At 42.1% G+C, this 64285-nt stretch overlaps 1 protein-coding gene across 1 annotated transcript; it reads right to left on the reverse strand.

The window, feature by feature from the left end:
• Positions 1-4897: 4897 nt before the first annotated feature.
• On the reverse strand, positions 4898-47631 carry FBP2 (fructose-bisphosphatase 2). Its single transcript, NM_001046164.2, is given in 7 exon segments — positions 4898-5298; positions 8544-8663; positions 16287-16424; positions 22930-23070; positions 40077-40169; positions 42144-42306; positions 47407-47631. Coding segments are annotated over 7 exon segments (1020 nt in total). The 5' UTR covers positions 47577-47631; the 3' UTR covers positions 4898-5103.
• Positions 47632-64285: the final 16654 nt, after the last annotated feature.

Consider the following 64285-nt stretch of genomic DNA (forward strand, 5'->3'; position numbering starts at 1 on the left):
CCTCCTGCTTCTGGTTTTCAGTCTTATTTTTACAGTAGCCTCAAGACTTCTCCATCTATACAGCACTGTTGATAAAACATCTAGGTTAAAGATGAAAAGTTTCTCCACAGTGAGGGACACCCAGAGAGGTTTCACAGTTACATGGAGAAGAGAAGAGGGAGGAGGGAGATAGAGGTGACCAGGATGAGATGAGGTGGAATCAAAAGAGGAGAGAGCAAGCTAGCCAGTAATCACTTCCTTATGTGCACTCCACGGTCTGGACTGCTCAGATATTTTCACGGAGTTATACAGAGAAGAGAAGAGGAAGGAAGGAGACAGAGGTAGCCAGGAGGATATAGGGGGGAATCAAAAGGAGTGAGACAGATCCAGCCAGTTATCAGTTCCCTAAGTGTTCTCCACCGTCTGGAACACACAAAGAGATTCAAAGAGTTGGATAGAGAAAAGAAGGTGGAGGTAAGAGATAGAGGTGACCTGGTGGAGAAAAAGGAGAGTCCAAAGAGGGAGAGAGCAGTCAAGCCAATAATCTCGCTCCCAAGGAAAAATGGGTACTGAAGATTGGGTTCTTAAAGGTACAAAATTGATAACAAATACCAAAAAGCAAAGATTAAAAATCTAGAGTAGAGGTTGGATTTTCAAAAATACAATATTAAAGAAAAAATTTCACAAAAATTATAAAATATATATATATGAAGTTTGCTTTAAAAAATAGGGTCTCTTTTTTTTGCAAAGTAATAGTAGGTTATAAAAAATGAAAATTAAAGGAGTAATAGAGGACTTAAAATTAAAAAAAATAAAAAAATATAAAGAATGATAGTAAAAATAGTAAAAATATATCTAGGACTTTCTCTGGTGGTGTTGTGGGCAGTGTGGGGTCAGTTCATTTTCAGATAGTTCCTTGATCTGGCTTATATGTCTCAAGACCTATAGGCCCCTTCCCAGAGAAGGCAATGGCAACCCACTCCAGTCCTCTTGCCTGGAAAATCCCATGGATGGAGGAGCCTGGTAGGCTGCAGTCCATGGGGTCGCTAGGAGTCGGACACGACTGAGCGACTTCACTTTCACTTTTCACTTTCATGCATTGGAGAACGAAATGGCAACCCACTCCAGTGTTCTTGCCTGGAGAATCCCAGGGACAGGGGAACCTGGTGGGCTGCCGTCTCTGGGGTCGCACAGAGTTGGACACAACTGAAGTGACTTAGCTGCAGCAGCAGCAGCATACTGGGTTTTAATCTATTGCACCTGTCACTTCCAAGGAGGTTCCCTCTGTTTTAGCGTCTTCTGTTTGCTGGTCTCTTCAGTGTCTAATTTCCACCCTGACACAAGGGGGCAGTGGTGGACACTTTTTTAAGCTCACTTGTTCAGTCTTGCTGTGGGGAGGGAGGGATGCTGCAAACATTTAAATAACACTGGCGTGTGCTCGCAATGTCTCAGCCACACTGGGTTTGCCCCTGCTCACAGCACGTGGGCTTTCCCTGTCATCACTGCTTAGGCTCTAGGTTGCTCTGCCAGGAACTGTCTGAGGCCGGCCCTGGGTTGTATGCACTTTTCAGGTCTAAGCCACTCAGATTCAGGTATTCGGGTAGTTCTCAGAGGTGCAGACTCAGTTGCGCCTGCGTTTTGTGCCCTTCGCAGGTCCAAGCAGCTCACGTGACCAGGTGTTTGGCGAGTGCAGTTACTCAGTTTTCTGGGTGAACAACCGGCACACCTTCTCAGGCGGATGTTGACTGTCCAGAACCCCAAGAGGTCTTGGTTAGCAACAAAGCCTGCTTGCAGTTTGGTAGGTAATGCCTCTCTGGGGCCACAATTGCCCCCTTCTGGCTCTGGCTGCCTGTCACCAGAGGGGGATGGTCTGCAGCCGGCTAGCTCTGCTCAGTTCTTTGTTCTGTGAGAGGGCCTGGCGGTGCTTAGGTTAGGGCTTTTCGTTGGTAGCTATCCCACAGTCTGGTTTGCTAGCCCAAGTTAGTTCCTTCAGATTGCCCTCAGGGCATTCAGGCCGTGTCCTTACTCTAAGCAATGCAGTCGGTGCCTCCTTGCCCAGCCCCCGCTTGCTAGTGGAGAATGCAGGCATCTGCACTGCTTCTCCGCTGGGGGAGTTACCATTGGGCATGTAATCTATGGGTTTTAATTATTTATTTTTTCTCCTGGTTATGTTGCCCTCTGTGGTTCCAAGGCTTGCCACAGACTCAGCAGTAAGAGTGTTTCCTGGTGTTTGGAAACTTCTCTTTAAGACTCCCTTCCCAGGACGGAGCTCTGTCCCTACCTCTTTTGTCTCTCTTTTTGTCTTTTATATTTTTTCCTACCTCCTTTCAAAGACAATGGGCTGCTTTTCTGGGTGCCTGATGTCCTCTGCCGGCATTCAGAAGTTGTTTTGTGGAATTTCCTCAGCGTTCAAATGTTCTTTCGATGATTTTGAAAAGACCCTCATGCTGGGAAAGATTGAAGGCAGGAGAAGGGGACAACAGAGGATGAGATGGTTAGATGGCATCACCAACTCAATGGACATGGGTTTGGGTGGACTCCAGGAGTCGGTGATGGACAGGGAGGCCTGGCGTGCTGTGGTTCATGGGGTTGCAAAGGGTAGGACACGACTGAGCGACTGAACTGAACTGAACTGAATCTGACGTTATTTTACTTATATTTCCCTGATTATCAGGGAGTCTAACCATCTTTTCACTATTTGCATTTTCTCTTCTGCAAATTGCAGTTTTTTATCATTAGTTTTTTCTCTAGGATGGCTTCTTTTTTCTCTCAATATGTATGATTCTTGGTGTTCATTTTTTGTTATATATTATAAATATTTTCTCCTAAGCTATCAATTGTCTTTTTTAATTTGTGGTGTATTGTTTTTATGTTGATGTAATCACATCGGTCTTTCCTTTATATCTTGGGCTTTGTGTTTTTGGTCCTGTTTAAGGTCATAAATATATGCTTTATCTTTTTGCAATGCCTTTACAGTTTTACTTTTTATGTTTTATTTTTGAATCCATCTGCAACATGTTTGGGGATCCAGGTTTTGGGATTTTTCCCCCCTCAAATGACTAGCTAATTATTCAAACATCAGTCATTTCTTGTCCCACTGATTTGAAACAGCATGTTTTCTTTTTATTTTTAAAGAACACCTACTAAAATGTCTTTTCTCCTTTTGATGTGTTAATGGGTCTGCTCTGAGAAGCTCATCTGTACAAATCACAAAGGAAGCCAGTGAATGGTCCTACTTTCCTCAAGTGGGGCCACACCTGGAGAGTGTACTGCTGGAAAGTGGAAAGAACTGGACTTCTCCTGAATTGGACACCAGCATCTAAACTGTGAAGATATTCAGGGGGGAATGAGAAACCAAGAGAAAAGCCACTCTCAGATCACTTAGGCCAGAAGGCACAACCTCTTTCTGATGGTCTTTCCAGACTCTGCTTATGAAAGCACTGGCCACTCAGGCACCATTGCACTGATACCCTCAAATCTTTGATATGTAGCCACTAAGAATTGAATGAGTGTCCCATGCTCTTCACTGGATTCCTGTTTTCAGATTTGATGTGCAGGGACCAAGGGTCTCAGCTTAAAGAAGGATAGTGAATGGATCTTTCCCTGAGCACCTACCATATTCATCAGAGCAATACAAATCATGACTGAAGGTGCTATCATTCAGCTTTGCTTCCTGAAAAACTTTCCTCCTGGTTGTGATGTCTTGAAACCATGTGTTATAAATGCACCATATCAATTTATTCCTAAGAAGCAAAGACTTCAGTTTGAATCTTTCAGATATAAGTTTCAGATGAACTGTCTAATAAAGCATTCATAGCCCATTGCTTAGCATCAGAATTTTTCCTAGAGAAAGAAAATCTTTGTGTTTTGTGGGGGGAGATGAAAACTTTTTGATTATGCTTAAATTTTACTGCTTCTCTTACTGCTGCCAAGCAGAGGTGGACTGAGGAACACTGTTGGGTCCTGAATTATATCCAAATTGAAATCCACCTCTGGGATGTATGAACCACCTTGTCCAAAGCTAAAGTGAGGAATGTTTCTTCCCATGGTTTCTCCAAGCCCCCACTTCCCCACCATTGCCTTTTGCCTTAATCTAATGCATTATGTAATGGATTTTCTAATATTGAATCATTCTTGAAATTTGGAGTTAAGCCTAATTTTGTCCTGATGTATCTTTGTTTTATATTTCTGGATTTGTTTGTGAATATTTCACTAGGCATTTTTTGCCTCCGGGTCTATATACAAATATAGCAACTCTTGGAAAAGCAAACAGATTTCTGATGCATATGCCACTCATCCCAATCATAACACAATTTGGACAAATGAAGTAATTAACCAGTGTACTCTGGTTAGGATCTAGAATAGATTAAAGTATTTCCCCAAAAAATTAAAAAGGAAAAGTCACAAGGCTGAGAAAACTAGGTATTAATTTTTAAATATTAACTCCACTTAGTATGTGACTTTGTCAATAGGTGACCACATTTTTCCATTCAAGTAGTTATTGGTCATCCAAATCATTGCTCCTAAAAATGGCTTGACTTTGTCCTGATGTATCTTTGTTCGCTTGATCCAAAATTTTACAATTGAATAGCCATGAGATTTATAACTCAAAGCCTATCCACAATAAGACAAAACTTTTAAGAAATTAAATATCTATAATGGATATACTTATATACATTAAATATATATGTATAAGTATATATGAAATGAGTATATATAGTAAACATATGTATCTATTTTATTAGAAAGAAAATTAATCACTATAGGATTAAGACATTAGGTTCAAATTCTCAGCCAAGACAAATTCTTAACTGACCTCTGTACTTTCTGCCCACAAGGGATAGCTGCTGATTACTTGGGCTGATAAATAACAATCCTATTTACCACTGTTCATGACAGAAGACAAATCACAGTTGTTCTTTTCACGTGTGGGTTTTATTTTCAGCCCTTTACATTGAGCACAAACTCGCCTCTGGTTTCTAGACCTGTCATGAGCAGTTCGCTGCTGCTCTTCTGCACACGATTCAGTGAATTTACTTTTTGTTTCTCATCACCAGCATTCACTCACTTATTCATCCCTAACAAAGCACATACAAAGAGAAGAGGGCTTGTGGGTCAGACTCACTACCTGCCTGCCTGATTTTTCTGTACACAGGTGAGATATTCCTGTACATCTTCTGGGGACCCTAGAATGAGGGGGACTCGTTGGTGAATGGCTTCAGGCTTCACGTCCAGCACGGGTTGGGTGCCTGTGGTCGCCAGCCCTCCCGCCTGCTCGATGATGTAGGCCACAGGATTGCACTCATACAGGAGCCGGAGCTGAGGAGAAACAGAGTCAGGTGGACAAGTATTCTAAGTTGCCAAGACCCCCAAACCATGTGCCTGAAGCTCCAGGAGGAATTCCAACTGCTGAGCCTCTGTCTCATTAGTGTGAGTACATTTGCCCATCTCAGGGGAGCTGCTGCCAGAGACCAACACTCTCCAGAAGGCTGGGTGCCCTAGCTGATGCTGATCACATATGCCTCTGGGGACACCTCCAGTCGATAGCTACCTGTCTGCTGACCTTTGTGATTATGAGAGACTTGGGAGTATGAGATCTTAGTGTTCACTTCTCATTAGTTCGTTAATGAGGTGAAGTGATTCTGGGTCCAGATTAGGAGCCTCTACATGCCAGACCTTAAGGCCAATAGAGTCAAGCTTGGATGGGATTGGAGGGTCACCTAGAGAGTGCTGGGTGGTCTCTCAGGATAACCACACTGTCCAGGATGGCGGGGAGGAACAGCTCAAGTGTCAACTTGGCTGAAGAGTTTTCTGGTGTTTAGATGACCTTTTCTTTTGACCCCTTAGACTGAATTGCCTGGTCTCTTGTTGCTTGCTCTCCCACAGCATCCTGTACTTCCCCTTTCGTGATAATTCTGACTCTGAGGTTTGTTTAACATCTGCCTTCCTCCTTGGACGCCCTCCCTTGAGGGCAGGGGAGGCATCTCTTAAGGTTGGTCTTTGTGGCATCTTCATTCCTAGTACTGCCTGACATTTAGGAAGTGTCCAAACAAGGCTGCAGTGTATGCTGCACAAGGGCTCCCAGTGGAGGGCAGAAATGGGCGGAAATCAGTTGTACTATTTTTTGCCAAGCCAGGTACATGGATCCAGTGCCTGTTCTGAGAAAGAAATGCCCTTCTAAAAGGCACTATGAGATGACTAGGTGTCAATCCTGTGTCCAGTTAGTATATGGTGAGTTGAATTGAAACGGGCTGATTGAATGTCCTTTCTGGGTCTTTTTCTGTCATTATGTTTTGACTTCTTCCTCTTCCCCTGACCCACAGCAGACACACGCACACACGTCACACAGATTCAGGTGACGTTCTTGCTGCATGCTCTGACTCTGTATCACACTATCCTCTCCTTCCTTCCCTCATAGGTATGAAATCTGTAACTTAAATTTCCTCTTCTGTAATCAGCTTTCAGAGTGATTGATCCAGCTCTGCACAACTTCTTTCCATTCTTTTCTTCATAGTTACATCTTGTGCTGATTTTTAAATTATTGTTATTTCAAAGAGAGGAACAAACTATTTCCAATCTGAATTGGAGAGCCAGGCACTGAGCAGAAAGTAAGTTAAAACTGTAGGGGGCATTTATTTCCATTTGGGGGAAACAGAATAAGATGCTTTTATTTGTACCATGTTAATTCAGATACTATAAAAAAATAGGTAGATAAGGACATGGATACTTACATAAAACTTACCTTGGGACCAAGTTTTGTTCTGACCTTAAGATATTTTTGTAGTAAACTCATTTTAAAACACAGTGTCCAGATCTTCATGGTGCCTTTACCTGCAGGCTATGTGATCTATTTTTTTTCCCCACAATTAAAATCTACATTGCTCTACAGAGACAATAGGAGGAGAAGCAGTCACATCCCACTACCCACCCACTCACACAAACATGGTCACAGAGACCATGAGAGCTAAAACATGGAGATCAGAAATCAGTGGTACCTAGATCTTGTTATATAGACTGAAGTAAATCAGAAAGAGAAAAACAAATATCATATATTAGCACATATATATGGAACCTAGAAAACTGTACTGATGAACCTATTTGCAGGGCAGGAATAGAGATGCAGACACAGAGGACAGACTTGTGGACACAGCAGGGGAAGGAGAGGGTGGGACGAATTGAGAGAGTAGCAGTGAAACATATATATTACCACATATAAAATAGATAATGGGAAGTCTCTGTGTAACACAGAGAGCTCAAACCGGTGCTATGTTGGGATGGGATGGGGTCGGGAGTGGGAGGGAGATTCAGGAGGGAGGGGATATATGTATACTTATGGCTGATTCATGTTGTCATATGGCAGAAACCAACACAACACTGTAAAGCAATTATCCTCCAAATAAAATTTAAAAAAAGAAATCAATGGTACTTTGAATATGGTACTATGAATGTAGGTCTATATATGCAGTTATATATCTTGCTGAAATATTTTTATAATTATATGTAGGTATTTTCTGACTAATTTTAAATCATCTTAATATTAATAGCTAGTAGTAATTAGTCTTAATGTTCTCCTTGTTAGAACTGAGTAGATGGCAAATGTTCTACCTAAGAATTTCCACATCTTCTACTTGATCTCATGTAATACTCCTTAGCACTGTTCTGCTCACTAGATTTATCTGTCCAACAAGCTAATATACAAGAGCTAAACCATCACAGGAAGAGAAATGCCTGATACACTAACCTGCATGTTAAAATCTTCTCTTTGGTTTCACATGGTGTGTTAGACTTCTTATCATGGCTTTGAATCTGACATTCCAATAATTCAGGTCGGATCGCCCGCACTGAGAGATGCATATATGTGTGGCTAGTTGTTAGTGTGTCAGAGAATATGCAGACATTTATTTGAATTTGTCTTCTTACCTATGATTCTGTGACTGGCTAAAAATCAGAAACCTTTCCATGGCAGGGTCTATTCAAGATAGACGCATTGGGATCATATGATTCCCACTTGATAACATGGGTATTTTAGGTTTTGTTTCATAAAGTTGCAATGAGATCTTTCCAGAGCTACCTTTACAGGTAGTTCAGAAGTTCTTAGCCTGAACTTCTGGAAACTCTCTAGGAAATTCTTGGGTCATCCTCAGGTTATTGTGAACCCCCTGACAATATATGTAACGTGTATGTTTACATGTAATAAGTTTCATGTAAGTTTTGTAAGTTTCATTAAGTTCTCAAAAGGATCTATGATCCAAAATCAACTGGTAATGAAGCAAAAAGACAGACACAGCATGTGGAAAGTGGAGGGTGAACACAGCTGATTCACAGTCATTTGAGGAGCATGAGAGCCGCAGAAGTAAAGGCCAGTGACAATCACCAACAACTTCAGCCTCCTCCTTCTCCAGACCTTCTACCACAACCTTAGAACACTATTAATGGCATATATACTTCATTTCTCTTCCACCTGCCCACTCACAGACAGATGGTAGCCAAAAACAGGCATGATGAGAAAGGGAATTGTGACCGGCTCCCTGAGCAGATTCAGCCAGCAGACAGAGGAGAGTTACCTTGCCCTTCGGACTTTTCTGGTTTGCTGGGTACAGGAAGATCCCTCCATAGACAAGGGTGCGGTGCACATCAGCCACCATGGAGCCCACGTACCTGGCCCCATAGGGAGCACTGCCGTCCTGGAGGATGGAGAGAGGAGAGGCAAGATGCAATGGGTTTAGCAATCAGTCAGCACCTGCTTCAGGTGACACATCCAGTGGGTGTGAGCTCTGCATTCCAGGTCCTCTTTCCTCTACCCACTAGCTTAGGAATTGAAATTATTATGTAGCTGACCATTCAGTTCAGTACAGTTCAGTTGCTCAGTTGTGTCCGACTCCTTGCGACCCCATGAATCGCAGTACGCCAGCCTCCCTGTCCATCACCAACTCCTGGAGCTGACCATTAGGAGTTCCCAAACCTCAACTAGTAATCAGACTCATTAAATGTTGCACTACTTAAAGTGAGAGACAATATGTGTCCTAAGACAGAAGCTAATGAGAAAAAAAAAACAACAACAAAACAAAACACTGGAAAAAGAAGTATAGACAAACACCAACTGTTGGGCTCCTCTTTGAATCTCCTCCTTGGCCCTCACAGTTCAGAACACTTTTTAGCTTCTTGAAAACCAGATCCCCTTGAACCATGACAACTTTTGCACTTAGTGTAAGCAGCATTTATCCACTGGTAAAATTATTTTAAATACCTTTAGAAATCATTCAAAGAAATAAAACAGCTTCCGTGTAAAGTCAATTTCATTAGTCTTGTAACGAAAAGATTTGCTCTGAAAGAAATAAGCCAAAGTTCATGATTTCCCTTATGTAGGGCATATCAGTAAGGCATGGCTATCTGATGAAAGGGCTCCTTCGGGCAGGTTTGCTTTTTCCTCACTCAGTGACCCATGTGATATTTCTGTGTCTAATCTAATAATTCTCTGACAGTACAAGGAAACACCAAGAATTTTCAGAGTAAATATCCAATGCTTTGTGTGGCATCAGCCACTATAAAGTGCATTGATTTTATAAGCATTTATATGCCAGATCTCTCCATCAGTGTGTGACACCCTTGGGGAAAAGACTGTCTGCTTTATCTTGGCATCATTCCCTGAGTTCAGCCTGGTGTGGGGCAAAAAGTAGCTGCTGGGGAAATACTTTCTGAAGTGTATACTTATGCGATATCTTGAAAGCACTATTCAGGTTGTATGTTAAAAATTACATGGGAGATTTTGCCTCCTCCATTTTATTTACATAATGATATTAAGTATACAAAACACCTTCAGATGCCAATTAAGAGACTTCTCAATAGGTAAAAGAATGCAGGTCTGAATTGGGGATGAAGAAAATGGACTAACTTGAGTAGCTCAGAGGGTAAAGAATCTGCCTCCAATTCAGGAGACCCAGGTTCAATACCTGGGTAGGAAAGATCCCTTGGAAAAGGAAATGGAAACTCACTCCAGTATTCTTGCCTGGAGAATCCCCATAGACAGCAGAACCTGGCTCGCAAGAGTCCATGGGGTCGCAAAGAGTCGGACACAACTGAGTGACTTCACTTTCACTTTTTGAGGAATATTTAGGAAATAGAGTTGGTAATGCCCAGTAAATGATTAGTCATGGGCATAAGAAAGAGGTAATCCTCTGGGTTCCCCAAACTTTGTTGGGAATGAACATGATGGTAGAGGCAGTATAGGTCCAGAGAAGAAAACCAGAAAGTAGTAAACTTGGGAGATGGTGTGTGTGTGTGTGGGTGTGTGTGTGTGTAGAGTGGTGGGGGGGTGGGGAATAGGAGGGTCAGAGTTGGATATGTGGAGTTCTAGGTGTCTGGAGGAGCAGGCAGATCTGAATCCTATGAGAAGAGACTAGATGAAATCACCCTGGGGGGACAAGAGTGAGCCGAAAGGTTTGTTGGGAATAGAGTACTATATGTACCAAGATGGAAGTGTAGGCAGAGATGTGGGAACTAAAAAAAGAAGAAGATGGTTAGGAAGAGAGATGGAAAACCAGACACAAGGCTAAAGAAGACAAGTTTCATGAAGGACAGGGTTGCTGTTGTTGTTTAGCAACCAAATTGCGTCCGACTCTTTTGCAATCCCATGGACTGTAGCCCGCCAGGCTCCTCTGTCCATGGGATTTCCCAGGCAAGAATACTGGAGTGGGTTGCCATTTCTTTCTCTTGGGGATCTTCCAGACTCAGGGACTGAACCAGTTTCTCCCACATTAACAGATGGATTCTTTACCACTGAGCCACCAGAGAAGCTGGAAAGGAAGAGTAAACAACTCTAAATGCCATGGAGAGGTCAAGTAACATAAGGTGGAAACATGATGCTGGATTATGTAAAAGGATTAGCAAGGGCTGATATTGGAGCAAAGAGGGTTAAAGAGGGAATGAAAGGAAAGAAAAACTTTCAAAAAATGAAAACTTTCTTTCCACTTCTGGGTATTTATCCAAAAGAATTGGAAACAGAATCTCAAAGAGATATCTGCATATCCATGTTCATCGAAGCATTATTCACAATAGCCAAGAAGTGGAAGCAACCTAAGTATCCAGTGACAGATGGATGGATAAGGGAAATGTGGTATACACACACAGTAGTATATTACTTGGACTTTGAAAAAAAAATCTTGTCACTTGCTCAACTGATATCAAGCAGGGCCCTTTGGGGCTCCTGGGCACAAAGACTTTCTGTGTCCCACATTTTTTTGATTATAGGAAGCAGCCTTCATTCAGCCTTCATGACTGTCCCTGAGTTACAAAGGGCAGATTCAAGCAGTTGTTAATCAGAAAAGGGAGGGGATGGAAGATCAAGGAGAAACAGTCAAGAGCAGCCTTGGGACAAGGTCCTGTTTTCCCCATCAAAGGATACACACAACAATATCTTTGAACTATTTTGCAGATATTGAAACCCCCACAGGTGAAAGAAGATAACAATTAATGTTATCCAATGTATGCCACCCACAAGCATGTAGACCCCAGACCAGTTGGACTGGTGTTGATGTTGACTCTAACTCAGCTCACCACCAACCCATCAGAAGAATGTCCACAAGCTGATCATGTCCTCTTTGGACAATTACTACGAAACTTCTCACTATCTTGCCCAAGAGGGGACACATGATTTTGAGGGTATGAGCCTGCTGTGTCCCCCTTTGCTGGAAAGGCAATAAAACTATTCTTTTCTACTTCACCCCAAATTCTGTCCTCAAGGTTCAATTCAGCACCAGTGTACAGAGAATATGAGCTTTCAGCATCACAACATGGATGAAACTTGAGGACATTGTGCCAAGTGAAATAAGCCAGTCAAAAAAAAAAAAGACAAATACAACATTATTTAACTTATATGAGGTATCTAAAGTAATCAAATATATAGAAACACAAAGTAGGGCATGGTTACTAGGGATGGGGTTGGGGGAAGGAGAAAATAGTGAGTTGTTGTTCAATGGCTATAGAATTTCAATTTTGCAAGAAGGAAATGGCAACCTACTCCAGTATTCTTGCCTGGAGAATTCCATGGACAGAGGAGCTTGGGGGGCTATAGCTCAAGGGGTTGCAAAGAGTCAGACATGACTGAGCAACTAAGGCACACAGAGAAATAAAAAGTTGCAGAACAGAGAATAACATTTGTCTTGTTGGAGTTTTAAAGGAACATCACACCCTGACCTAACTGGGCAACTGCAAGAACAAAGGATCCTGACACCAAAAAGTTTGCAACAAACAACCACATCCTCTCCCTTTTTAGTATAAAAGAGGCCTGAATTCTAACTCAGGAAAGATGGTTCTTTGGGACACTTGTCCACCATCTTCTTGGTCTGCTGACTTTCCTAATAAAGTCCTTATTCCTTTCTCCAACAACTAGTCTTTCAATTTATTGGCTTGTCATGTGGCAAGCAGTAAGAGCTTGCACTCCTTAACATTACTTGACTGTTCTGGGCCTCAGTTCCTTTATTTGTAAAATGAAGGTTGTGGTATTAATACTTACCTTGTAATCTGTTGGAGAATTGAATGAGTTAGTACATGATAAGCACTTGGAACAGACACAGGACACACTAGCTATGATTATCATGACTAATAGAAGAGTGCAGTTAGGGATAGGAGAAACTGCCATTGGCAAGAGACAGAAATAGCAAAGGAGGACTGCTCTTTCCACAATGGTGGATGGTATAGAAAAGTGCTGGTCCACTTCCCATCTCCTTGGGGTGCAGCATGTGGAAGCAGAGCAGCCAGAACACAAAGACCCTGCCAGAAAGCAATGGCCTCCAGAAGAATGAGGAGTGGGAGGTGCCGGGAGCCGGTATATTGCATATTGAGTGCATATTGCATATTGAGTGCATATTGCATATTGAGTGCAGCACTTTCCACAGCATCATCTTTCAGGATCTGGAATAGCTCAACTGGAATTCTATCACTGCCGGTAGCCAGCGTGAGGAACTCCGCCCATGACAAAGGTCATGAGGAAGGAGGCTCGGCATACGCAAAGGCGGGATCGAGCTTCAGGAGTCCCCTGGAAATTCTCGATCATATACCCCCAAAACCAGAGTCTGCCTACTTTCTGCTTTGTGCTTTCACCTACACCTCTGACTTTACGGGGGGCTGTCCCCCACTACCTCTCTGAAAAAAGAGTTAGCTTACAGCTCCAGTTAATAATTCCTGGGTGTGACAGTGTTTAACCTACAAACTCCTTTGGAAATCCTCTAGCCTACCTGAACAGGTTTTTCCGGCCACATGTGATTGTTCAGAGCCTCCCAACTGTGAGAGGCAGGAGATGTTCTAAACTGTCTAAACACAGATTCTTTTGAGTAGTTAAAAGATTGATTAGAAATTGTATTGGTGAAGGGATTTTCACTTGTTGGGCCAATGTTTGCTGCTAAGTTTCCATATCCCTTACCTGCTGTGTCCCTGGCAGTGTATTGATTAATATAATTGGTGTAAGTAGTAGCTTTAATGTTTGTAACCTGGGACCCTTGAGTTAATTCTTTTTCTTGTTATAGCCCACCACACCTTTGCTCTGTAGGAATGCAACTTTATCTAATGCTTTTGGAGGGTGGCTCCTGACCAATCACCTTTAGAGAAAAATAAGTTTTCTGAAGAGAAGGTCTTAAAATGTTAACAGGCCTCCGGGCCAGAAGATGATGCAAATCACCTAAGCTTTTGCATATGATAAGTTTGCAGGAAGAAAGCCTGGCTTGCTGCAAGACTCTACCCCTTCCCCCATTATCCTCTATGCATAACTTAAGGTATAAAAACTACTTTGGAAAATAAAGTGTGGGCCTTGTTCACCGAAACTTGGTCTCACCATGTCGTTCTTTCTCTTACCTTCTGGCTGAATTATTCAGCCTCTTTTCTCCACTGAATTTCCTCACTGAGCTATCCTTATTTCAGCTGCTTTTCTCCACTAAATTTCCTCACTGAACTATCCTCATTCTATTACTCTTTATATCCTTAATTAACATTTAATTAAGCAATTGTTTCCTGATCTTCGCCTACGCCGTCTCTCCTTCGAATACCCTGGATCAGCCGGGGCTGGTCCCCGGCAGGGAGGGACACTGCCTGCACACCCTGGAGATGGGCTTCCCAGGGCAAAACTACAGACAGCAAGGGGACTTCTTTTCCAAACAGAATAGTCTATCTTCTTTCCTTTTTTTTAAGTGTAAGAGTAAACACTTATTTAAAATAAGGGAGAAGGAATCACAACATATTACACATTTTTAAAAGCTGACTCTTACTATACTAAACACCATAAAATCCAGAAAAAGAATATAGTATTTTTATTAATTAAATACTTGATATGCTTTTTCCCTTTCAATTTTCTTGGTTGCATACTCTTTGATTGCCTCTGCAAATGACAATGGTTTTTGTAATAATTTCTAGAAAGAGTTACAATGATCTCTTTTCAATGACATATTGCACATATTCATACATCAGAGAAAGTCAAGAACTCTATAATATCAACTTCTAGAAACCACTATTAACAAGATGGCACATTTTGAAGACATTTTATGCATACACACATCCTACATATACATATGTGTGTGCAAAAATACATTCACATGTATTTAATGGTGTAATCCATTTCGTTGACTGCCTATCTTGTGGACATGTCTCACTACCAATATATAAAGCAGGACTTAAATTTCTAATGGATGAATAGCTGTGTGGCACAACACTTCACTAGAATATTGTGAATGCCCCAACCAACCCTTCCTGTTGGATACTTCAGTTGTTCCTTCGTTGTTGTTATAAAACAATGCTGCAGTGACATATCCTTGTTCATTTATCTCTGTTTTTATTTGATCAATTGGTTTTTTAGGGTCAGTTTCTGGGGGAAATTTAGGATTAACTGAGTCAAAAGATATGAATATTTAATATTGGAAATCATACTGTCAGATTGCCCCACCCAGAAAGGTTGAGGGGTGAGGGGGGACATTTAAGTTTCCTTTAACATTTTATAAGAGTATTTATTTTCCCACACCACTGAGCACTATTCATCTGTTGAATCTGTGCAAATCTCAAATGACGTTGTGTTTTAATTTGCATTTCTTTTTTATTAGCATCTTCCAATTTGCTGACTGGACATTCCTGTTTCTCTCATGACTTGCATGATCGTGCCCTTTGTCTGGTTTTCTGTTTGGGTGTTCATCCCTGTATTTGGGTCCTCGTGCAGTCAGACTCTTCACCTGTTGTTGGTCATACATGGGATGACTCCTTTGTTTCTCAGTTTGAAACTTCTCCTTCAAAGGGATTTATGGCTTTTTTTTTTTGCCTAAGAGTTTGGTTTTCCAGGGGTAAAATAAGTATCTTCCTTTATGGGTTCTAGAAGAGGTACCTTTTACCTTAGAATGGGAACCACTGTGAAATTATCACCAAGACTGGGAATTTGTAAATAAATAATTTTGACTTTATCAACCTCACAATCCATATCCTATTACCTCTGCCCTTAAGATACCTGATGTGTTTTTGTGTGATGACAAAGGAGAGATACCAGAAACTGCATTCTAAGATTTTTGCTTCAAGAACAAACAAGACAGAAAGAAGAAAACTCTCTAAAGCTTCAGTCTGAGGCAGCAGAGGTAGGTCCAGCACCCTGCTAACCGAGTGCTCTGGACTCCATGGAATCCTGAGCACTTTCTGCCTAGAGCTTGTGAAGGGCTTGCAGGGACAGCCAGGCTGGCGCCTCACACCACTGTCCTTCCTGTCACTTCCAGTGTGGGTCAGAATTCACACTCTTGACCTGGAAACACTGTGACTCCCTCCCACACTTGTCTTAATAGGGCTTTTTGTATGGCAGACATACTTATTGGATTGTTTGGGCTGTCTGAATAGCCACATGAAGTCCAGGACTCGGTGTTCACCCTTAGAGCCGAAGACTTTTCTAAAACTTGGAGTAAACACCAGGTCCTGATTTTAGACCATGTGAAAGGGACCTTCACTTAAACATAACCGAGTGACCAGAATCCACACACATGGTAGCTTGGCAAAAAATCAGATGCCCTGGCCTGAAACTCTGGATTTTGAAAAATTTGTCTCTGCCTTCTTCATAGACAATTTCTCCTGGATAAACTAACCTAGAGAGTAATACCTTTAGTAGGTAAATCTTAGCTATGAAAGAAAGATATTGATTGCTAATGAAGAAAGTCAGAGTCCGCCATGCTCACACTGGTCAAAGCCACAAACAGGGGCAACAACCCCTTTCAGCCAGCCTCCCACAGCCATTTCCCAAACAGGAACCTACTGAGACAGTATTCTCCCTGCTTCTGTTTCAGGCTTTCTTCACTCACCTCAGGAAACTTCTTTTTCTGCACATATTCTGTGGTGGCAGCATCAAAATACTTGGCATAGCCCTCGTTGAGGCTGTAAATCTTTCCTTTCTTTTTAATCTTGACATCTTTTTCCACCAAGACAAATTCACCAAGAGCCTAGAAAGGTGAAGGGAAATACCAGGAAGAAGAGAGATATCAGGAAACAGAAGTCAATAGCACACACTCCAATAACCAGAGAACAATAACTGAGGTGGACCTGCTGAAAGGACCCAGGGGGTAGCAAGGTCCTCCTATAGCTTGTCCAGTGATGTTGTTATGAGACTTACAAATAACAGGGACAATGCAGAGCCTGCATGGGTAGCACAAGCTGCAATATAACAAAAAATAAAATAATTCAAAGGAATAAGAAGGAAAGTTTCCCTTGTAACTCTCATTTGTAAAGAACCTAGCTGTATTTATCCCCTCAAGTTCTCATCCCCAGTTAATCCCTAATGTTTTCAGGAAGATTTGGGCCATCAACAATGAGAGGAAGAAGTTACACAGATGGGATTTGTCATGAAAGTGGGGATGTAATCAGACCACTAATTTGTGGTCCAGTTATTTTATCTTAATGATTCAATCTTGGAAGCCATTCAAATTTTCTTGCCTCCCTAGGGACTTCCCTGGTGGTCCAGTGGTTAAGACTCCATGTTTACAATTCAGGGGGCATAGGTTCGATCCCTGGTGGGGATCCTGAAAGTTGTGTGTCACAGCAAAAAAAAAAAAAAGAACAAAAAAGAGCAAAGTTCCTTATACCCCCAAGTATTCTTATACAAGGTAAAGAGGAAATCCCTTCAATCAGAAACTGTATTCACTTGGCATGAAGAATCGTTGATAAAATTTATTTTAATCCTCAGAATTACTTATAAAAGTGCCCAGTCTCCCTATAGCCACCTGGTCACTTTCTGCAGGGCATCCCTCAGGTATCTCTTTAGCTGAGTGCTGGTGGTCTCATCTCTAGGGCTGCAATTAGCTAGCTGCAAATTCACTTTGAAAGGCTCAACGTCTCACTAAGTCACTAGGAAGGAAATCAAGACCCGGAAATCTAATTGGTTCTGATTAAACTTTGAAGACTGAGAAAGGAAAAATCCCCCAAGATGACAGCTCACAGCTAGAAGATTCCTAATGAACATTGACAACACTCCGACAAAGAGACAAGGCTACGCTGACTGTGTCTGAAATAAGACAATGACAAGGATATTAAACTGCAAAAATAACCAAACATGCTTCTTTTCTGTGAAATGTGAGTACTGACTGCTTTTTTACCAATGAATCGTCACCCTCACTTTAACCTTCCCACCTCCCAGATAAAAATTGAGATACAAAATCATTAATTGTACCCACATCTAGACAATACCCAATCCAGAATTGACCCTCTCTTTCTCAAACCTTCCTTAGAATCATCAAGCAAAAGCCCATGTTCTATATATAATAAGATCATGCCAACCTCCTCTCTCATCTGAATGAGACGGTTGAATGGCATCACCAACTTGATGGACATGAGTTTGAGCAAGCTCTAGGAGTTGGTGATGGACAGGGGGCTTGGCATGCTGCAGTCCATGGGATCATAGAGTTGGACACGACTGAGCAACTGAACTGAACCCCCTCTCAGCACGAGGCCTCATGATTCTTCTAGAATGCCTTCTCCCAAGCTTAGTAAACCCAGCTTCTTAGGGAAGTTCTTGACAGTCTCTGGATCATGAACTTAATAACCTGCTCTAGACATTTGTTGCTTTGGAGTAGACCAGTGTGGAGTTCCACTTTTTAAAAGCACTTGAACTTCCTTTGAATAATTAACTCTTCCTATTGGATGCCAGTCTAGAAAGACTCTAAACTGGACTTCCCCTAGCCCAAGGTCAAGTACTTAACTTAGCTTGGCAAAATAATTATTCCTCCCTGGGTGGTGTCCAGACCAGGGGCAGTGCTGTGGGACTGGTCCTGTGAATCCTGTCTCCTAGACCTGCCCATCTCTAACCTGGGGCCTCAGTTTTTCCGTTAATACAATAACACCCTTTCCTTAGTTAAGCCAAGATCCTTGACTCTTTTAGTTCAGTCACTCAGCCGTGTCTGATGCTTTGCGACCCCATGGACTGCAGCATGCCATGTTTCCCTGTCCATCTCCTGGAGCCTGCTTAAACTCATGTCCATTGAGTCAGTGATGCCATCCAACCATCTCATCCTTTATCATCCCCTTCTCTTCCTGCCATCAGTCTTTCTCAGCATCAGGGTCTTTTCTAATGAGTTGGTTCTTCGCATCAGGTGGCCCAAGTATTGGAGCTTCAGCTTCAGCATCAGTCCTTCCAATGAATATCCAGGGTTGATTTCCTTTAGGATTGACTGGTTTGATCTCCTTGCTGTCCAAGGGACTCTCAAGGGTATTCTCCAGCACCACAAAGATCAAGACAGATACACAACTGTTGTCTAAATAATGTCTTCACTTGTTTATCCACCCCAGGGCTGGGAACGTGGACACTTAGGACCCTGGCGAGTTGTTCTGTATTGTGGGGTGAAGATGGTTGTGAAGCCTTACTCCAACCTGGAAAATACATACCTTTGTTCTGACTGTGATCACTAGCACCCACTGTGTATACAAATGGCCTTCCACAACTTGGGCAAGAGGGCACCTGATGATCAGGCACCATATCCCTGCCATTTTGAAATTATATGTAAACAAATACGTCTCATTGTGGCTTAGACCACAGTTAAGTGTTTGATTAAGTGAGGTAGTCCCTCTGTACCTGAACAAAATCTGTGTTCTGACAAAATCAAATTACCAGCCCTGCAAACTTGCAGATTAGGGAGGTTCTGGTTGCCCCACCAAGGAACTTTGTCTTGTGAGGCCCTGCATGAGTAACATGCAGGCCACCCTCCATGGTTTTCTACCTGTAACAAGTGCCATATGCTGCTTTAACCTCTCAGACAGGTCCTAAGCTTCATACATAGGGTCCTTGTTCAAGTGTCCTTTGTGGGTTTTCAGGCTAATAAAGAGAGCTCAGCAGAGAGCGTGTGACAATTGATACAGGAGGGAAGCGGACAGGGCACAGTCTTTAAAAGAATGACATGATACAAGGACACAAAATAAACTGACTAGAACCAAATAGATCCAAGATGGCAGACAGAGTTGACATTCACTAGACCTTGAGCCTCGGTGCACATTAGCAAACTAAATGATACACCCACAGGCACCATGACCAGAGCTGTGTGCTTTCGCATGCATCAGCATGTAAACTCCTGACAGATAATTTCTGTTTGACCAGTGCACTATCTCCCTCCACTGCCTAGAATGGTATCTGAGGACTCACTGGATGCTCAATCAGTTCAGTTGCTCACTCGTGTCTGATTCTTTGTGACTCCATGGACTGCAGCATACCAGGCCTCCCTGTCCATAAACAACTCCCAGAGTCCACTCAAACTCATGTCCATTGAGTCGGTGATGCCACCCAACCATCTCACCCTCTGTAGTCCCCCTCTCCTCTTGCCTTCAATCTTTCCCAGCATTAGGGTCTTATCAAATGACTTAGCTCTTCACATCAGGTGGCCAAAATATTGGAGTTTCAGCTTCAACATCAGTCCTTCCAACAAACACTCAGGACTGATCACCTTTAGGATGGACTGGTTGGAGCTCCTTGCAGTCCAAGGGACTCTCAAGAGTCTTCTGCAACTCCACAGTTCAAAAGCATCAATTCTTAGGTCCTCAGCTTTCTTTGGAGAAGGCAATGGCAGCCTACTCCAGTACTCTTGCCTGGAAAATCCCATGGACGGAGGAGCCTGGTGGGCTGCAGTCCATGGGGTCGCTAGGAGTTGGACACGACCGAGCAAATTCACTTTCACTTTTCACTTTCGTGCACTGGAGAAAGAAATGGCAGCCCACTCTAGTATTCTTGCCTGGAGAATCCCAGGGATGGGGGAGCCTGGTGGGCTGCCGTCTATGGGGTCGCACAGAGTCGGACACGACTGAAGCGACTTAGCAGCAGCAGCAGCAGCAGCAGCTTTCTTTATAGTCCAACTCTCACATCCATACGTGACTACTGGAAAAACCATAGCCTTGACTAGATGGACCTTTGTTGGCAAAGTACTGTCTCTGCTTTTTAATACACTGTCTAGGTTGATCATAACTTTTTTTCCAAGGAGTAAGCATCTTTTAATTTCATGGCTGCAGTCAGCATCTGCAATGATTTTGGAGCCCCCCAAAATAAAGTCAGCCACTGTTTCAACTGTTTCCCCATCTGTTTGCCATGAAGTGATGGGATCTGATGCCAAAATCTTAGTTTTCTGAATGTTGAGTTTTAAGCCAACTTTTTCACTCTTCTCTTTCACTTTCATCAAGAGGCTCCTTAGTTCTTCTTTGCTTTCTGCCATAAGGGTGCTATTCTCTTCATATCTGAGGTTATCGATATTTCTCCTGGCAATCTTGATTCCAGCTTGTGCTTCATCCAGCTGAGCATTTCTCATGCTGTACTCTGCATAAAAGTTAAATAAGCAGGGTGAACTAAAGAGCCTCTTAATGAAAGTGAAAGAGGAGAGTGAAAAAGTTGGCTTAAAACTCAACATTCAGAAAACTAAGATCATGGAATCTGGTCCCATCACTTCATGGCAAATAGATGGGGAAACAATGGAAACAGTGAGAGATTTTATTTTGGGGGGCTCCAAAATCACTGCAGATGCTGACTACAGCCATGAAATTAAAAGGTGCTTGATCACTGGAAGAAAAGCTATGACCAACCTAGACAGCATATTAAAAGCAGAGACATTACTTTGCCAACAAAGGTCCATCTAGTCAAAGTTATGGTTTTTCTAGTAGTCATGCATGGATGTGAGAGTTGGAATATAAAAAAACTGAGCACTGAAGAATTGATGCTTTTGAACTGTGGTGTTGGAGAAGACTCTTGAGAGTCCCTTGGACTGCAAAGAGATCCAGCCAGTCCATCCTAAAGGAGATCAGTCATGAATATTCATTCAAGGACTGATGCTGAAGCTGTACTCCAATACTTTGGCCACCTGATGTGAAGAACTGACTCATTGGAAAAGACCCTGATGCTGGGAAAGATTGAAGTCAAAAGGAGAAGGGGACGACAGAGGATGAGATGGTTGGATGGCATCACCAACTTGATGGACACGAGTTTGAGTAAGTTCCAGGAGTTGTTGATGGACAGGGAGGCCTGGCGTGCTGAAGTCCATGGGGGTCGCAAAGAGTCAGACACGACTGAGTGACTGAACTGAACTGAACTGAATCTTTCATTCTAGAGCCCCCCCCCAAATCATTAATTCTCAGAATAGATACCTTGCTTCTATGAAATGACGGATTAGCTTGATCATAGCATTATAGAAGAGTTTCATAGTTAGCAAGTAAAAGTATGTGTAGTAAATTTATTGTTTATTGTTTTTAGTATTTTCCAGAGAGGCAATGGCACTCCACTCCAGTACTCTTGCCTGGAAAATCCCGTGGACCGAGGAGCCTGGTAGGCTGCAGTCCATGGGGTCGCGAAGAGTCAGACACTACTAAGCGACTTCACTTTCACTTTTCACTTTCATGCACTGGAGAAGAAAATGGCAACCCACTCCAGTGTTCTTGCCTGGAGAATCCCAGGGACGGCGGAGCCTGGTGGGCTGCTGTCTATGGGGTCTCACAGAGTCGGACACGACTGAAGCAACTTAGCAGCAGCAGCACTGACATAAAAAATTTTAAGAACAGTTGATCTCCTGAACATTTTTAATGTACATTTGCTATGAAGGCTCAATCTTTGTTTTTGAACTCTGTGTCTTTATCCAATTACTTCTCCCAATCAGCACTGTGTTATATTTTTCATCTACCCAGAGGTTGTGCTTCTTCCTCTTCTGCTACTGCTATTTTATCATCGTGGAAAGTGTGGAGAATAACACAGGATCTGATAAAACAGCTTTCTACCAGTGACTCCTCCTTTTGGGAAGAACATGTATATTAGGGGACATCGTCCAAACTGGTGTCCAATAGGGTACCAGTAGTCCAATAGTCACGTGTAGTAATTTAAATTAATTAAAATGAAATAAAATGTAAAAACCCAGTTTCTCAGTCACACTAACTCACTGCAAATGTTCAATGGTCACAAAAGGCTAGTGGCCATACCAGACAGCATAGATTACAGAACATAACCATTATCACAGAAAATTCTACTGAATGGTGCTACTGTAAAGAATCCATGTTTGGTACTTCCTTGGTGGTTCAGAGGTTAAGATTCTACCCTTCTGATGCAGGGTCACCAATTGGATCCCTGGTCAGGGAACTAAGACCCTGCATGTTGCACAAAGTGGCCAAAAATCAAACAAACAAAAAGAATCTATGTTTCTGTCTGGAAATTGGCAGCATTGGGATTCTTAAGTCATTGTATTTCCACAAACCACAGAAGCTGAATATATTTTTTTGATAATAAATTCCTTACAAACAGGGCATGAGTGATATATTTAACCTTGTAGAGCCCCTCAAATACCCTCCCATGAACAGAGATCTTAATGTTTTTAGATTATGCTGTTGGTCCCCCAAACTAGACTCCCTGCCCCCCAAAACAAGTATTAGGAATAACCAGTAAATTATCCCAGGGGACAGAATTAAAGCACAAAGGCTCATACTTCATCACGAGGTACCTACTGGGTCAAGCATGAAGAGGTCCACTCCTTGCCCTGTGGAAAGAGCCACCAGGGTTGCACTTCCATAGAGTGCATAGCCAGCAGCCACAATGTTGCGACCTGGCTGCAGGGCATCCTTTTCAGAAGGCTCATCCTCTGAGGTCTGCAAAAGAGAAAGAGAAACATTACTGTCTCTGGAGAGAGCCCTTTGCCAGAGGCAGCATCACCGACTTGATGGACATGAGTTTGAGCAAGCTCTGGGAGTTGGTGATGGACAGGGGCACTTGATGTGCTGCAGTCCATGGGGCTGTGAAGTCAGACACAACTGAGCAACTGAACTGAACTGCACTTCAGATCTACTTGAACCATGGAAGGAAGTGCGGTTCTCAGATTTTCAAGCTGCAGTAAAGGTAGCTGGAGGAAACGAGTTGCCATGTTAATGACTGCATCTAGCTGAGCCATTGCAAAGGCCATTCTTGGATTTCTCCATTTCTTGAACATAGTTATCTCTATCCTGCCAAGAACAGCATGCCAAGGTGCTAAAATCACAGCCTTTCTTAAAAATCATAAGCCATGCTCCTTAATGATTATAATGACCAAGGTCATTGAGCTCTGATTTTGTGCAATATCTCATTATACATACACAACAGCACTCCGAGATAGATATCTTTATGGTCTCCATCATACAGATGAAAAACTTAGAGCCTGAGTGATTGGATAATTCACCCAACATCAGACGGAGCTGGAATCAACCCAGGTAGCTGCCCCTTCAAGGCTCTGCCCCTGCCTGTTCCCACCCTAGGGCCCAACTCTACAAATCTGGACATTTTCTTGAGGAAGCTTCTCTTGTTAGCTAAAAGTGTGCATAGAAGTGTGAATTCAGTGAGACAGGATGAGGCAGGCATCCAAGGGAGAAGCAGCAAAGGTTCCTGACGGAAGGGGGGAGCCACAGATGAGACTGGATTTCACAACCTGCTTTTCCAAGGATCTCCTGAAGGGCTTGTCCTTCCCTACCTTCTTATGCTCAAAAAAGCAAGGAAGCAAATCTTATGAATTTGGAAAAAAAGAGAGTGAACTTCCTGCCCCCACTGTGAGGAGCTGATTGGATGGGGGAAGGAGAGGCAGAAACGTGGCCACTGGGGTTGCTCAGTTCTTTTTCCACCATCGTCTAAGATTCTGACTACACTGCACACACTTTGGAAGCAGTACGGGAGAGGGGAATGTTTGCAGGAACACTCGGGCTCTGGTTCTACACCTTAACATCATTATGGATGGCAAATGTGAGAGGAGCTTTGAAGGAAAAGTGAATGGGCAGATCTGAATGAACTATTTTCAGAGCAACAGATGCAACTAGCTTCAGCTTCACACACAGAGCAAATAAGTATGACACGTGACAAGTTGAAGCTCCAAACTTGCTTCCCAAAGATCACCATACCCAAAGACTGTGGTGCTTCCTATGCAAGGATCAAATCAAAAATTGTTGGCCTTACTGCTTCTGTCATTCGATTTTCTCCCATCTGTTTACTAGAGTAGCTACCACTGATATTCAGCTAGAGGCTGTGCTTTCTCTAGACACCAGTGAGTTTTGGCTAAAATGTCAGGGGAAACACTGACTGAAAGCACCCACATTGGTCAGGCACAATAGTAACCACTTGCATGAGTTATTTAAGCCAGGAAGTCCTGGTAAGGAACACAGAACTAACAAGCCACCACCAACTGGAAGAGTTGGGAAAAGGTCAAAAGGAGATACCACATGTCCTAACAACCTCTCAGAATTTTCCTTGCTGGAATCCATCTTGGCTGAGCAATGTGTGCACCAGTAGGCCAAAGTCAGAATGATTGGCCAGAGATGACCAGGAAATTAATCCCATCCCCATAAAACCCAAGACTGAGACTGGGAGCCACGTGGCAGAGCAGTCCTGGGTTCCCTCACCCTCTTGCTCATAACCAGGGCATCCCAATAAAGTCTCTTGCTCTGTCAGCACATGTGTCTCCTCAGACAATTCACTTCTGAGTGTTAGACAAGAACCCACTCTTGGGCCTTGGAAGGATCTCCCTTCCTGCAACAAAAAGACAGGTCCAGAAATACTACATAGAGATTTCCTCCTGAGCAGAAAATTCCAGAGAACTGGAAACTGATGGAAGTGAAAAATAGCACATTTAAAGTTAGGAAGACAGATTATGTTCATAGGAAAGAGAATGATAGTGAGCTTGAATATTACACACACATTGGAAGCATGTCCATTATGATAATTAACTCCTGAAAAAAAAATTTGGTGGTGGGGGTGCAGCCATGCCATGTGGTTTATAGGATCTTAGTTCCCCAACCAGGAATTTTAACCTGGGCCCCCAGGAATGCAATCATGGAGCCCTAACTACTGGAACCATCAAGAAGTTCCTTAAAAAAAAAATTTCAAGGTAAAAAAATAAGTTGTAATTATATGAGATTTTATATCTTTTAAAGTACTATCAGGGAGAAAGAAATTTTCCTCTACCCTTTTAAGTTCTTCAGGCTCTTCTAAGAATTATATTGATATGAGACAAATTAACAGGATTAACAAAAAAAGGTTTAGTAATATGTATACATGGGAGAGACCCAGGAAAACTGTAACTTGCCAAAATGTCTAAAGCCCTCATCATCAGTTAAAGACAAAAGAGGATGTTGGAGGTAGTGGCTTGGGACTTCAAAGGTGAGGAAAGCAATTCACACGGAGATGGAAAAGCAAATGTTTGGTAAACAAATGTTCCTGGACCCTGCAGAGACAATCAGATACAGAGTGCAATTCTAACAAACAGATTCTGCTAAGTTTCTCCCAGTCTACAAGCCTAGTTTCATACTATAATACTGATGGCAATAGCTCCCTTCCGGAAACAAGATCTTACTATCCACATTGTTTTAGGCAACTGGGGTGTAGATTAAAGGTTCCTCCTGAGTCTTTCGGGCCTTAAAAATATTGGGAACATGTGTACACCCGTGGCGGATTCATGCTGATGTATGGCAAAACCAATACAATATTGTAAAGTAAAAAAAATAAAATAAAATAAAATAAAATAATCAGCCTAAATGAATTTTCATGCCATGGAGACACTTTTTGGGGTGGAAAATTTTGCTTCCCTACGGCACAGCACTTTCACATTATGTTTTATGAAACAACGAAGAGGCTCTATAAAATTTTTTTGAAAGAGAATTTTTGTTTTTCAAAGAGAACTTTTCTCTTTTTCTGAAAGAAAAGAGAAGGAGGTCAGAAAGGTACACAGCATCTTGAAACCAGACAGTAATAAAGCTGGGGCTTGACCCAAGTCTCTTGGTGGGAAGCCAGCATTCTTCTCAACAGCACTTGGAATATGGGGCCAAGTTTGCTGTCTGCTAGTAAAATCACAATGACTTTTCTGTTTTTGGCCACGCTGTGCAGCTTCTGAGATCTTAGCTCCCCTCCCAGGGATTGAACTCCCATGCTTGGCAGTGAAACACAGAGTCCTAACCACTGGACGATCAGGGATTCCCTTAAGGCCTTTATTTTTACACCAAATTTCATCCTTCTTTAAAGATGCCACATTCCTTTTAATATTTTTGTTATTTTCATATTTCCTCAGGACTACAAAAACCATTAATTAAAAAATTAAAACAGTGTATTCCCTTTAATACTTTTCCTTACTTTCACAATCTTGCATTCTTTCTAACCTTTTTTTTTTTTTCTTAAAGCTAGATACATTTTTATGCAACTTGCACATGTACTCGATAAATTCACTTTATTTCCAGATTCCCAGGCCACATACAAATTCTGAGAACCAGGCTCTAGAGAAATGATTCTCAATGTGGCTAAGCAGCAGCATTATCACCTGGGATCTTGGAAATGCAAATTCTTGAACCTCACCCCAGGCCTACAGAATCAGAAACCCTGGGCCCTCAGAATCAACCTTCCACACTAAAGTGTAGGAGCTACTGCTCTACAGCATGATCTCCTAAGGACTTTCAGCAAAGTAGAAGTCAAAGGCAGAATTGGATTTTTATTAAAATCTTTAGTTTTCCCCATTGAAGTTTCTGAAATATCTTCATTTTAGTCATCAGAAGGATTACATTTTCTGTGTATGAAACCAGAGTTCTGTTCTCTGATTTCTCCCAAACTAGAGCCTATTCTTTCTCAGAGCTGGGATCCTGCAGCCTCCACTTGGCATCACACCTTGTCCTTGGTCCTCTAGACTCTGCACTGGGGCTTGAAAAGAACCACTCCTCCCCCTTTGGCTCCTCTGGCTTTGAATTACAAATAGACCTCACTGGCCTTCAGTTCAGTTCAGCCTCTCAGTCGTGTCCAACTCTTTGTGACCCCATGGACTGCAGCACGCCAGGCCTCCCTGTCCATCACCAACTCCCAGAGCTTGCTTAAACTCATGTCCATGGGCCGGTGATGCCATCCAACCATCTCATCCTCTGTTGTCCCTTTCTCTTCCTGCCTTCAATCTTTCCCAACATCAGAGTCTTTTCAAATGAGTCAGTTCTTCACATCAGGTGGCCAAAGTATTAGTGTACAGCTTCAGCATCAGTCCTTCCAATGAATATTCAGGACTGATCTCCTTTAGGATGGACTGGTTGGATCTCCTTGCAGTCCAAGGGACTCTCAAGAGTCTTCTCCAACACCACAGTTCAAAAGCATCAATTCTTCGGTGCTCACCTTTCTTTATAGTCCAACTCTCACATCCATACATGACCACTGGAAAAACCATAGCTTTGACTAGATGGGCCTTTGTTGGCAAAGTAACGTCTCTGCTTTTTAATACTCTGTCTAGGTTGCTCATAGTTTTTCTTGCAATGAACAAGTGTCTTTTAATTTCATGGCTGTAGTCACCATCTGCAGTGATTTTGGAGCTCCCCAAAATAAAATCTCTCACTGTTTCCATTGTTTCCCCATCTATTTGCCATAAAGTGATGGGACCGGATGCCATGATCTTAGTTTTCTGAATGTTGAGTTTTAAGCCAACATTTTCACTCTCCTCTTTCATTTTCATCAAGAGGCTCTTTAGTTCACTGGCCTTAGAAAAATTTAAACAATACTTTGTAGACCCAGGGCTTCCCTCCAGCTATTGCCCCTTCTCCGGCTTCATCTAAGTTCTGGAATGGAGAACATCTGTCTACACTGGCTATCTCTCTTCTCCTGTCCTCACTGCAGGCTGCCACTAAATTGGGCATACACTTTCCAGTCTTCCTCTTACTCTGCCTCTTGGCAGCACTGGATCCAGTGGCTGCTACCTCATTCATGAAATGTGTCTCTCCTGAGCTTCTGTCCACTTCCCTCTCTTCTGATTTTCTTTCTAAGACTCTCCATACGCCTTCTCATTTGCTTTTGCCAACTCCCCTTCTTCTGACCTTTTAAACGTCAGTGCTCCTCCTGGTTCTCCCCAGCACTCAGAATATCCAGCTAGAACATCTAAAGAACTTTCTTCATTGCCACTTTGTGGAATGTGGTGACTCCAATTGGCCCACTCTATGCTCCAGAAATCTGTTTGGGGCTATAGCATTCTGGTGAATATCCACATAGAAGTTATTGGGTGACCATCTTTCCTCTGCCACTGGCTAGAGAACAAGAGAAAATTGGGAAGGTGAGATGAGAGACTTCAAGGGAAAAAGCTCTCCTGGCCTGACCTTCTCTGGTCCAGTCCCTCTCTGAAGCTTTGGGGTTTCCTGGACATGGAACAACAGACTGGTTCCAAATAGGAAACAGAGTATGTCAAGGCTGTATATTGTCACCCTGCTTATTTAACTTATATGCAGAGTACATCATGAGAAACACTGGACTGGAAGAAACATAAGCTGGAATCAAGATTGCCAGCAGAAATATCAATAACCTCAGATATGCAGATGACACCACCCTTATGGCAGAAAGTGAAGAAGAACTCAAAAGCCTCTTGATGAAAGTGAAAGTGGAGAGTGAAAAAGTTGGCTTAAAGCTCAACATTCAGAAAACCAAGATCATGGTATCTGGTCCCATCACTTCATGGGAAATAGATGGGGAAACAGTGGAAACAGTGTCAGACTTTATTTTTTGGGGCTCCAAAATCACTGCAGATGGTGATTGCAGTCATGAAATTAAAAGATGCTTACTCCTTGGAAGGAAAGTTATGACCAACCTAGATAGCATATTGAAAAGCAGAGACATTACTTTGCCAACAAAGGTCCGTCTAGTCTAGGCTATGGTTTTTCCTGTGGTCATGTATGGATGTGAGAGTTGGACTATAAAGAAAGCTGAGCGCCGAAGAATTGATGCTTTTGAACTGTGGTGTTGGAGAAGACTCTTGAGAGTCCCTTGAACTGCAAGGAGATCCAACCAGTCCATCCTAAAGGAGATCAGTTCAGTTCAGTTGAGTCGCTCATCATGTCCGACTCCCTGCAACCCAAAGAACCACAGCACGCCAGGCCTCCCTGTCCATCACCAACTCCCGGAGTTTACTCAAACTCATGTCCATTGAGTCGGTGATGCCACCCAACCATCTCATCCTCTGTTGTCCCCTTCTCCTCCTGCCCTCAATCTTTCCCAACATCAGGGTCTTTCCCACTGAATCAGCTCTTCACATCAGGTGGCCAAAATATTGGAGTTTCAGGTTCAACATCAGTCCTTCCAATGAACACCCAGGACTGATCTCCTTTAGAATGGACTGGTTGGATCTCCTTGCAGTCCAAGGGACTCTCAAGAGTCTTCTCCAACGCCACAGTTCAAAAGCATCAATTCTTCGGCATTCAGCTTTCTTTATAGTCCAACTCTCACATCCATACATGACTACTGGAAAAACCATAGCCTTTAATTAGGCCGACCTTTGTTGACAAAGTAATGTCTCTGCTTTCTAATATGCTATCTAAGTTGGTCAAAACTTTCCTTCCAATGAGCAAGCATCTTTTAATTTCATAGCTGCAGTCACCGTCTGCAATGATTTTGGAGCCCCCCCCAAAAAATGTCTGTCACTGTTTCCACTGTTTCCCCATCTATTTCCCATGAAGTGATGGGACCGGATGCCATGATCTTAGTTTTCTGAATGTTGAGCTTTAAGCCAACTTTTTCACTCTCCTCTTTCACTGTCATCAAGAGGCTCTTTAGTTCTTCTTCACTTTCTGCCATAAGGGTGGTGTCATCTGCATAGGTGAGGTTATTGATATTTCTGCCGGCAATCTTGATTCCAGCTTGTGCTTCATCTAGCCCAGCATTTCTCATGATGTACTGTGCATATAATTTAAATAAGCAGGGTGACAATATACAGCCTTGACATACTCCTTTTCCTATTTGGAACCAGTCTGCTGTCCCATGTCCAAATCTAACTGCTGCTTCCTGACTTTCATACAGGTTTCTCAAGACGTAGGTCAGGTGGTCTGGTGGTCCCATCTCTTTCAGAATTTTCCACAGGTTATTGTGACCGACACAATCAAAGGCTTTGGCATAGTCAATAAAGCAGAAATAGATGTTTTTCTGGAACTCTCTTGCTTTTTCGATGATCCAGCGAATTTTGGCAATTTGATCTCTGGTTCCTCTGCCTTTTCTGAAACTAGCTCGAACATCTGGAAGTTCATGGTTCACATATTGCTGAAGCCTGGCTTGGAGAATTTTGAGCATTACTTTGCTAGCATGTGAGATGAGTGCAATTGTGTGGTAGTTTGAGCATTCTTTGGCATTGCCTTTCTTTGGGATTGGAATGAAAACTGACCTTTTCCATTCCTGTGGCCACTGCTGAGTTTTCCAAATTTTCTGGCATATTGAGTGCAGCACTTTCACAGTATTGTCTTTTAGGATTTGAAATAGCTCAACTGGAATTCCATCACCTCCACTAGCTTTGTTCATAGTGATACTTCCTAAGGCCCATTTGACTTCATTTTTTTTAAAATCTCAGTTTTATTTATTTATTTTACTTTACAATATTGTATTGGTTTTGCCATACATTGACATGAATCTGCCATGGATGTACCTGTGTTCCCCACCCTGTACCCTCCTCCCACTTCCATCCCCATCCCATCCCTCTGGGTCATCCCCATGTACCAGCCCCGAGCATCCTGTATCACGCATCGAACCTGGACTGGTGATGTTTCACATATGATAATTTACATGTTTCAATGCCATTCTCCCAAATCATCCCACCCTCTCCCTCTGCCACAGAGCCCAAAAGACTGTTCTATACATATGTGTCTCTTTTCCTGTCTTACATACAGGGTTATCATTACCATCTTTCTATATTCCATATATATGTGTTAGTATACTGTATTGGTGTTTTTCTTTCTGGCTTACTTCACTCTGTATAATAGGCTCCAGTTTCATCCACCTCATTAGAACTGATTCAAATGTATTCTTTTTAATGGCTGAGTAATACTCCATTGTGTATATGTACCACAGCTTTCTTATCTATTCGTCTGCTGATGCACATCTAGGTTGCTTCCATGTCCTGGCTATTATAAACAGTGCTGCAATGAACATTGGGGTACATGTGTCTCTTTCAATTCTGGTTTCCTCAGTGTGTATGCCCAGCAATGGGATTGCTGGGTCATATGGCAGTTCTATTTCCAGTTTTTTAGGGAATCTCCACACTGTTCTTCATAGTGGCTGTACTAGTTTGCATTCCCACCAACAGTGTAAGAGGGTTCCCTTTTCTCCACACCCTCTCCAGCATTTATTGCTTGTAGACTTTTGGATAGCAGCCATTCTGACTTGCATGAAATGGCACTTCATTGTGGTTTTGATTTGCATTTCTCTGATAATGAGTGATGTTGAACATCTTTTCATATGTTTGTTAGCCATCTGTATGTCTTCTTTGGAGAAATGTCTGTTTAGTTCTTTGGCCCATTTTTTGATCAGGTTGTTTATTTTTCTGGAATTGAGCTGCAGGAGATGCTTGTAAATTTTTGAGATTAATTCTTTGTCTGTTGCTTCGTTTGCTATTATTTTCTCCCATTCTGAAGGCTGTCTTTTCACCTTGCTTAAAATTTCCTTTGTTGTGCAGAAGCTTTTAATTTTAATTAGGTCCCATTTTTTTATTTTTTATTTTATTTTCAATATTCTGGGAGGTGGGTCATAGAGGATCCTGCTGTGGTTTATGTCAGAGAGTGTTTTGCCCATGTTCTCCTCTAGGAGTTTTATAGTTTCTGGTCTTACATTTAGATCTTTAATTCATTTTGAGTTTATTTTTGTGTATGGTGTTGCAAAGTGTTCTAGTTTCATTCTTTTACAAGTGGTTGACCAGTTTTCCCACCATCACTTGTTAAAGAGATTGTCTTTTCTCCATTGTATATTCTTGCCTCCTTTGTCAAAGATAAGATATCCATAGGTGCGTGGATTTATCTTTGGGCTTTCTATTTTGTTCCATTGATCTATACTTCTGTCTTTATGCCAGTACCATACAATCTTGATGACTGTGGCTTTGTAGTAGAGCCTGAAGTCAGGCAGGTTGATTCCTCCAGTTCCACTCTTCTTTCTCAAGATTGCTTTGGCTATTTGAAGTTTTTTGTATTTCCATATATATTGTGAAATTATTTGTTCTAGATCTCTGAAAAATACCGTTGGTAGCTTGATACGGATTGCATCGGATCTATAGATTGCTTTGGGTAGTATACTCATTTTCACTATATTGATTCTTCTGATCCATGAACAGGGTATATTTCTCCATCTATTTGTGTCCTCTTTGATTTCTTTCACCAGTGTTTTATGGTTTTCTATATATAGGTCTTTTGTTTCTTTAGGTAGATATATTCCTAAGTATTTTATTCTTTTGGTTGCAATGGTGAATGGAATTGTTTCCTTAATTTCTCTTTCTGTTTTCTCATTGTTAGTATATAGGAATGCAAGGGATTTCTCTGTGTTGATTTTATATCCTGCTACTTTACTATATTTATTGATTAGCTCTAGTAATTTTCTGATGGAGGCTTTAGGGTTTTCTATGTAGAGGATCATGTCATCTGCAAACAGTGAGAGTTTTGCTTCCTCTTTTCCAGTCTGGATTCCTTTTATTTCTTTTTCTGCTCTGACTGCTGTGGCCAAAACTTCCAAAACTATGTTGAATAGTAGTGGTGAGAGTGGGCACCCTTGTCTTGTTCCTGACTTTAGGGGAAATGCTTTCAATTTTTCACCATTGAGGATAATGTTTGCTGTGGGTTTGTCATATATAGCTTTTTATTATGTTGAGGTATGTTCCTTCTTTTCCTGCTTTCTGGAGGGTTTTGATCATAAATGGATGTTGAATTTTGTCAAAGGCTTTCTCTGCATCTATTGAGATAATCATATGGTTTTTATTTTTCAATTTGTTAATGTGGTGTATTACATTGTTTATTTACAGATATTGAAGAATCCTTGCATCTCTGGGATAAAGCCCACTTGGTCACGATGTATGATTTTTTTAATATGTTGTTGAATTCTGTTTGCTAGAATTTTGTTAAGGGTTTTTGCATCTATGTTGATCAGTGATATTGGCCTGTAGTTTTCTTTTTTTGTGGCATCTTTGTCAGGTTTTGGTGTTAGGGTGATGGTGGCCTCGTAGAATGAGTTTGGAAGTTTACTTTCCTCTGCAATTTTCTGGAAGAGTTTGAGTAGGATAGGTGTTAGCTCTTCTCCACATTTTTGATAGAATTCAGCTGTGAAGCCATCTGGACCTGGGCTTTTGTTTGCTGGAAGATTTCTGATTACAGTTTCGATTTCTGTGCTTGTGATAGGTCTGTTAAGATTTTCCATTTCTTCCTGGTTCAGTTTTGGAAAGTTGTACTTTTCTAAGAATTTGTCTATTTCTTCCAAGTTGTCCATTTATTTGCATATAGTTGCTGATAACAGTCTCTTATGATTCTTTGTATTTCTGTGTTGTCTGTTGTGATTTCTCCATTTTCATGTCTAATTTTGTTGATTTGATCTTTCTCCCTTTGTTTCTTTATGAGTCTGGCTAATGGTTTGTCAATTTTATTTATCTTCTCAAAGAACCAGCTTTTGGCTTTGTTGATTTTTGCTATGGTCTCTGTTTCTTTTGCATTTATTTCTGCCCTAATTTTTAAGATTTCTTTCCTTCTACTAACCCTGGGGTTCTTCATTTCTTCCTTTTCTAGTTGCTTAAGTGTAGAGTTAGGTTATTTATTTGACTTTTTTCTTGTTTCTTGAGGTAAACCTGTATTGCTATGAACCTTCCCCTTAGCACTGCTTTTACAGTGTCCCATAGGTTTTGGGTTGTTGTGTTTTCATTTTCATTCATTTCTATGCATATTTTGATTTCTTTTTTTATTTCTTCTGTGATTTGTTGGTTATTCAGCAACATGTTGTTCAGCCTCCATATGTTGGAATTTTTAATAGTTTTTCTCCTGTAATTGACATGTAATCTTACTGCATTGTGGTTAGAAAAGATGCTTGGAATGATTTCAATTTTTTTGAATTTACCAAGGCTAGATTTATGGCCCAGGATGTGATCTATCCTGGAGAAGGTTCCATGTGCACTTGAGAAAAAGGTGAAATCATTGTTTTGGGGTGAAATATCCTATAGATATCAATTAGGTCTAACTGCTCTATTGTATCATTTAAAGTTTGTGTTTGCTTGTTAATTTTCTGTTTAGTTGATCTATCTATATGTGTGAGTGGGGTATTAAAGTCTCCCACTATTATTGTGTTATTGTTAACTTCCCCTTTCATACTTTCTTACATATTGTGGTGCTCCTATGTTGGATACATATATATTTATAATTGTTATATCTTCTTCTTGGATTGATCCTTTGATCATTATGTAGTGTCCTTCTTTGTCTCTTTACACAGCCTTTGTTTTAAAGTCTATTTTATCTGATATGAGTATTTCTACTCCTGCTTTCTTTTGGTTTCCATTTGTGTGAAATATCTTTTTCCAGCCCTTCACTTTCAGTCTGTATATGTCCCTTGTTTCAAGGTGGGTCTCTTGTAGACAACACATATAGGGGTCTTGTTTTTGTATCCATTCAGCCAGTCTTTGTCTTTTGGTTGGGGCATTCAACCCATTTACACTTAAGGTAATTATTGATAAGTATGATCCCATTGCCATTTATTTATTGTTTAGGGTTTGAGTTTATACACCTTTTTGTGTTTCCTGTCTAGAGAATATCATTTAGCATTTGTTGGAGAGCTGGTTTGGTGGTGCTGAATTCTCTCAGCTTTTGCTTGTCTGTAAAGCTTTTGATTTATCCTTCATATTTGAATGAGATCCTTGATGGGTACAGTAATCTGGGCTGTAGGTTATTTTCTGTCATCACTTTAAGTATATCCTGCCATTCCCTCCTGGCCTGAAGTTTCTATTGAAAGATCAGCTGTTATCCTTATGGGAATCCACTTGTGTGTTATTTGTTGTTTTTTCCTTGGTGCTTTTAATATTTGTTCTTTGTGTTTGATCTTTGTTAATTTGTGTCTTGTGGTGTTTCGCCTTGGGTTTATCCTGTTTGGGACTCTCTTGGTTTCTTGGACTTGGTTTCCTTCCCCATTTTAGGGAAGTTTTCAACTATTATTGCCTCAAGTATTTTCTCATGGTCTTTCTTTTTGTCTTCTTCTTCTGAGATGCCTATGATTCAAATGTTGGGGCATTTAACATTGTCCCAGAGGTCTCTGAGGTTGTCCTCATTTCTTTTAATTCTTTTTTCTTTTTTCCTCTCTGTTTCATTTATTTCATCATTCTATCTTCTATCTCACTTATCCTATCTTCTGCCTCTGTTATTCTACTGTTGGTTCCCTCCAGAGTGTTTTTTAATCTCATTTATTGCATTATTCATTATATATTGACTCTTTTTTGTTTCTTCTAGGTCCTTGTTAAACCTTTCTTGCATCTTCTCAATCCTTGTCTCCAGGCTATTTATCTGTAACTCCAATTTGTTTTCAAAGTTTTGGATCATTTTCAGAATCATTATTTGGAATTCTTTATCAGGTAGATTCCCTATCTCTTCCCCTTTTGTTTGGTTTGGTGGGCATTTATCCTGTTCCTTTACCCCACTTGACTTCACATTCCAGGATGTCTGGTTCTAGGTGAGTGATCACTCCATTGTGATTATCTGGGTTGTGAAGATCTTTTTGAATAGTTCTTCTGTATATTCTTACCACTTCTTCTTAATATCTTCTGCTTCTGTTAGGTCCATACCATTTCTGTCCTTCATTGAGCCCATCTTCGCATGAAATGTTCGCTTGATATCTCTAATTTTCTTGAAGAGATCTCTAGTCTTTCCTATTCTATTGTTTTCCTCTATTTCTTTGCATTGATCACTGAGGAAGGCTTTTTTATCTCTCCTTGTCATTCTTTGGGAATCAGTTAGTCCTGAATATTCATTGGAAGGACTGATGCTGATGCTGAAGCTGAAATTCCAATACTTTGGCCACCTGATGCAAAGAACTGACTCATTTGAAAAGACTCTGATGCTGGGAAAGATGGAGGCAGGAGGAGAAGGAGATGACAGAGGATGAGATGGACATGAGTTTGAGTAAGCTCCAGGAGTTGGTGATGGACAAGGAGGCATGGTGTGCTGCAGTCCCTGTGGTTGCAAAGAGTTGGACAAAACTGAGCAACTGAAGGGAACTGAACTGAATTGCCTAGTGGTTTCTGCTACTTTTTTCAATTTAAGCCTGAATTTTGCAATAAGGAGCTCATGGCCTGAGCTACAGTCAGCTCCCAGTCTTGTCTTCACTGACTGTATAGAGCTTCTGCATCTTTGGCTGCAAAGAACATAATCTGATTTCAATATTGACCATCTGGTGATGTCCATGCGTAGAGTCCTCTCTTGTGCTGTTGTAAGACGGTGTTTGCTCTGACCATTGCTTTCTCTTGGCAACACTCTGTTAGCCTTTGCTTTGTCTCATCTTGTACTCCAAGACCAAACCTGACTGTTATTCCAGGCATCTCTTGACTTCCTACTTTTGCATTCCTTATTTTTACAATCCCCTATGATGAAAAGGACATTTTTTTTTGGTTCTAGTTCTCAAATGTGTTGTAGATCTTCATAGAACTGGTCAACTTCAGCTTCTTCACCATCAGTGGTTGGGGCATAGACTGAGATTACTGTCATGCTGAATGGTTTGCCTTGAAAATGAACTAAGATCATTCTGCCATTTTTGAGGTTGCTCCAAAGTATTGCATTTCAGACACTTTTGTTGTTATGAGGGCTACTCCATTTCTTCTAATGGATTCTTACTCACAGTAGTAGATACAATGATTACCTGAATTAAATTCACCCATTCCCATCCATTTTAGTTCACTAATTCCTAACATGTAATGTTCACTAACATCTACTAAGAAACAGATGTTCAGTCTTGCCATCTCCTCCTTGATCAGTGGCTTCATTCTTTCTGAACCTGTTAGTAATTGCCCTTCATTCTTCCCCAGTATCATATTAGATGCCTTCCAACCTGGGGGGTTCATCTTTTAGTATCATATGTTTTTATCTTTTCATACTGTTCATGGAGTTCTCCTGGAAAAAATACTGGAGTGTGTTGCCATTGCCTCCTCCAGTGGACCACATTTTGTCACAACTCTTCACTATGACTCATCTGTCCTGAGTGGCCCTGCACAGTATGGCTCATAACTTCACAGAATTATGCAAGCCCATTCACCATGACAAGGCTGGTACCAGTGACAAGAGCATTCATTTTAATTTAATTTGATAAACATAAGATAGCGCTGTTTTTTTTTTTTTTTTTTCAACTTGGTCAACTTGATGGGTGAAAAAAAAAGATACTTGCTTTAGTTTCCATTTTGTATAACTAATAAAGTAAAATTTTATATATTAATTGACCATTTTATTTCTTATTGTGTAAGTTGCCTGTTTCACTTCATTGGTTACTTTTCTATCTAGATAGTCATCTTCTTATTGTTGATTTTGGGCTTCCCAGGTGGCGCTAGTGGTAAAGAACCTGCCTGCCAATGCAGGAGACATGAGAGACTTGGGTTCAATCCCTGGGTCAAGAAGATCCCCTGAAGGAGGGCTCAGCAACCTCCAATATTCTTGCCTGGAGAATCCCATGAACAGAGGAGCCTGGTGGGCTACAGTCCATAGGGTAGCACAGTCGGACATGACTGAAGCAACTTGGCATGCAAGCATTGTTGATTTGCTTTTTACATATGAAAAATATAAATGCCTTATATGTTGCAAACATTTTCCTCAATTGTCATCTGCCTGTTAATTTTATTTACAGTGTCATTTCTTTTGCAGTTTTTTTTTTTTTTTTTTTTGTAATTAGAGCTCTGAAGCGACCTGCTCTCTCACTAGAGCATTAAGCAATATTGTCCCCCTTCTTTAGCAATACAATCAGAGAGAATCTGTGGTTATTTGGACTAGCCTTCAGAGCCTGTGTTTTGCTTAAATTTTAAGACAAAATCTCTGTGTTCAAAAATCACCAAAATCCATATGTGAATAGCCCATATTATATATAATAATATTCCTCTCTTTTTTGTTTCAGACTTCATTTTTTTAGAACAGTTTTAGAATCACATAAAAATTGTGGGAAAGAAATAGAGATTTCCAACATATCCACTGTCTGCACACATGCACAGCCTCATTCATTATTCCTTTTCATTTTTAAATCAGTTGGTCTTAAGATGCTATTAAGACCATCATAAAAAAGGAAAAGGCAAAAACCGTTTGCAGATTATACATAGAATAAGGGATGAATATCCAGAATATATAAAGAACTCACACAACTTAATGGCAAAAAACACAATCTGACCAAATAGACATTTTTCCAAAGAAGACATACAAAGGGCCAACAGGTACATGAAAAGGTGTCTAACATCATTAACCATCAGGGAAAGGCAGATCAAAACCACAATGAGATATCACCTCACACCTGCCAGAAGGACTAAATAAAAAAGATGAGTGAGGACACATGTTGGTGAGGATGTGGAGAAAACAGAACCCTTGTGAACTGCCCGTGGGAATGTAAACTGGTACAACCACTATGGAAAACAGTGTGGTGGTTCTTCAGAAAATTAAAAATAGAGCTATATATAATTTCCAGGAATTATACTTTTTAGTATAAACATGAAGGAAATGTTTATTTCAAATGTGTGTGTGTGTATATATATAATTCAGCCATGAAAAAGAAGGAAATCCTGCAATTTGTGATGATATGAATGAACTTTGACAGTGTTATGCTAGATGAAATAAGCCAGAGAAAGATAAGTACTGTATGATCTCATTTATATGTGCACTCAAAAAAAAAAAAAAAACAACCCAACTCATAGAACAGATTGGTGGTTGCCAGAATCAGGGGATGGAGGTAGGTGAAGGGAGTGAAGGTAGTCAAAGATATAAACGTCCAGTTATAAAATAAATAAGTCCTTGGGATGTAATAGATGGCATGGTGACTACAGTTAACAATACCACACTGTATATTTGAAAGCTCCTATGGGGTTTCCCTGGTGACTCGGATGATAAAGAATCTGCCTGCAATGCGGGAGACCCAGGTTCGATTCCTGGGTTGGGAAGGTCTCCTGGAGAAGGGGATGGCAACTCTCTCCAGTATTCTTGCCTGGGGAACTCCATGGACAGAAGAGCCTGGTGGGCTACAGTCTGTGGGGTGGCAAAGAGTCAGACATGACTGAGCAACTAATGTGAGAGTTGCTCATCACAAGAACAAAAAACTGCACCTATTGAGAGGGTGGATATTGACTATTTCATTGAATTTTGCCAACAACCTCAATAAGCCTGGAAGCGAGCTCTTCTCAATAGGAGACCAAGCCAGCTAACACCCAGATTTTGGCCTTATCAGATACAGCTCAGCCATGCTGTCAGACTTCTGACCCAAGAACTGGGACACAATAAATGGGTGTTGTTTTAAACCTCTAAATGCGTGTGAATTGTTACAGCAGCAACAGAAAATGAATGCAATAAGATGTGAGATACACAAGGAAGGAACACAGAGGCCTTCAGATGTCGCTTGGAACTTAACTCCATGTCTGGCATTTGTACCACACCCAGATTTTCAAAATAAGGTCCCATGTATCCTCTCACCCTGCCTTCCCATGAACACTGAGACAAGGGCTGAGGGAAAATACCGACTTGGGTCTTCAATGAGGATTCTGAGGCAGAGGGAGGTTCGTAGCTTGCTTGCTGTGGTGTGTCTGGTTAGTGGGAGGACAAAGGTTAGAACTCCAGACTCGTGGCTCTGAGCCCAGGAACCTTCCTGAAACCATCAGAGGAAGGAGGTGTTAAAGAGCAGACTGTTTGCTCACCTTTCTGTAGATGGCAAATATGGTTCCAATGGAAGCCAGGCAGTCAATGTTGGAAGATCCGTCCAGAGGGTCAAAGCAGACCACGTATTTCCCCTACGTGCACAGAAGGCAGAACACCTGATCAACACAGGTCAATACACTGCGTAATTCCACACTCTGTTCCAGTGAACACACTCTGTGTAAGTGGCTGAGTCTGGCAGGTAAAACCCCATCAGAAGCGACTTAGACCAAAGGGATATCCTTATCAAAAATTACAATTACAATTACTTAAGGAAGGCAGAGCATATCCACATATATTAATTGTGCAGTTCACAGCTCACTTGCCCATAAACAGATTAGCTGATTCCCACAGGGGGTGAAGATTAGCTGATTAATCAGATTAGCTGATTCCCACCTACCCCCAAATATCTTTACTCCCACCTACTCTGGCTTCATCCTCCCCTCCTACCTGGGACCACTGGGAATTGCTGAAGGTGTGAGAGGAACTGGTCTGAACTGGGCACCATGCTGGAAGGAGTTGGAGAAGCTTCAGATAAACTTGGGTAAGTTCTACCTAAGTCCATAGTAAGGTCGTTATTGAATTATTGATACATCAAGCTTCTCCCCAGACAGGCTTTCTTCATTTTGGCACATTTTTATCAAAACAAAACTTCGGAACAAGGTCCCAGGGCCTCTGGGCCTCTCTTATTAAGATAGCAGCTGTATGAAAGTACATCCAGAGAATAAAAGTATTCCTTTGGGTTTTGCTGCATCTGCCTTTCCTTTCTGACGTGAAGACCAGAAGACAGACCAGGTGGGGTCCTGGGATACCAGGTCCCTCATGTCCGCCCATGCTGCTGTCACAGACAACTCAGTGGAAAGAAATCACCAGATAATTTTTACTGACCGCCTAGGTACGAGGTTCTGTGAGAGCCTTAATGATGGGGACTGGGGTCTCCTGGCTCATTAAATACTGCCAGTACAACATCAAGTAAAATGGGAGTCATTTCTCCCACTGCCTAGCTACTTTTCCCCTGACTTTCCAATGAGTAGTGCCCTAGATTAATTTGGCTTTCCTTCCTTCTTTCTCAATAGGAGGTGGGGGTAGGGGAGTGGAATCCATAAACTTGGAAATCTCTCATTCTCCCTGTAGATAATCCAAATCAGCTCATTCATTCACGCCTGCATGCATTCAGCAGTTATTTGCTCAACATCAAGCACACACTGGAGAATGTTCAGGAGCCGGTGTGACAGTTGAGAATAACAGGTGTGACTTAGCCTGAATTACGTGAGACAAGTACAAAGGGCTTTTGCACAATCCCCAGTATATAGTAAGTGTTTAATAAATTTGGCTTTACTTTTTCCATCCTTTCAGCTAATCATAAAGCAATGGCACCTTGTCCTCAAGATCCAGTGTATAAAACAAGAGCCAACAGTACTGGCATTTATGTGGTATTACTGTATCGCAACTGAACATGGGTTAAATTTTTGGCCACGAATTTTTTAAAAAATAAACTGTGGAACCATACTGAATATAGACCCTCCCCAGGCATGCCATGAACTAAACAATTTTACCATTGTATTAAGGCAAGAGCAACAATCTTTACAATTTCTTTTCTGTTGTAGTCTAACAGGTTGCCAGGCATGAGGAAATCTCTGCTAAAACCAAACCCCCTTGGGGAAGGGGCGAAGATTGTGGGGATGAGAAAAGTAAAAGACCAAAAATATCGCTCTTCCCAGGAACTCTACTTTTTACTGGACCTGATTTTCAAGCTCCAAAACGTTGGGACTTGTTACTAATACATTAGGTGAAAACCCAAGATGAACCCTGTCCACTGATAAGTTTCGGTAAAGCACTCTGATTTATTTCCTGAATGAATCACTTCCTTATTATGGAGTCTCTTTGACTAAACAGCATAAAACTTCAAAGTAAAGAAATATGCAAACCGTGGTTTCTGGAAAACAAAAATTAAGCAATAGAGGAAAAATCCCAGAAACTGAAATAAAGCAAGGCAATCAGATTCTTCCCAGCTCAGTTGCGCCCTCCACTGGTGAACAGAAGAACCTCAGCCCGGCTGCCACACGTACCCTCTTCTCTTTGGAGGTGATAATGGCTTCTTTATTCTCTTCCGACACCAGGACGCAGGTGCTGTAGGAGGACTGGAGCATGTTGATCACCAGGGCATTGGATAACACGTCCAGTTTCTTCACCTCATCCCCCGTCACGTTCACGCTTCCCGCGATTCCGTACCTAAGACGGCAAAAAGCTGGAGGAAATCAGGAAGGGAGCCCAGGACTCCAGCGAAGATGTCAGGACGCCAGGACACCTCCCCTGTATCCCTCTTTTCCCTTCATGGCTCCAGGGTCTCCAGATGATAAATACGACCGAATGCGTCCTGTCTCACAGCGCTGGTTCTTACCCTGGCTCGGAGCCACTGTTGCAAGTTCCTAGTCATCTCAGTAACACTACAGGATTCAATCTTACTAATGTACAACTCTGCCTCACCCCCGCCTCCCTCGGGGCCCTGAAGGACGGAGGGGGAGTTCATAAAGTCAGACACATCGCCATAATTAAAAACTTTAAAAAGTAAAGGACTGTGGATTTCCAGTCTTGGAATTTCTAGTATTTGTTGATTATCCTCAAATAGTGGCCTGTTGGGCTGAAATAAAAACTGTTCTGCTGTAGCCTGGCATTACTTGAATAAAGAAGGAAATTAGGGATAAAATTTAATTTGGTTCTTTATTACCATTACCAAGCAATATAAGAAAGAGTGGCAGTGTAAAAATTCTATTTGGGTGCTTTGGGTTATAGAGGATTGCTATCTAAAGTCTCCGGCTCCTGTCCTCGTGGTTAGGAACCTTCTAAAAAGCCAGTCAGATCACCCCCATCTCTCCCAGAGTCCCCAAGTCCCCCATACTTGGCTTCAGACCCTATCAAGGGAAGCCCTGGCCCCACACTTGGCCTTGCCGCTTAGCCTTTCACCCTCAGCCTCTGGAACCCTGCGTGTGCACACACCTGCCTTCCATGGACTCCTGGTTCACTGTCCCCTGGCTTCATGCTCGTCTCTCCATGAGCCACATGGCTATCACTCCCCTCCAGCCTTCCACATTCCAACAGCCGCAAAGGTCCTGAGGCCACCAGCACCCCACAAGCTGCTTTTCTCTTTCCCACCTTCAGTCATGGGGTGTCCCCCCACCCCATGGAAGTGCTTTCTGCCCGCTGACAGCTTAGCCCTCCTAACATCTTCCAGAAGCTTCCCTGGTCCCACCACATACCAGACACAGCCCTGTCAGCCCTTCCACAGCAGCTCACAGTCTGTTCATGGAAATGTCCTCCCTGATGGATTGTCTGCTCACTGAAGGCAAGAGCTATGCCTCACTGTGCCTGTTTGCACAGTGCTCAGAGGCTCAGTATACCTTCACTGAATTACAAAGAATGGATGGCAGGAAAGTAATACCTTCCTCTCCTTTTTGTTAACACCATTTATTTACTGAAGGATTCTTCAAGTGTTTCTAGCAAGTAGCCAGGGTTGAGAGCCACTGATTTACCCTAAACTGGGAGACAACTCATTTCCCATCCCTTTCCCTGACTGACAACATCCCCCCTCTCCCCAAGAGGTGTCTCCCATCACTTGATGTCTGATGTGATGAGATCTGCCTTGGAAAATGATACTGGTAGACTGACCTCAAAGACTGTACCTTCTACTTCAAAATAAAAGCAAACAAGCACACAATGACAAAACTAGATTGTTCTGCATCAGCGTTTACAGTGTTCACAAACCCTGTGAACTCGGTTTTCTTGTTTAATGCAGCTTCTACTGGAGAATGAAAAGCTGGGGTGCCTGGGGCCTGTGGGTGGCGGGGAAGAGAAACAGGCTCTCTGTTCGGATGTTTTGCAAACACCGCTCCCCAACACCACACTAACCCTGTCCTTACCCTACCTCTCAGCCCACCCTGTGCACCTTCCTTGCAGGAACTGGGCATGTTGCTCTGTCTCCCTCCCTTCCTACAATCCCTCCATCAACACCTCTCCTTCCAGAAAGAATGGAAGCTCATTCACAAGAGATCTAATTGCCTGACAACTGCTCCAAGTTAGATCATGGACAGGAAAATGCTTTATAAGCCATAGACAGTATCTTCTTACTGCTTTTACTAATGTTAAAACTTTACTGACATATTATAAATGAATTGTTCTGCATTTTGACATTAGGAAGCTGTGGAGAGGATTCTGGGGACAGCATTCCCAGAATGCTAACATTCCCTTCTTCCTATAGCAGGAAGCAGGAAAAAAAGAAGAAAAATATGAGACTTTCAGATCAGTTTTGCATTTATGGAGCATGTGCCTAGAAATATCTCCCCAAAAAGAGGAAGCAGAGGAATGAGGTGCTTGAAGCCCCCTAAATGGGAAAGAGACAGAAATATCTGAATCGGCAGAACACATGGTCTCTGTCAAACTTAATCCTGCCTCTGTCCTCCGGTGAAGTGTGAAATTCTGACATCTTGTTTCCACAGGCTGCGCCCGCCACCTAGTGGTCAGTTGGCAACATCAACCTGTTAGCCCGCAAATTTCCCCAGGTTTGGACCTGAGTTTGAGCAATCCCTGGGAGTTGGTGACAGACAGGGAAGTCTGGTGTGCTGCAGTCCATGGGGTCGCAAAGAGCCAGATACAACTGAGCAACTGAACTGAACTGGGCTTGGAACCCAACAACCTCAGATATGCAGGTGATAGCACTCTAATGGCAGAAGGGAAACAGAACTAAAGAGCCTCTTGGTGAGGATGAAAGAGGAGAGTGAAAAAGCTGGCTTGAAACTCAACATTCAAAAAACTAGTATCATGGCATCCTGTCCCATCACTTTGTGGCAAATAGTTGAGGAAAAAAGTGGAAACAGTGGCAGATATTATTTTCCTGGGCTCCAGAATCACTGCAGACAGTGACTGCAGCCACAAAATCAAAAGACACTTGCTCCTTGGAAGAAAAGCTATGACAAATATAGACAGCATATTCAAAAGCAGAGACATCACTTTGCCAACCAAGGTCTGTATATTCAAAGCTATGGTTTTTCCAGTAGTCATGTATGGATGTGAGAGTTGGACTATAAAGAAAGCTGAGTGCTGAAGAATTCATGCTTTTGAACTGTGGTGTTGAAGAAGACTCTTGAGAGTCCCTTGGACAGAAAGGAGATCAAACCAGTCAATTCTTAATTAAATCAACACTGAATATTCATTGGAAGGGCCAATGCTGAAGTTGAAGCCTCAATACTTTGGCCATCTGATGTGAAAAGCCAACTTATTGGAAAAGACCCTGATGTTGGGAAAGATTGCAGGCAGGGCAGGGGGAGAAGGGGATGACAGAGGATAAGATGGTCAGATGGCATCATCAGCTCAAGGGACAAGACTTTGAGCAAATTCCAGGAGATGGTGAAGGACAGGGAAGCCTCGCATGCTGCAGTCCATGGAGTCTAAGAGTCGGACACGACTGAGTGACTGAACAACAAATAATGAGCACTTACTGAGCACTTATTATGGGGCTGGCAATGTCAAAATCATCATCACATGGGCTTACTAAGCCTTACAACAGCCCCACAAGTTAGTTAGAGGCTATTAGTATCCAAGTCATTTTACAGTTTTACAGTCCCTAGCGAGAGTGGGTCATTGACTCTAATCAGATGGCATGAAAAACCAAGTCAAAGGAACACCTGAATTATCCAATCCCTAAGTCCACTTCCTCTGGACACTACATGACCACGAAGTCAGAGTTCTGCAGCAATTAGCCACAACCCCTGCCCTGCCCAGCCCCCTGCACAGGGGAGCCCATTCAGGTGAGTAACACTCAGCAGACAGCCTGGGGAACTGCTCTACACGCAGCCCCGCTCACCATCAGGCAGGAGCAGAACAGAGACAAGTGGCTGTGGCTCACATTCACAAAGGTCCTTGAAGATGGAGTTGGCCATTACTGCCAAGTGAGGTACTAAGACAGTTAAAGCAACACACAGAGAGAAGGGAAGCCAGTCACAATCTCCTCTAACTTGGAGCTCATTACTGGGTTACTGGGTCACGAAACCTTACATTAATATAAATAAATTCTGTAATTATCACATTGTTTTTGGTGTTAAAAGTGCTAAGTTGTTAAGAATAAATATTTTTTACTTTTTTTTTTTGGTCCCTTGGCTGTCAGGATCTTCGTTCCCTCACCAGGGATCAAACCCATGCACCCTGCGATGGAACCACAGAGTCTTAATCACTGAGCCATCAGGGAATGCCCAGGAATAAATATTTTAAATTATTGGATTTGGCTATTTCTTCATTTTGGAATAATAATAATAATGAATGATGGGGTCTCTTCATCTTCTGAGAGGACCTCCATTGGAATTGCTACCAGGAAAGTGGAAACCCAAAGACTAATCCTTTTCACCACAGACTGGAACCGGACCCTTGGCTGTGAGGATCAGCAGCTCAGCCTGAACTTGGCCTCCTGGGCTTGGGTGAAGCACCAAGAGAGCAAAGTGGAAGAAGGCCCTTCATTCCCTGCTCCCAGGCCAGCACCTCCCAGCATCCTGCATACCAAGTGGACAGAAGGTTGAGTCACAGAGAAGAAATAACAACTGGTTTTAAAAGCAAAACACTTCTTTCAACAATCAACAGGAGATGGATGACGGGCCTTAAGATTTGGTAAATGAGAGAAAAAAAGATTCGGTAAATGATTTCTAGCTCCTGACAACTTTGGGCAAAGGTCGTGACAGTAAAACCACTCCTATCTGCCCAGGGCGTCAGGAGTGGTCTCAAGTCTCCTGGTGGTCGCTTTGTGCCAGTGAGAATGCTAATAAGAGTCTCCTTGTCAGAGGTGGGCTTCTCTGTTGGCTCAGAGGGTGAAGAATCTGCCTGCAGTGCAGTACACCTGGGTTCAATCCCTGGGTCGGGAAGATCCTCTGGTGAAGGAAATGGAAACCGACTCCAGTATTCTTGCCTAGAAAATTCTGTTGACAGAGGAGACTGGTGGGCTACAGTCCATGGGGTTGCAAAGAGTTGGACATGACCAAGCAACTAACAGATTTCAGATTTAACTGAGGATATGTTTTCATGGAACAAGCCCCTGAGCTTGTCATTAGAATACACAGCGACTGGAAAAATGATGCTTTTTTTCTCCATAGCATGTCTCCAAGAATTTTGTGCCTTTCCTGAGACAAGTCAAAGGACTCCTTATCAAACCACACCTGGCAGAAACTTGGAAGGCCATTTCCCTGCAGGGTGTGCGGGTTAATACTTTTGACCCAGTTTCCGGCCCAGACTCCCGCAGCTCTGCCCACCCCCACCGGACCGGGGTCGCAACGTGTCGTCGGGGATCTCACTCACAGGTTGGCCAGGCCCGCCTTACGCACGGCTGAGGAGATGGCTTTGATGGCCGTCAGCATGGAGTTGAGCAGCTGCGTGAGCTCCCCGGTGCCTTTGGCCTGACGCCCCTTTTCCATAACATAGCGGGTCAGGGTGAGCATGTCCGTTTCGAAGGGGCTTCTGTCCCCCATGGCGGCGGGTAATTTTTCGGATTCTTTTCTCACTGCAGAAGAAAGCCTTATCTTTAAGGGCTGATCAGTGGCTCCGCAGTATCAGAGCTGATTAGAAATCTGTACCTTGGTGCCAGGACCTTTAAGGGAAAGTGCCTCAGATCACGTGGTTGAGATAACTGGGCGAGCCCTCAAGGAAACCTCTCTGGCTGGCTGACCTGAAGGCTGCCAAGGAGCCATAAGTCAGCTGTAAATAGAACCTGGAACACAGACCTGCTTTTTCTTGATGAACTTTTTTTCTTTAAAGACCTTAAGAAGCAATCATTTAGTAACAGGTAGGAGATGAGAAATCCAGCCACTAGAAAAATGAGTCATAACACTCTTATTCAAAGACTCAAAAGTATTCTTCACATGTATTTCCTGCAGGGTTTCATTCCTTCCTGGGGCAGGAGTCAGTCTGGCAGATAACTTATCTGGGGTATAGGTCACATAACAAAATATTGGCAATCCGCTTAGCCAGGCTTCTTTCATATGTTTGAAAAGGATGCTTTTTAATTCCAAAAGGCCTATATGACTGAGTGGATATTTATAGTTGATATTCAAATCTGGAAGAAAAAAAATTTTCCAGCACAGTGCCTAACACCAGAGTTACTTGATTAATTCTTTAGTTTTCCAATTTCTCTACATTTGTATTTTCAAAACAAAAATAATACTTGCTTATTGAAAAGGAAACACTGTGGAAATGGCCCATCCCCTAAACCACCCTGTAGAAATAGCTGTATTAGAGCTGGTGGGGTCTGTATTGGTAATGGGCTTCCTTGTGGCTCAGACAGTAAAAAAAAATCCGCCTGCAATGCGGGAGACCTGGGTTCAACCCTGGACTGGGAAGATCCCCTGGAGGAGGGCATGGTAACCCACTCCAGTATTCTGGCCTGGAGAATCCCTATGGACAGAGGAGCCTGGGAGGCTACAGCCCATGGGATCGCAGAGAGTCAGGCATGACTGAGGGACTAAGCACACACAGTACTAGTAATAGGCACCTCAGGCAGGTGTGTGGGTGGGGTCTGCATAGGGTGCTCCAAGCACTTTCTCTAGGAGCAGAGAGAACCTGGTTCCAGGTTCCAGGCTAACCATCTGCTAGTTGTATGGTACAACTTTGGAAAAGCTCCTGAAGCCTCATATTCCTCACTTATAAGTGGTGAAAACAATAAAACATCTACCTTTACAGAGTGATTGTGAGGGTTAAAGTGATAAGGTATGCTTGTCACACAGCAGGTGCTCAATACTGGTTAATTACTATTACCTTTCCAATTTTATGATGTCTGTATAACTATTAGGTATACATATACAATTTCATTTTACGAAATAGGACAATATGTGCATTGCTGGGCAATTTGATTTTTTCCTTTGATAGTTACTTCAATTGGAATGTGTTTAGCTGCAAGTAATAGAAAATATAGAGTGATTTAAATATGCGGGAAGTCTCACATATTTTTCTCATATTTTCTCTGAGGCAGCAGCTGGCATTCATGTAGCTGGTCAAAAGTTCCATTAGGAACCTCTCTGTCTCCTCTCTGTAATCCCTGGCCAGTGGGCTTTTGCCTCCATGCTTATCATCTCATCGTCACAAAATGGCCATTGCAGCTCCAAACATCTAGCTCACACTGAAGATTCAGAGAGGAGAAGGCAGCTTCAACCACATTAGTTCTCTTTTATTAGGAAATAAATAAGTCATTCCCCGGAAACATCCATTACCACCCCTCAGCGCTGTCCCAAGAAACCTTCCACTTATGTAGCATTGGCCAGATGGGTGATGCTTTCTGCAAGAGTTGGACACTGGTGTTGAATCAACCAGTCTTAAGTGTCTACCACAGCAAACATCTTTGTGTCAATACACAGAGACATACTGCATTCCCACATGTGGACAGTTAGATTTTCTTCTAAATGTTTGTTCTTCCAACAGTGCTGTACCAAGCTTCCTCACCTTTGTGCCAGTGCTTGTGTGAGGGCTTCAGTAAGATACAGCTGTAGAAGATGAACTGCTGTGTCGGAGCATTTTAATTTTGACATCACCAGGATCTAAATTTCTTTAAGAACATAAGAAAACGTTCTTTTTCTTCCCCAAGAGTTTCTGGGAATTGTGAGGACTGTAGAATGGAACTTTCTTTGGTCCTCATGTATCACGTTGCCATCCATAAGTAATTCAGTTTTGTCCTTCGCACGGGACATCAACCATAATTCTTCAGACATAATTATAGAAAGGGCAGTGGCTGGATATTAGGCTACCTGGGTCAGTAATTGGCTGTAACTGAAGAGACTGGCCTGTTTCCTTGGTTTCCAGGTTTCCTTTGAAGTTGAATGTTGTCATCTGATTAAGAGGGTTTCCCCCCGATGGTACAAAACAATGCCACTCAGTGGACTGTCACATCTCTTCTGGAGAAATGAATGTGCATGTTCACGCCAAAAGCCACTCATAAATATTTATGACAGCTCTATTTATAATTGTCAGAAACTGCTAACACCCAAATGCTCCTCAATGGGGGTAAAGAAACTGTGGTATTAATAGATGCACAAAATAAAACAATATTCAGCAATGAAAAGGAACAAACTATTGGTACAAACTGCCTGTGGCACTTGGATGAATCTCAGAGACATTATGCAGGTGAAGGAAGCCAAGCCTAAATGGCTATATGCTATATGATTCCATTTATATGATATTTTCAAAAAAAACAAAACTATAGTCAGAGACCAACTTCATTGTTGCCAGGGTGGTTGGTGTGGGCAGGGAGGATGGAACAGGGAATTCTTTGCTGGTGGAACTGTTTTGTATCCTGATTATGGTGATGGCAACTTGAACCTATACATGTGTCAAAATTCATAAAACTATTCATTTAAAAAACATTATTTTATTGTAAAGTGAAACTCTATGCCCATTAAACAATAACTCTCTCTTCCCCCTCAATCCCTAGTCCCTGGCAGCCAGCATTCTTTCAGTCTCTATAGATTTGATTATTCTAGGTAGTTCGTATAAGTGGAGTCATATAATATTTCTCATTTTGTGGCTGGGTTATTTCACTCAGCATCATATTTTCAAGGTTCATCCATGTCGTAGCATGTGTCTGAAACTTCCTTTTTAGGCTGAATGATATTCCACTGGTGGATACATCACATTTTGTTTACCCATTAATCCGTTGAGGGACAGTTTGATTGTTTCCACCTTTTCCTATGAACAATGCCATCATGACCATAGTAGGACAAATACATGTTCAAGTCCCTGCTTTCAGTTTTTTGAGGGTACATGCTCAGAAGTAGAATTGCTGGGTCATATGGTAACTCTGTGTTTAACTTCTTGAAGAATCCCTGTACCATTTTCCACAGAAGCTGCACCATTTCACTTTCCCGCCAGCAGTGCACAAGAGTTCCAGTGTGTAGACATCTTTGCCAAGAATTTTTTTCAAAATTTTATCTATTTGTTTTTATTTTTGGCTGTGCTGGGTCTTTGTTGCCGCAAGCAGGCTTTCTCCGGCTGTGGTGAGTGGGGAGTACTCTCTAGTTGCGATGTGCAGGCTTCTTATTGCAGTGGCTTCTCTTGTTGCAGAGCAGGAGCTCTACAGCACGTGGGCTTGGTGCACAGGCTTTGTTGCCCTATGGCATGTGAAATCTTCCCAGACCAGGGGTTGAACCTGTGTCTCCTGCACCAGCAGATGGATTCTTACACTGGACCACCAGGGATGTCCATTGTGTGTGTTTGTTTATTTTTAAATAACAGCCATCCTCATGGGTATGAAATGGTATCTGATTGTGTCTTTGACTGGCATTTCCCTAATGATTCGTGATGCTCAGCATCTTTTCATGTACTTCTTAGCCTTTCTAGTTTCCTTTTATTATGTTTTCTGAAAGTATTTGTTCACAAGAGATTGGAAATGAAAGTAACAGACTAGTGCTTTATCACAGGCACCCAGGGTTGATAATTTGAGGATAGGAGGGAGAGTATTGGCTGGTGTCACCTCTAAGCAGTCAACCACTGGTTTACAAAGGGATCCAAGGCAGGGGCTGCCAACCTCCTGCCTGGGCTAGGCTGGAGCAGCAGTCCCACCCCTTTGCAGCTGCATTTAAATGTCAGAAGTTTGAGTTACCCAGTGGTCTAAGATTGCAGCTGATGACCTTTCAGCAAATGCCAAAGTTCTTTCAGGGCACATGACAGGGTGAAAACATATTAGGAGCTATGGTGAAAGCCCCGAGGAAGGGAGAAGAGCATCCAGATCACATTTATTTCAGTGCTAAGGATACACTGGTGACCACAAAGCTATCTCTGGCCTTGCTCTGCTTAGTGAAAAATGCTCACAGACCTAAGTCTAACAAAGACAAGCAGACCCTTCTAATAGCCAGGACCATCTCATGTCTGCCTCAGGGCCCTCCACCCAAAGGCAGGGATCCAGAATGTGACTCTAGACTGTCAACTGAGGGAGTACTCTTTGTTAGCAAAACTCTGCTAAGATGCTTTATGTATACTCTCTCATGTAATCCCAACATAGCTTCTTACCTTACTTTGTTTTTGAAGTTTTCAATCAGAGAAGATTTTATTATGTGTTTAATTGCTCAGTCGCATCTGACTCTTTGCAACCCCATGGACTATACCAGGCTCGTTTGTCCATGGAATTTTTCAGGCAATAATATGAGAGTAGATTGCCATTTCCTGCTGGAGGGAATCTTCCTGACCCAGGGGTTGAACCCACATCCACTGTGCTGCCTGGGAAGCCCTATCACAATGCCTTCAGGTAAAAATGGGAAAAAAAATGTAATGCAAAATATTATGCAATTATGGCAAAATGTGTCAGAATATCTACACACTTGTCCCCATAGGACTGTAGTACTTACTATATACTTGAGCACTGACCATTGAACACTGTGCTAAACTGCTTCACATAGGGACTTTGTGAGACCACAGCTTCCTTTTCTCATGCCTCAACCGGCTTGATGCTTAAGCATCAGCTTTGTAGGTCAACAGAAAACAAAGATAAAAAGTAAAGAATACAATTTCTACTTTACTATAACATAGCAATACCAAGTCTAGCTTTCAATGTATAAAAATATGAAGAAAGTGCTGTATACAGTCTTCAAATGCAAAAATGAAGTTAAAGTGGGACTGGCATATGTTGGACCTCTATTTTCTTTTTTCTTTTTAAAAATATTTACTTATATATCTGCATCAGGTCTTAGTTGCAGTTTTCAGATTTTTCTAGTTGCAGCACACTGGCTTTACAGCGTGTGTGAACTCCCTGGCCAGGGATCTAACCAGAGTCCCCTGCATTGGAAGACAGATTCTTAACCACTGACATGCATGTGTGCTAAGTTGCTTCAGTCATTTCCAACTCTTTGTGACCCTGTGGACTGTAGCCCTCCAGGCTCCTCTGTCCATGAGATTCTTCAGGCCAGAATACGGAGTGGGTTGCCATGCCCTCCTCCAGGGAATCCTCCCAACACAGGGATGGAATCCGCATCTCTTGCATCTCCTGCATTGGCAAGCAGATTCTTTCTCTCTGGCACCACTTGGGAAGCCTCCTTAACCACTGGAACACCAGAGAAATCCCTGGACTTATATTTTAATTCTTTGGTACCCACTGCACCATTTACCTATATTCTCATGATACTATGCTTTTTAAAAAAAAAATTTTTTTAAAGCTTTACTTTTTAGGGTAGTTTAGGTTGACAGCAAAATTGAGAGGGGGTACTGAGATTCCTCATTTCCCACTGTAACCACACATGCATAGTCTACCCTGTTATTAACATCACTCACCAGAATGGTATGGTATTTTGTTCACTTTTTTTTTTTTTTAACAAAGAATGAACCTACATTAGCACAGCATTATCACTCAAAGACCATAATCAACCTTAAGGTTCACTCTTGGTGTTGTATATTCTGTGAGTCTGAACAAATGTATAATGACATATGCCTATCATTATAATATATGTTATATATTATAATATGATATATATCACACAGAATAGTTTCACTGACCTAAAAGTCCTATGTGCTGTGCCTTTCACCTCTCCTCGCCACCTTACCCCTGGCAACCACTGATATTCTTATTGTCTCCATAGTTTTGCTTTCTCCAGAATGTCAAATAATTAGAAGCATACAGAAGGTAGCCTTTTCAGATTGGCTGCATTCATTTGGAAATAGGTGTTTAAGATTCCTCCATGTCTTATCACTGCTTGATAGCTCATTTCTTTTAAAAATGAATAATATCCAATTGTCTAGATGTACCACAGTTTAGTTATTCATTCATCTACCAAAGAACATCCTGGTTGCTATTGCCTGCTCATCTTTATCAAAGATCAGTTCAGTTCAGTTCAGTCGCTCAGTCGTGTCCGACTCTTTGCGACCCCTGTGAATCGCAGCACACCAGGCCTCCCTGTCCATCACCAACACCCAGAGTTCACTCAAACTTACATCCATCGAGTTGGTGATGCCATCCAGCCATCTCATCCTCTGTCGTCCCCTTTTCCTCCTGCCCCCAATCCCTCCCAGCATCAGAGTCTTTCCCAATGAGTCAACTCTTCGCATGAGGCGGCCAAAGTACTGGAGTTTCAGCTTTAGCATCATTCCTTCTAAAGAACACCCAGGACTGATCTCCTTTAGAATGGACTGGTTGGATCTCCTTGCAGTCCAAGGGACTCTCAAGAGTCTTCTCCAACACCACAGTTCAAAAGCATCAATCCTTCACAGCTCAGCTTTCTTTATAGTCCAACTCTCACATCCATACATGATCACTGGAAAAACCATAGCCTTGGCTAGACAGACCTTTGTTGACAAAGTAATGTCTCTGCTTTTGAATATGCTATCTAGGTTGGTCATAACTTTCCTTCCAAGAAGTAAGCGTCTTTTAATTTCATGGCTGCAGTCACCATCTGCAGTGATTTTGGAGCCCCATAAAATAAAGTGTGACACTGTTTCCACTGTTTCCCCATCTATTTCCCATGAAGTGGTGGGACTAGATGCCATGATCTTCGTTTTCTGAATGTTGAGCTTTAAGCCAACTTTTTCACTCTCCTCTTTCACTTTCATCAAGAGGCTCAAAGATCAGTTGACTGTATTTATGGGGGTCTATTTCTGGTCTATCTGTTCTGTTCCATTGTCTATTCTTTTGCCAATACCACGTTGTCTTAATTACTATAGTTTTACCTTAAGTCTTCAAGTCAGGTAGCTTAAGCCCTCCAGCTTTTTCTTCTCATTCAATATAAATTTTAGAATCAATTTAAATCAATATAAATGTATTTCTCTCCATATAAATTTTAGAATCAATTTGACAATATTTGTAAAATATCTTGACTGGAATTGCATTGAATATATAGAACAAGTTGGAAAGATGTGACATCTTGATAATATTGAGGCTTTCTATCCATTCATTTAGTTCTTTGATATCATTCATCAGAGTTTTAAGGTTTTGTTTGTTAGACTTACACTATTTCATTTTTCAAGGTGTCAATGTCAATAGAAATATTTGTAATTTCAAATTCTACCTGTTCATTATTGGTATGTAGGAAAATGGTTTGCCTTTGTATAATATCCTTGAAGCCTGCAGCCTTGCTATAATTGTTTAGTAGTCCCAAGAGAGGTTTTTTTGTGTGTGTGTGTGTGTGTATCAATTCTTTTGGATTTTCTACATAGACTACAATGTCATCTGCGAACAAAAGCACTTTTCTATCTTCCTTCCCAATCTGTGTATCTTTTATTTTATTTTCTTGCTATATTGTGTTAGCAAGAAATTCCAGTATGACATTGAAAAATAGAGATGAGAGGGAGCATCCTTGCCTTGCACCTGATCTTAACAGGAATGTTTTGAGCTTCTCATCATTAAATATGTTATCTGTAGGATTTTTGTAGATAATCTCTATCAATTGAGAAAATTCCCTTCTATCCCTGGTTTACTGAGAATTTCTATCTTAAATGGGTTTTGTCAAATGCTTTTTGTGCATCTATTGATATGGTTATGTGATTTTTCTTTCTTAGTCTATTATGTGATGGATTCAGTTCAGTTCAGTCGCTCAGTCGTGTCCGACTCTTTGCGACCCCATGAATTGCAGCACACCAGGCCTCTCTGTCCATCACCAACTCCCAGAGTTCATTCAGACTCACCTCCATCGAGTAAGTGATGCCATCCAGCCATCTCATCCTCTGTCGTCCCCTTCTCCTCCTGCCCCCAATCCCTCCCAGCATCAGAGTCTTTTCCAATTTTCAAATGTTGAGCCAGTCTTGCATACCTGTGTAAGTCCCACTTGGTCATGGTATATAATTATTTTTACAATTTTTTTATTTGATTTGCCAATATTTTGTTAAGAAGTTTTGCATCAGGGAGGTCCTAAGATGGCAGAGGAATAGGACAGGGAAGCCACCCCGCCCCCCCCCCCCCCCACACACACACACAAATTCATCAAAAGAACATTTGAACGCCGGGCAAATTCCACAAAACAACTTCTGAATGCTGGCCAAGGACATCAGGCACCCAGAAAGGCAGCCCATTGTCTTCGAAAGGAGGTAGGACAAAATATAAAAGATAAAAAGAGAGACAAAAGAGTTAGGGATGGAGACCCATCCCGGGAAGGGAGTCTTAAAAGAGGAGAAGTTTCCAAATACCAGGAAACCCTCTCACTAGCAAGTCTGCAGGGAGTTTTGGAATCTCAGAGGGCAACATAACTGGGAGGAAAAATAAATAAATATATAAATAAAACCCACAGATTATGTGCCTAATGGCAACTCCCAGCAGAGATGTAGCCCAGATGCTCTCATCCACCACCAGCAAGCGGAGGCTGAACAGGGAGGCATGGGCTGCATTGCTTATGGTAAGGACTATGCCTGAATGCCCTGAGGGAAATCTGAGGGAGCTAATGTGACATAGAAACCCAAACTGTGGGATAGCCAGAGAGAGAGAGGGAAAAAAAAGAGAGAGAGAGAACTATTCCCGCAAAAAGCCCTAACCTAAGGCACTGCCAGCCCACTCACAGAACAAAGGACTGAGCGAATACCAGAGGAGAGCTAGCCGGCTGCGGACTGGTCCATCCCCCGCCGGAGGCACGGAAGTAGGCGGGCGGCAGCCAGAGCTGGAAAGGAGCAATCTCAGCCCCAGAAATGGCATCCTCTACCAAACTACGAGCAGGCTCCCAGCTTCTAACCAAGACTTCCTGGGATTCTGGACGGTTGACATCCGCCGGGAGGGTTGCAGCCAGAGATCAGCTGCCCAGAAGAGACACACCTGAGGCAGTGTGACTGCTGTGCACCCAGGAAACCAAGCGGCTGGGACTGGGGAGGCGATAAGACGCACTGTACCTGAGGAGAGTGCGCTCGCCAAGTACCTGGTCACCTGAGCTGCTCGGACCTGAGAAGGGCACAAAACGCAGGCCCAACCGAGTCTGCACCTTTGTGGAGTACCTGAGAACCTGAACCTGAGTGGCTTAGACCTGGGATGTGCACGCAACCCAGGGCCTGCTTTAGACAGTTCCCCTGCAGAGCAACCTGGAGCCTGAGCAGTTTAGACCGGGAAAGTACACGCGCCATGAGCAGGGGCAAACCCAGTGTGGCCGAGACACTGCGAGCACTCCCCCCACGCACCAGTGATATTTGTTTGCAATGTTCCTCCCTCCCCACAGCACGACTGAACTGCTGCTGCTGCTAAGTCGCTTCAGTCGTGTCCGACTTTGTGCGACCCCATGGACTGCAGCCTACCAGGCTTCTCCGTCCATGGGATTCTCCAGGCAAGAACACTGGAGTGGGTTGCCATTTCCTTCTCCAATGCATGAAAGTGGAAAGTGAAAGTGAAGTGGCTCAGTCGTGTCTGACTCTTAGCGACCCCATGGACTGCAGCCTACCAGGCTCCTCCATTCATGGGATTTTCCGGGCAACAGTACTGGAGTGGGGTGCCATTGCCTTCTCTGCACAACTGAACAAGTGAGCCTAAATAAGTGACTACCTTCGCCACCTTATGTCAGGGTGGAAATTAGACACTGAAGAGACCTGCAAACAGAAGAAGCCAAAATAAACATAGAGAACCACTTTGGAAGTGACAGGTGCAACAGATTAAAACCCTGTAGTTAGCACCGACTACATTGGAAGGGGCCTATAGATCTTGAGAAGTATAAGCTGGAACAAGGAACTATCTGAAACTGAATTGACCCCACACTGCCCACAACAGCTCCAGAGGAATTCCTAGATGTATTTTTACTATTATCATTTTATTTTTTTTAATTAAAAAAAATTTTAAGTCCTCTATTACTCCTTTAATTTTCATTTTTATAACCTACTATTACCTTGAAAAAAAAACCCCTATTTTTAAAGCAAACTTCATATATATCTTTTATAATTTGTGTGTTTTTTTTTAAATATTGTATTTTTGAGAGTCTAACCTCTACTCTAGATTTTTAATCTTTGCTTTTTGGTATTTATTATCAATTTTGTACCTTTAAGAATCCAATCTTCAGTACTCATTTTTACATAGGAGTGTGATTACCCTCTCCCCCTTTTGACTCTCCTTTTTCTCCCCCAGGTCACCTCTATCTCCTCCCTCTCCCTTCTCTTCTCTACCCAACTCTGTGAATCTCTGTGTGTGTTCTGGGCTGTGAAGAACACTTAGGGAATTGATTACTGGCTAGATCTGTCGCTCCTTTTGATCCCCCCTCTTCTCCTCCTAGTCACCTCTATCTCCCTCCTCCCTCTTCTCTTTTCCATGTAACTCTGTGAACCTCTCTGGGTGTCCCTCAGTGTGGACAATCTTTTCACCATTAACCTAGATGTTTTATCATCAGTGTTGTATGGATGGAGAAGTCTTGAAGCTACTGTAAGAATAAAAATGAAAACCAGAGGCAGGAGGCTTAAGTCCAAAACCTGAGAATACCAGAGAACTCCTGACTGCAGGGAACATTAATTGATAAGAGCTCATCCAAAAGCCTCCATACCTACACTGAAACCAAGCACCCACCAAGAGCCAACAAGTTCCAGAGCAAGACATACCATGCAAATTCTCCAGCAATGCAGGAACATAGCCCTGAGCTTCAATATACAGGCTGCCCAAAGTCACTCCAAACTCATAAACATCTAAAAACTCACTACTGGACACTTCATTGCACTCCAGAGAGAAAAAATCCAGCTCCACCCACCAGAACACCAACATAAACTTCCCTAACCAGGAAACCTTGACAAGCCACTCATCCAATTCCACCCACAGGGAGGAACCTCCACAATAAAGAGGAACCACAAACTGCCAGAATACAGAAAGGCCATCCCAAACACAGCAATCTAAACAAGATGAAAAGGCAGAGAAATACTCAGCAGGTAAAGGAACATGATAAATGCCCACCAAACCAAACAAAAGAGGAGGAGATAGGAAGTCTTCCTGGAAAAGAATTCAGAATAATAATAGTAAAAATGATCCAAAATCTTGAAAACAAAAGGGAGTTACAGATAAATAGCCTGGAGACAAGGATTGAGAAGATGCAAGAAATGTAGGAGCAATGGCTGCGCTTTGCTGGAGCAGCCATGAAGAGATACCCCACACCCAAGGTAAGAGAAACCCAAGTAAGACGGTAGGTGTTGCAAGAGGGCATCAGAGGGCAAACACACTGAAACCATACTCACAGAAAACTAGTCAATCTAATCACACTAGGACCACAGCCTTGTCTAACTCAATGAAACTAAGCCATGCCCGTGGGGCAACCCAAGACAGGCGGGTCATGGTGGAGAGATCTGACAGAATGTGGTCCACTGGAGAAGGGAATGGCAAACCACTTCAGTATTCTTGCCTTGAGAACCCCATGAACGGTATGAAAAGGCAAAATGATAGGATACTGAAAGAGAAACTCCCCAGGTCAGTAGGTGCCCAATATGCTACTGGAGATCAGTGGAGAAATAACTCCAGAAAGAATGAAGGGATGGAGCCAAAGCAAAAACAATACCCAGCTGTGGATGTGACTGGTGATAGAAGCAAGGTCCGATGCTGCAAAGAGCAATATTGCATAGGAACCTGGAATGTCAGGTCCATGAATCAAGGCAAATTGGAAGTGGTCAAACAAGAGATGGCAAGAGTAAAAGTCCACATACTAGGAATCAGCAAACTGAAATGGACTGGAATGGGTGAATTTAACTCAGATGACCATTATATCTACTACTGCGGGCAGGAATACCTCAGAAGAAATGGAGTGGCCATTATGGTCAACAAAAGAGTCTGAAATGCAGTACTTGGATGCAATCTCAAAAACGACAGAATGATCTCTGTTCGTTTCCAAGGCAAACCATTCAATATCACAGTAATCCAAGTCTATGCCCCAACCAGTAATGCTGAAGAAGCTGAAGTTGAACGGTTCTATGAAGATCTACAAGACCTTTTAGAACTAACACCCAAAAAAGATGTGCTTTTCATTATAGGGGACTGGAATGCAAAAGTAGGAAATCAAGATACACCGGAGTAACAGGCAAATTTGGCCTTGGAATACGGAATGAAGCAGGGCAAAGACTAATAGAGTTTTGCCAAGAAAATGCACTGGTCATAACAAACACCCTCTTCCAACAACACAAGAGAAGACTCTATACATGGACATCACCAGATGGTTAACACCGAAATCAGATTGATTATATTCTTTGCAGCCAAAGATGGAGAAGCTCTATACAGTCAGCAAAAACAAGACCAGGAGCTGACTGTGGCTCAGACCATGAACTCCTTATTGCCAAATTCAGACTTAAATTGAAGAAAGTAGGGAAAACCACTAGACCATTCAGGTATGACCTAAGTCAAATCTCTTATGATTATACAGTGGAAGTGAGAAATAGATTTAAGGGCCTAGATCTCATAGATAGAGTGCCTGATGAACTATGGAATGAGGTTCGTGACATTGTACAGGAGACAGGGATCAAGACCATTCCCATGGAAAAGAAATGCAAAAAAGCAAAATGGCTGTCTGGGGAGGCCTTACAAATAGCTGTGAAAAGAAGAGAAGTGAAAAGCAAAGGAGAAAAGGAAAGATATAAACATCTGAATGCAGAGTTCCAAAGAATAACAAGAAGAGATAAGAAAGCCTTCAGCAATCAATGCAAAGAAATAGAGGAAAACAACAGAATGAGAAAGACTAGGGATCTCTTCAAGAAAATCAGAGATACCGAAGGAACATTTCATGCAAAGATGAGCTCAATAAAGGACAGAAATGGTAGGGACCTAACAGAAGCAGAAGATATTAAGAAGAGATGGCAAGAATACACAGGAGAACTGTACAAAAAAGACCTTCACGACCCAGATAATCACGATGGTGTGATCAATGACCTAGAGCCAGACATCCTGGAATGTGAAGTCAAGTGGGCCTTAAAAAGCATCACTACGAACAAAGCTAGCGGAGGCGATGGAATTCCAGTTGAGCTATTTCAAATCCTGAAAGATGATGCTGTGAAAGTGCTGCACTCAATATGCCAGCAAATTTGGAAAACTCAGCAGTGGCCACAGGACTAGAAAAGGTCAGTTTTCATTCCAATCCCAAAGAAAGGCAATGCCAAAGAATGCTCAAACTACCACACAATTGCACTCATCGCACACGCTAGTAAAGTAATGCTCAAAATTCTCCAAGCCAGGCTTCAGCAATATGTGAACCGTGAACTTCCTGATGTTCAAGCTGGTTTTAGAAAAGGCAGAGGAACCAGAGATCAAATTGCCAACATCTGCTGGATCATGTAAAAAGCAAGAGAGTTCCAGAAAAACATCTATTTCTGCTTTATTGACTATGCCAAAGCCTTTGACTGTGTGGATCACAATTAACTGTGGAAAATTCTGAAAGAGACGGGAATACCAGACCACCTGATCTGCCTCTTGAGAAATTTGTATGCAGGTCAGTAAGCAACTGTTAGAACTAGACATGGAACAACAGACTGGTTCCAAATAGGAAAAGAAGTACATCAAGGCTGTATACTGTCACCCTGTTTATTTAACTTATATGCAGAGTACATCATGAGAAACGCTGGACTGGAAGAAACACAAGCTACAATCAAGATTGCCGGGAGAAATATCAATAACCTCAGATGTCCAGATGACACCACCTTTATGGCAGAAAGTGAAGAGGAACTCAAAAGCCTCGATAAAAGTGAAAGTGGAGAGTGAAAAAGTTGGCTTAAAGCTCAACATTCAGAAAACGAAGATCATGGCATCTGGTCCCATTACTTCATGGGAAATAGATGGGGAAACAGTGTCAGACTTTATTTTTCTGGGCTCCAAAATCAATGCAGATGGTGACTGCAGCCATGAAATTAAAAGATGCTTACTCTTTGGAAGGAAAGTTATGACCAACCTAGATAGCATATTCAAAAGCAGAGACATTACTTTGCCAACAAAGGTCTGTCTAGTCAAGGCTATGGTTTTTCCTGTGGTCATGTATGGATGTGAGAGTTGGACTGTGAAGAAGGCTGAGTGCCGAAGAATTGATGGTTTTGAACTGTGGTGTTGGAGAAGACTCTTGAGAGTCCCTTGGACTGCAAGGAGATCCAACCAGTCCATTCTGAAGGAGATTGGCCCTGGGATTTCTTTGGAAGGAATGATGCTAAAGCTGAAACTCCAGTACTTTGGCCACCTCATGCGAAGAGTTGACTCATTGGAAAAGACTCTGATTCTGGGAGGGATTGGGGGCAGGAGGAGAAGGGGACGACAGAGGATGAGATGGCTGGATGGCATCACTGAGTCGATGGACATGAGTCTGAGTGAACTTCGGGAGCTGGTGATGGACAAGGAGGCCTGGCGTGCTGCGATTCATGGGGTCGCAAAGAGTCGGACATGACTGAGCGACTGATCTGATCTGATCTGAGAAGAAATAAGAGTCAATCAATAATGAATAATGCAATCAAATGAGATCAAAAACACTCTGGAGGTAACCAACAGTAGAATGATGGAGGCAGAAGATAGGATAAGTGAGATAAAAGATAGAATGGTAGAAATAAATGAAGCAGAGAGGAAAAAAAAATTGAAAGAAATGAGGACAACCTCAGAGACCTCTGGGACAATGTTAAACGCCCCAACATTCAAATCATAGGAGTCCCAGAAGAAGGCAACAAAAAGAAGGCCATGAGAAAATACTTGAGGAGATAATAGTTGAAAACATCCCTAAAATGGGGAAGGAAATAATCACCCAATCCAAGAAACCCAAAGAGTCCCAAACAGGAGAAACCCAAGGCAAAACACCACAAGACACATATTAATCAAATTAACAAAGATCAAACACAAAGAACAAATATTAAAAGCAGCAAGGGAAAAACAACAAATAACACACAAGTGGATTCCCATAAGGATAACAGCTGATCTTTCCATAGAAACTCTTCAGGCCAGGAGGGAATGGCAGGACATACTTAAAGTGATGAAAGAAAATAACCTACAGCCCAGATTATTGTACCCAGCAAGGATCTCATTCAAATATGAAGGAGAAATCAAAAGCTTTACAGACAAGCAAAAGCTGAGAGAATTCAGCACCACCAAACCAGCTCTCCAACAAATGCTAAACGATCTTCTCTAGACAGGAAACACAAAAAGGGTATATAAACTCGAACCCAAAACAATAAAGTAAATGGCAGCAGGATCATACTTATCAATAATTACCTTAAATGTAAATGGGTTGAATGCCCCAACCAAAAGACAAAGACTGGCTGAATGGATACAAAAACAAGACCCCTATATATGTTGTCTACAAGAGACCCACCTCGAAACAAGGGACACATAGTGAAAGTGAAGGGCTGGAAAAAGATATTTCACACAAATGGAGACCAAAAGAAAGCAGGAATAGCAATACTCATATCAGATAAAATAGACTTTAAAACAAAGTCTGTGAAAAGAGACAAAGATGAACACTACATAATGATCAAAGGATCAATCCAAGAAGATGTAACAATTGTAAATATATATGCACCCAACATAGGAGCACCACAACATGTAAGGCAAATGATAACAAATATGAAAGGGGAAGTTAACAATAACACAATAATAGTGGGAGACTTTAATACCCCACTCACACCTATGGATAGATCAACTAAACAGAAAATTAACAAGGAAACACAAACTTTAAGTGATACAATAGACCAGTTAGACCTAATTGATATCTATAGGACATTTCACCCCAAAACAATGAATTTCACTTTTTTCTCAAGTGCACACAGAACCTTCTCCAGGATAGATCACATCCTGGGCCATAAATCTAGCCTTGGTAAATTCAAAAAAAATTGAAATCATTCCAACCATCTTTTCTGACCACAATGCAGTAAGATTAGATGTTAATTACAGGAAAAAAACTATTAAAAATTCCAACATATGGAGGGTAAACAACAGGCTTCTGAATAACGAACAAATCACAGAAGAAACCAAAAAAGAAATCAAAATATGCATAGAAACGAATGAAAATGAAAACACAACAACCCAAAACCTATGGGACACTGTAAAAGCAGTGCTAAAGGGAAGGTTCATAGCAATACAGGGTTACTTCAACAACAAGAAAAAGGTCAAATAAATAACCTAACTCTACACCTGAAGAAACTAGAAAAGGAAGAAATGAGGAACCCAAGGTTCTTCATTTAGTAGAAGGAAAAGAAATCTTTCTTTCCTTCCTTAGTAGAAGGAAAAAAATCTTAAAAATTAGGGCAGAAATAAATGCAAAAGAAACGAAATAGATTACAGCAAAAGTCAACAATTCTAAAAGCTGGTTCTTTAAGAAGATAAATAAAATTG

Source organism: Bos taurus, chromosome 8 (assembly GCF_002263795.3).
Source record: "Bos taurus isolate L1 Dominette 01449 registration number 42190680 breed Hereford chromosome 8, ARS-UCD2.0, whole genome shotgun sequence".
NCBI lineage: Eukaryota > Metazoa > Chordata > Mammalia > Artiodactyla > Bovidae > Bos > Bos taurus.